This window comes from Salvelinus sp. IW2-2015, linkage group LG28, assembly GCF_002910315.2.
Source record: "Salvelinus sp. IW2-2015 linkage group LG28, ASM291031v2, whole genome shotgun sequence".
NCBI classification, from domain to species: Eukaryota; Metazoa; Chordata; class Actinopteri; order Salmoniformes; family Salmonidae; genus Salvelinus; species Salvelinus sp. IW2-2015.
Window position 1 is genome coordinate 25056010 of NC_036868.1, and position 60000 is coordinate 25116009.

At 42.8% G+C, this 60000-nt stretch overlaps 2 protein-coding genes across 2 annotated transcripts; one reads left to right on the forward strand and one right to left on the reverse strand.

Moving 5' to 3' along the window:
- Positions 1 to 16696: 16696 nt before the first annotated feature.
- LOC111954414 (alpha-1,6-mannosyl-glycoprotein 2-beta-N-acetylglucosaminyltransferase) lies at positions 16697 to 21770 on the reverse strand. Its single transcript, XM_023974152.3, has 3 exons — positions 21581 to 21770; positions 18605 to 18917; positions 16697 to 18236 (listed from the first exon to the last, which is right to left on the reverse strand). The coding sequence occupies exons 2-3, from the start codon at positions 18629 to 18631 to the stop codon at positions 16863 to 16865; spliced, it is 1401 nt and encodes a 466-aa protein (XP_023829920.1). The 5' UTR covers positions 18632 to 18917; positions 21581 to 21770; the 3' UTR covers positions 16697 to 16862.
- Positions 21771 to 25482: 3712 nt separating this feature from the next.
- On the forward strand, positions 25483 to 27830 carry LOC111954642 (small ribosomal subunit protein uS14). Its single transcript, XM_023974515.2, has 3 exons — positions 25483 to 25593; positions 25998 to 26097; positions 27732 to 27830. Exons 1-3 carry the CDS (start codon positions 25532 to 25534, stop codon positions 27738 to 27740), a joined length of 171 nt encoding a protein of 56 aa, XP_023830283.1. The 5' UTR covers positions 25483 to 25531; the 3' UTR covers positions 27741 to 27830.
- The last annotated feature ends 32170 nt before the right edge of the window (positions 27831 to 60000 follow it).

Consider the following 60000-nt stretch of genomic DNA (forward strand, 5'->3'; position numbering starts at 1 on the left):
AGAGATTCCCCCCAAGGAAACACCCATATCATACCGAATTTAGCATGGACACCCATTCAACATAGCATGCGCAGGCCCAGAGCTCCTCAGCTCACTTGATCCACCAACCTCAGCCTCCCAGTGACTTGGATTACAGGCACATGCCACCGCCCGGCGAGAACTCAGCTGCAGGTTAAGGTGATAGAGGTAGGAGTCTGGACGTAAATACGAAGGACGGCGTAGGCTATAGTCTTTGCATGGAAAAACTAAAAGTGCTGCTGACTAGATTGAAGAAATAAAATACGGATCATGCTTTACCATACATTGGAAGTGTAGGCTTACAGTAAAAAAAAAAGAGAAACACACCTGCGACTGACAATGAGTCTGACAATTATATTTTGATTCATATATTTAAAACGTTTCAGAAATTCTATCAAATGTTTAGAAAATCATTGTGCTCATTTGAAAATCTGATAGGCCAAAAGAAAATTTAGATAAACAAATCCCCCCAAAAATAATGAAAACAAAACCAGAAAAATGATCTATGCTGACTTCATTCACAATGGACAGCGAAGAAAAACATACAGTATCATTCACACCTCAACAGCATTTGCTTATTGATGTCTAAACCCCTACTGCATGCAAGAACAAACAAAAAGGTTTGTAAAAGATGCTAAAAGAATTCTACTAAAATATGAGAATACTCATGAATCAATACATCTTCCAGTGCCCTAGCACTATTATCAACATTTTAAAACATTGTAAACATTTATAATCCTCTCTTACTCAAACAGTAAAGCTCAGACAATTCAACGTCTTGTTCCAGACAGGAAAATTAGAGAGAACAAGGGGTCATTTCTCCAGGACCCGAAGCTCAATACACGAGCCATCTTCTTCTATACAGAGAACAAAACAACAACATACACATCAGACAGTCAGACCATTCATTCTACAGCAGACCGTAAAGATGGAATAGTTCATATGCTGTTGCTGTGGTAAAATTAAAAGACAACCCATGACCATGACTGCTTTCTCTCGCCTCTCTGCTCAACCTCAGGAAAATGGAAGTGTTCCCATCTTAAGGACAACCACGAGAAAAGGACTAGTTGCAGTCATAGACATACCTATTCTTCTCTTTTTATATTCATCTATCCCCTTTTTAGCTACAAACACAGTTAAATGTGCTGCTTCTAATAAGCTAGTGCATACACTGTCATTGGATGTCCAGTTGGCCCTTGATAGGTTAGGTTGATTTGAAGATATTGGTACATATGCAGAACACACATGAAATGTGATGTCATGCAAAAACATGTAAATTATATAATCTGCCGAATATATCATCAAAGGTGTATCGTCAAAAGTTGTACACAACAAATAGCAAAACACCAAATCAATAGATAAGCATATCAAATGCGCTTTAGTGATGGAGAATGTCATTTGCCGTTTGAGAGCTCTTGCCAAGAATGATCTTTGTTGCCTTGACCTCGTGAGAGCAATACTGTTGCTGGTACGTGTTAGACATTGTGCAGAGCACTTGTGTGATCGTGCAGGAGCACAAGTTTAGGAAGTGCCAATGATGTGGCAGCAGCGTCTCTGAATGCGTCCAGTCCCTGGAGAGACAAGAGACTTGATTCCACTCCACTGATATGTTCTGTTGACATGTAGACTATGTCACTTGACTTATTTCTGTCCTGTACACTACTTAAAAAAAAGTAAAATGTACACAGAATTAGAGGAAGGAAGGAATACCATGTCTGATTAACCAATCAAATTAATATGACCATAGTAGCCTTTTTCTGCTGTCAAATGAAGCAGTCATGGGTGAAATATTATTAATATTTGTCATTCTATAATTAATAAACAGATTTTTAAAAGACTGCAGAAAATCTGGTGTTTCTATTTCAAACGGTTTGAGTCATATTTCAATATTCTGTGATGATATAAAGTGTAATATGGAATGCAAACTCATAATTGAATACATTCAACTCTATATCTGACATGGTACATGTGTCTTCTTTTTTTAAGCACATAACCATTGTGTGAGGTGTATACTTGGTTTCAAAGTAGATGTGTTTAAGACTACCAAGAAACACTGTGACCCTGATTTAGCTCATTTTTTGTTGCAAAATCACTGCACACATCATCACGTCACGTGTGCTCCCTCTCCGACCTTAGGTCACCAGGCCGCTCGTTATGGGGCACACCTGTCACCATCGTTCCCATGTCAGCGCATTATGACACTCACCTGGACTCCATCACCTCCTTGATTACCTGTATATGTCACTCCCTTTGTTCCTTCCCCAGTTGTCATTGTTTCTGTTCAAGTTTCTTGTCTGTGGTGTTGTTCGTGTTTCGTATTAGGTTTCATTTATACATTTATTAAAACACTCACTCAAGTTTATAAATTGCTTGGCTGGGTTGATGAGACAGTGGATTGTTCAGTCAGATGGAACAGAGYAAATAGGCATTTTAACATCATAGATTTAGCCGGTGGTAACTTGTGGAATAGACACTGGCTGGAATGCTGTTTTAACCAATCAGCATTCAAGATTAGACCSACCCGTTGAGTAATAGTTAATAYACCAATAAGAAAGAGAGTTCCAAACCTCTCTATCAATAACAGCTAGTTTTCAGYTTTCCCCTCCCTACTCAGACCACTCCCAGACAGTCCTAGCAAAATTCTTGCTTGAGAAATGTCTCTCTGCTGCATGCAATTTTTTWAAWKATTTTTTTATAATTTTAATTTACAACAATCACATTAAGGTACTTTATCTGAAATTATTAGATATTGAGATAAAAACGGTGGCAATTGACCTTTAATATGGTTCCTTAACTACATGGAACTCTAACACCTTTCAACAATTCTTTAAAAATGTATAAAAACCTAGAGTGGATGAAGCTGTTTATTTGTCTCTTTTAAATAGTGAGTATTGCGGTTTCAACTCAGTGGATACACTTGGATACTCAATGCATTGATTGTTAACAGTAAAGTTATCTTGTCTTCTTTTTCAGTCTCCTCATCCAACCCAGTGATAGATCTCAAGCTTGATGGAACAGTGACATTAAAGTGCTCTCTTCGCACATTTGATAGAAAGTGTAACTATTCGTGTAACTCTCACATCATTAGTGTAACTCTCACATCATTAGTGTAACCCTCACATCATCAGTGTAACTCTCCCATCATTAGTGTAACTCTCCCATCATTAGTGTAACTCTCACATCATGAGTGTAACTCTCACATCATTAGTGTAACCCTCACATCATTAGTGTAACTCTCACATCATTAGTGTAACTCTCCCATCATTAGTGTAACTCTCACATCATTAGTGTAACTCTCACATCATTAGTGTAACTCTCACATCATTAATGTTACTCTCACATCATTAGTGTACCTCTCACATCATTAATGTTACTCTCACATCATTAGTGTAACTCTCGCATCATTAGTGTAACTCTCGCATCATTAGGGTAACTCTCGCATCATTAGTGAACCTCACATATTAGTGTAACCCTCACATCATTAGTGTAACCCTCACATCATTAGTGTTACCACATCATTAGTGTAACCCTCACATATTAGTGTAACCCTCAATCATTAGTGTAACCCTCACATCATTAGTGTAACCCCTCACATCATTAGTGTAACCCCACATCATTAGTGTAACCCTCACATCATTAGTGTAACCCTCACATTATTAGTGTAACCCTCACATCATTAGTGTAACCCTCACATCATTAGTGTAACCCTCACATCATTAGTGTTACTCTCACATCATTAGTGTAACCCTCACATCATTAGTGTAACCCTCACATTATTAGTGTAACCCTCACATCATTAGTGTAACCCTCACATCATTCGTGTTACTCTCACATCATTAGTGTAACTCTCGCATCATTAGTGTAACTCTTACATCATTAGTGTAACACTCACATCAAAGGCAGCACAGAATGAGTCAGTGGATGTACAGTAGATGCATAATGTACTGTGCTGTCACCCTTATTCCCTTTTGGGGGCCCTAMGCGAGATTTGGTTGGTCAGTGTGCGTGAGTGTGTAGAGTCCTGGTAGTGTGCATCAAAAATAAATAGGGGAACCATGGGGATTGGTTGGCTGGAGTCTTTAATGATTTTCTGGGCCTTCCTTTCACACCGCCTAATATAGAGGTCCTGGGCAGGCAATTTGGCCCCAGTGATATACCGAGTTTTCCACATCCCCCTCTGTAGCGCCATGCGATCAAGGGTGGTGCTGTTGCCATACCAAGCAGTGATGCAGCCAGTCAAGATGCTCTCAGTGGTGCAGCTGTACAACTTTTTGAGGATCTGAGGGTCAAACCATGACAAACTTTTTCAACCTCAATGGGGGAAGAGGTGCTGTTGCGCCTTCTTCACGACTGTGCGAGTGTGAACTATTTTAAGTCCTTATTGATTTGGACCCCGAGGATCTTGAAGCTCTCGACCCACTCCACTGCAGTCCTCCTGTAGTCCACGATCAGCTCCACGATCAGCTCCTTGGTCTTAATAACATTGAGTAAGAGGTTGTTGTCTCGGCACCACACTGCCAGGTCACTGACCACCTCTCTGTATACTGTCTCATCGTCGCCGGTGATCAAACCTACCACCGTCGTGTCGTCAGCAAACATGATTTTGAGTCTGCATCCCTATATTACACTTTATGTACATCACAAAAGACTGAAATATAAAGTTTTGTTTTTTTACATAGAAACACTGATTATTTTAGCAGGTTTTTAAAATAATGTTGATTAATTATGAAATTATGAAAAATATGAATAACATTCCACCCATGAAGCCAGAAGGTCATTTGACTGCAGCAAAGGGCTACAGACCTTACTCTTGTTGGCCTCGGAGAGCGAGATCATTCAGTCCTCTGGTTCTGTGGGGSCCCTCACACACGGTATGGTGTTGTTATTGTCGAAGCTTGCATAAAATGCATTGAGTTTGGTAGAGAGGCATGGTTGGGCAGATCACGGCTGCGTTTCCCTTTGTAATCCATGATAGTTTGCCAGCCTTGCTACGTCCGACGAGCATCAGAGCCAGTGTAGTAGCTGTCTCTTATACACATCTAGATGTGTATAAGAGACAGCATGATTTTGAGTCTGCATCCCTATATTACACTTTATGTACATCACAAAAGACTGAAATATAAAGTTTTGTTTTTTTACATAGAAACACTGATACACAGATTTTTTTAGCAGGTTTTTAAAATAATGTTGATTAATTATGAAAAATATGAATAACATTCCACCCATGAAGCCAGAAGGTCATTTGACTGCAGCAAAGGGCTACAGACCTTACTCTTGTTGGCCTCGGAGAGCGAGATCATTCAGTCCTCTGGTTCTGTGGGGSCCCTCACACACGGTATGGTGTTGTTATTGTCGAAGCTTGCATAAAATGCATTGAGTTTGGTAGAGAGGCATGGTTGGGCAGATCACGGCTGCGTTTCCCTTTGTAATCCATAATGGACTATAGCCCATGCCACATATTCAGCATTGAGCCAGAGCCAGAGCCAGAGTCAGATACTTTACCTTGGTCAATACACAGAGAATGCATCTTAACTTTCATGTAAAGTTGTTAAGTTCTGTGATGCAATTCACACTTCTCTCTTCCTGTGTGACTTCCTGATTGTCTAGGTAATTCTGATGTTTTTTTCATGCTAAATCACATGTAAGTAAACAGCTATGTATCCCCACTAAACCAGACCCCCATGGTCCTCACTGTGGCAGTGGGAGCAGCTGTGTGTGTCGTTGCTGCGGTCATCATAGTACGCAGAAGGAGATTCAATAAGTACGGTTGGGACTAGATGGAGTACAGCTATGACCAGAAGTTACTTTTTGTAGCAGGTTAGAAGGGCATTTTAGCTAACTCTAACCCTACCTAACCCTTTYCCTAACCTTAACATAATTCTCCTAACCTGTTAMCTTAATTCTCCTAACCTGTTACCTTAATTCTCCTAACCTGTTACCTTAATTCTCCTAACCTGCCGCGTAAATTCTCAGAACCTGCTATGAAAAGGTCACTTCCGATCGTAGCTGTATACCACCTAGTTTCTACCTTTTTTTCTTTGAGTTTAATGGAGTGCAATAAAAACACAGCAATACATGGAGCCAGATAGTTTTTTTAATTGCATAAATTCTTATGATTTGTTATTTTCAGAAAATCAAATGCCAGCTGATGACATCACTGTGAGAAACAAAGACATGTTACACTTATCTTATTATTAKTTTTAAAAAATTCACTATATTTGTATTAATTGATTACTTGTTACTCATTTATGTATGGTCTGATTCAAAATTCAAAAGGCACTCGCTCATCTGAGCTATCTTTGTTGCAGGTGCATAGTATATAAGATGAGAAAAAAGATCAAMCCCACRCACTGCTCTTGCTAGTATTACTGCTCGAAACACCATTCAACTGAYTACCGAGGTCAGCCTGCAGGCGCTCAGCCCGTCTCAAGGAGTCGCTAGAGCGCGATGAGCCAAGTAAAGCCCCCTCGGCCAAACCTTCCCCTAACCCAGACGACGCTAGGTMAATTGTGCGCCGCCCTATGGGACTCCCGATCACGGCCGGCTGTGATACAGGCCAGGATCGAACCAAAGTCTGTAGTGACACCTCTAGCACTGCAATGCAGTGCCTTAGACCACTGCGCCACTCGGGAGGCCCCTGATACATAAAGCTTATTAAAGTGCAGTGAGCAAGAGCAGTGTGTGGGTTTGATCTTTTTTGTCATGTATGCAAAAAACCATTGCACTCCACCAACCAGTCAGTGCATCAATATTAAATGATTTAGGCATATGAAACATGTTTTGACCCAGTTGTGATCAACCAATGAAACTAATGTCCAATTAAATGTCTTTTYAATAACAATTTTGACACTTGTAGAGTCAACCTGCTGACAGTATCACCTATGCCTCCGTCGACCACTCCAAAATATATCCCCTTCAGAGCGTTGATGTAAGTGAAGCTACTATACTGTACATATTGTTAAGATATGACTCTCCCTCCTATAAGCTGTTTAAAGCCTTTACATTATTGTGACAGTGTGTGTGTATGTTTGTAGGCCCATGGTGAGGATGCAGTGACCTATGACTCAGTTATACCCTCTTCTGACAGAGGGAGAGGCCATACAAGCCACTGTATTAAGTTCTGTTGGCCCTTTGAGAGGACATGCTGGACTTTTCAATGGTACCACATGTGTGGGGGTGATCTTGAGAACTTTATCATCCTGGTTCTAAAAAAAATGGCTGAAGTCAAAATTAGCACATTTTGGGGAAAGTGTGTGTAATTWTTAATTATAATTTTTGTGAGTTTGTTATTSAAATTGTTTCTAGTAACTGAATATCTCAGGAATAGTGAGTTGTCAGGACTGTGTAATRTTTTTTCACTTAATAAAATAAGAGCTAAATAGCTTATCAAGAAATGTCCTCTGTAGTGGACATTCTGATGCCGCATGGTTTTCAGCTACTGTACCCATTAACTGTAATCTTATTTTTGAGGACAATTTTTCACTTACAATAAAAGATAAATAACAATATTTGTTTCATTTTTTTCCTTCTTATTAACAAGTTTTTTTTCACCTAAAACACTTATGGAAAAAAACTAATCCTAACCTTTTTTTTTCTGGTCTAAGGAAAGCACTTCATTACAAAAGTCGCTTTGAACACAAAAACAAAAACAWAAGTAGAGTTTTGGCAGTTCATTATTGATGGTCTTCCACAGCTTCAGATGTCTTTAGACAGTTCAGAAAGGCAATCAGTAGGAGCAGTAGCTTGAGCGGAGAGAGCATCGATGATACAGACAGGCAGGAAGAAACGTTAGTCAGATCAGCTAGTAGACAGGCCAGCAGCCCTTCATCAGGCACGCGGTCTCCTCCGTGCTATTAAGAGTTTGCTTATTTTTTTTTATTGAGATAGGACAGTGATGGGGAGTCAGGAAAGTTTGCACGTCAGAAGGGCATGGTTTGGATTCGAACTCATGTCGACTCTGTACATGTGTGCTAAAATGAATAAGGTTGAACACTTGTGTTAGGCTTTTTTTAGCATCACAATAACAGCTTCTCAGACAAACATTTTTTTGCTGATAAACTCATGGCAAATTTTTTACTGCATTACTTATGTTTAATATTATATGGGCTAAAGTGACTTCATAAAATGGAAAAAGTATTGTAGGCCTATTGCCTATTGGAGTTTCATTCAGTAATCCACTCTCTTTGTCAGTAGGAGGCAGATCATTCTCAAATGTGCTATACAGTACATTTGGAAAGTATTCAGAGCCCTTGACTTTTTCCACATTTTGTTACGTTACAGCCTTGCTCGAAAATGGATTAAATACTTTTCCCCCTCATCAATCTACACGCAATACCCCATATTTATTACAAATAAAAACTGAAATACCACATTTACATAAGTATTCAGACCATTTAATAGGTACTATGTTGAAGCACCTTTGGCAGCGATTACAGCCTCAAGTCTTCTTGGGTATGATGCTATAGGCTTGACACAGCTGTATTTGGGGAGTTTCTCCCATTCTTATCTGCAGATCCACTCCTGCATTGTCTTGGCTGTGTGCTTAGGGTTGTTGTCCTGTTGGAAGGTGACCCTTCGCCCCAGTCTGAGGTCCTAAGCACTCTGGAGCAGGTTTTCATCAAGAATCTCTCTGTACTTTGCTCCGTTCATCTTTCCCTCGATCCTGACTTGTCTCCCAATCCCTACCGCTGAAAAACATCCCCACAGCATGATGATGCTGCTCAATATTGGTTTCATCAGACCAGAGATTGTCGTTTCTCATGGTCAGAGTCCTTTAGGTGCCTTTTGGCAAACCAAGCGGGCTGTCATGTGCCTTTTACTGAGGAGGGGCTTCCGTCTGGTCACCCTACACTCTATCATAAAGGCCTGATTGGTGGAGTGCTGCAAAGATGGTTGTCCTTCTGGAAGGTTCTCCCATCTCCACAGAGCAACTCTGGAGCGCTGTCAGAGTGACCATCGGGTTCTTGGTCACGTCCCTGACCAAGGCCCTTCTCTCCCAATTGCCGAGTTTGGCTGGGCGGCCAGCTCTAGGAAGAGTCTTGGTGGTTCCAAATTTCTTCCATTTAAGAATGATGGAGGCCACTGTATTCTTGGGGAACTTCAATGCTGCAGACATTTTTTGGTACGCTTCCCCAGATCTGTGCCTCGACACAATCCTGTCTCGGAGCTCAACGGACAATTCCTTCGAACTCATGGCTTGTATTTTGCTCTGAAATGAACTGTCAACTGTGGGACCCTATATAGAGAGGTGTGTGCCTTTCCAAATAATGTCCAATCAATTGAATTTACCACAGGTGAACTCCAATCATGTTGTAGAAACATCTCAAGGATGATCAATAGAAATGAGTCTCATAGCAAAGGGTCTGAATACTTATGTAAATAAGGTATTTCAAAGTATTTTTTTATTGACATTCTATTTTTCACCCCTTTTTCGAAGTTAGAGTCTAGTCTCATCACTGCAACTCCCCTACAGTCGAGAGGAGAGGCGAAGGTTGAAAACCATGGGTCCTCCGAAACACGACCCTGCCAAGCCGCACTGCTTCTTGACACACTGCTCGATTAACCYGGAAGCCAGCCGCACCAATGTGTCGGAGGAAACATCGTCCAACTGACGATCGAAATCAGCTTGCAGGCGCTCGGCCCGCCACAAGGAGTTGCTAGAGCACATTGAGACAAGGAAATCCCGTCCGGCCAAACCCCTAACCCGGAAAATGCTAGGTCAATTGTGCGCCGCCTCATGGGTACCCCGGTCACGGCCGGCTGTGACATAGCCTGGGATCAAATTTTTTATATGTAATAAATTTGCTTAGATTTCTAAAAACCTGTTTTCACTTTGTCATTATGGGGTATTGTGTGTAGATTGATGAGGATTTTTTATTTATTTAATCAATTTTAGAATAAGGCTGTGACGTAACAAAATGTGGAAAAAGTCAAGGGGTCTGAATAATTTCTGAATGCACTGTAGGATACTAGTAGCTAGACTAAAGCCTAGTTCTTTCCATATCGTTTGTGTTTTGGTTTCATTGCACTGAGAAACAGTTGCCAAATTAAGCAGAATATTTATTCTGAAATGAATTTGTAAAAATATTGAGTTTCAATCACGCTGCAGCGTGTACTCACAGGCACTAGCCCAGTACTGGACGGCATGGGAGCATTGACCTGCTTCGTTTCCGTCCTGGGCCGGTGCACCCCTCCTTAGAGGACTTGGTGGTCCCCAGCTCCCCCAGGAACACCATATTGATACCCGTTCGACAGAGCTCCTCAGTTCACTCGATCCGCCAACCTCAGACTCCAAGTGACTTTGATTACAGACCACCACGCCAGGCAAGAAGTGCCACCACGCCAGGCAAGAAACCCAGCTGCGGGTAAAAGGGATAAAGGTAGGAGCCTGTGACATAATTTAAAATGTGCAACGGTCTGGTCTTGTGCGTGTGTGTGTGTGTTAAATAAAACATGTCCAAAGTAGTACTGTAGATAGTAATACTGTAATTTTAACTTGGACAGAAGAAAAACAATTTGAAATAACCTACTGAATTATAGCCATTTATAGACGCTTTTCCAGTACACTACACACTAACGTCATGCACAGATGTGCACAACTCTTTGCGAAAGCCATCACCATCTGCGCCCCTTCAACATAGCCTAGATTTGAATTTGTATTACTTTTAAACAAAATAACTTTTTGAGGTTCTCATACGCTTACAATTGTGTTCTGATTCTTGCTTGAACATTCGCTAAGATTATATTTGGTTGTGATCTTTGCAAAATAACAATTTTGGATGCAGCATTTGTTAGCTAGAATGCTAATGCTCATTGATATAAGCAGCAGTAAAAGCTAGCCAAAGAGGGATTTTACTGGTTGAAGTTGAAGTGTTTTTTAAGTATAATGCAGTTGATTTGCGATGATGACACAAACATTATAATAAGCAGGACATTCATACGAGCCTCCAATTATAATCCAAAAGTAGTGTGAATTGTACACATAAGCAACATGTAATACATTTTTACTTTTAAACTCAGACAAAACAGAGATGCTCGTTCTAGGTCCCAAGAAACTAAGAGATCTTTTGCTGGATCTGACAATTATTCTTCATGTTTGTWCAGTTGTCTCAAATAAAACTGTGAAGGACCTCGGCGTTACTCTGGACCCTGATCTCTCTTTTGAACATATCAAGACTATTTCAAGGACAGCTTTTTTCCATCTACGTAACATTGCAAAAATCCTAAACTTTCTGTCCAAAAATGATGCAGAAGAGTTCATCCATGCTTTTGTCACTTCTAGATTAGACTACTGCAATGCTCTACTTTCCGGCTACCCGGACAAAGCACTAAATAAACTTTAGTTAGTGCTAAACACGGCTGCTAGAATCTTGACTAGAACCCAAACATTTGATCATATTACTCCAGTGCTGGCTTCCTGTTAAGGCTAGGGCTAATTTCAAGGTTTTACTGCTAACCTACAAAGCATTACATGGGCTTGCTCCTACCTATCTCTCCGATTTGGTCCTGCCGTACATACCTACACGTACGCTACGGTCACAAGACGCAGGACTCCTTATTGTTCCTAGAATTTCGAAGCAAACAGCTGGAGGCTGGGCTTTCTCTTATAGAGCAAMATTTTTATGGAATGGTCTGCCTATCCATGTGAGAGACGCAGACTYGGTCTCAACCTTTAAGTCTTTACTGAAGACTCATCACTTCAGTAGGTCCTATGATTGAGTGCAGTCTGGCCCAGGGGTGTGAAGGTGAATGGAAAGGCACTGGAGCGACGAACAGCCCTTGCTGTCTCTGCCTGGCCGGTTCCCCTCCCTCCACTGGGATTCTGCCTCTAACCCTATTACGGGGTCTGAGTCGCTGGCTTAATGGTGCATTTCCATGCAGTCCCTAGGAGGGGTGCGTCACTTGAGTGGGTTGAGTCACTAACGTGATCTTCCAGTCTGGGTTGGCGCCACCCTCGGGTTCATGCCTTGGGGGAGATCTTCATGGGCTATACTCAGCCTTGTCTCAGGGTAGTAAGTTGGTGGTTTGAAGATATCCCTCTAGTGGTGTGGGGGCTGTGCTTTGGCAAAGTGGGTGGAGTTATATCCTGCCTGGTTGGCCCTGTCCGGGGGTAACGTCAGACGGGGCCACAGTATCTCCCTACCCCTCCTGTCTCAGCCTCCAGTATTTATGCTGCAATAGTTTATGTGTCGGGGGGCTAGGGTCAGTCTATTATATCTGGAGTATTTCTCCTGTCTTATCCGGTGTCCTGTGTGAATTTAAGTATGCTCCCTCTAATTATCTCTTTCTACCTCTCCTCCCCGAGGACCTGAGCCCTGGGACCATGCCTCAGGACTACCTGGCCTGATGACTCCTTGCTGTCCCCAGTCCACCTGGTCGTGCTGCTGCTCCAGTTTCAACTGTTCTACCTGCGGCTATGGAACCCTGACCCTACCTTGTCCCAGACCTGCTGTTTTGCTCCACACGATGCATCAATTATGTCACAGGGTTGAAAGCAGAATCATACAGTTAAATGTGTTATGGAGAAGGATATTCAGGTATCGGAATCCAACTGACAGAAAGACTTCGGCAATGTACTGCTGCATTACTCCCAACCCCCCCTCTCTTAGTGATGTAACTTCCTCAGTGTGTGCCTCTGCATTGACCTGGTGTTGTGTTTACCTTGAAATGTGTGCAATGGCTATCAATCATTAATAAGCATACACTCTCACCAGAGCCCTGATGGCTTGGGCCTTAGGGTTGGAGATAGATAAAAGACAGGTCTACTCCTGCTTAAAATAGAAAGCACTAGACCAGACCTGCACAATGGAGGTTTTAATTTTCCTATGTGGTACTGCGGTTTAAACACACAGTAATGGTTTTACCTGCTATACGCTTTATTTAAGCGTATAATTAATAACACTTAGTTTGAATGAGGAAATAGGGTACTCCTTGTTGTAGAGATCTCCTCATATTCTGAGCAGGTTTACCCTAAAGGTTTCCCTAGCCACATATTTTGGATCATCTTACTCTATGCAAAACTGACGTTATGAGCAGCTTCATCCTACTCACCATTTATAGGTCACATGACCCCCAGCAGCCCATGGCACTGTCACAAATGCTTTTACGCAAGGCCACACCAGACTAGAAAATAAATCAAAAGTAAAAAATAAAGACTTTCGGGAAAACTTTTTTTGCACGAGTACACACTACATATAGACAGTGGTGGGAAAAGTACCCAATTGTCATACTTGAGTAAAAGTAAAGATACCTTAAYAGAAAATGACTCAAGTAAAAGTAAAAGTCACCCAGTAAATTAGTACTTGAGTAAAAGTATTTGGTRTTAAATATACTTAACTATCAAAAATAAATGTAATTTACAAAAAATACTTAAGTATCAAAAGTAAAAATTGTATAAATAATTTCAAATTCCTTATAATAAGCAAATTTAGGGATAGCCAGGGGCACACTTCAACATCCACACTTCATTTACAAACGAAGGATTTGTGTTTAGTGAGTCCGCCAGCTCAGAAGCAGTAGAGATGACCTGGGATGTTCTCTTGATAAGTGAGTGAATTGGACCATTTTCCTGGCCTGCTAAGCATTCAAAATGTAACTAGTACTTTTGGGTGTCAGGGAAAATGTATAGAGTATTCAGTAAATTATTTTCTTTAGGAATGTAGTGATGTAAAAATTGTCTAAAATATAAATAGTAAAGTACAGATACCAGAAAAAAGACTTAGTGCATTCGGAAAGTATTCAAAGCCCTAGACTTTTTTTCACATTTTGGTACGTTACAGCCTTATTATAAAATGGATAAAATGAATGTTTTTCTTCATCAATCTACACACAATGACAAAGCAAAAACAGGTTTAAATAAGGTAAATAAATAAGGTATTCAGACCCTTCGCTATGAGACTCGAAATTGAGCTCAGGAGCATCCTGTTTCCATTGATCATCTTTGAGATGTTTATGTGGTAAATTCAATTGATTGGACATGATTTAGTAAGGCACACACCTATCTATATAAGGTCCCACAGTTGACAGTGCATGTCAGAGCAAAAACCAAGCAACAAGGTCGAAGGAATTGTCCGTAGAGCCAAGAGACAGGATTGTGTCCAAGGCACAGATCTGGGAAAGGGTACAAAGAAAATGTCTGCAGCATTGAAGGTCCTCAAGATCACAGAGGCCTCCATCATTCTTAAATACAAGAAGTCTGGAACCAGCAAGACTCTTCCTAGAGCTGGCCACCCAACCAAACTGAGCAATCAGGGGAGAAGAGCCTTGGTCAGGGAGGTGACCAAGAACCCGATGGTAACTCTGACAGAGCTMCAGAGTTCCTCTGTGGAGATGGGAGAACTTTCCAGAAGGACAACCATCTCTGCAGCACTCCACCAATCAAGACCTTATGGTAGAGTGGCCAGACGGAAGCCACTCCTCAGTAAAAGGCACATCCTGCTTGGAGTTTGCCAAAAGGTACATAAAGTACTCCCTGGTCTGATGAAACAAAGATTTCGCTTTGGCCCGAATGCCAAGCGTCACATCTGGAAGAGACCAGGCACCATCCCTACGGTGAAACATGTTGGTGGCAGCATAATGCTGTGGGGATGTTTTTCAGTGGCAGGGATTGGGAGACTAGTCAGGATCGAGGGAAAGATGAACGGAGCAAAGTACAGAGAGATCCTTGATGAAACCTGCTCCAGAGCGCACAGGACCTCGGAGTGTGGCGAAGGTTCACCTTCCAACAGGACAACGACCCTAAGCACACAGCCAAGACAATGCAGGAGTGGCTAAGGGACAAGTCTCTCAATGTCCTTGAGTGGCCCAGATAAATCCCGGACTTGACCTGATCGAACATCTCTGGAGAGACCTGAAAATAGCTGTGCAGCGATGCTCCCCATCCAACCTGACAGAGCTTGAGACAATCTTCAGAGAAGAAATGGGAGAAACTCTACAAATACAACTGTGCCAAGCCTATAGCATCATACCCAAGCATACTGTAATCACTGCCAAAGGTGCTTCAACATAGTACTTACTAAATGGTCTAAATAGTTATGTAAATGTGATATCAGTTTTTATTTTTAATACATTTGCAAAAATGTCTAAAAACCTGTTTTTGCTTTGTCATTATGGGGTATTGTGTGTAGATTGATGAGGGGGAAAAACTATTTAATCCATTTTAGAATAAGGCTGTAACATAACAAAATTTGGAAAAAGTCAAGCGGTCTGAATACTTTCCGAATGCACTGTATGTCCCCCATACTCAACTGGCAGACCTCAGACTGGATCCAGAACGGGGTCAATAGACCCCTGGTTCCATATAAACACACATAAGACATGGAAGAATGTATAGAACTGCAGGAAATTAGCTTTAAAACAGCAAAACAAATCTCTTCCCAATGCAAAATGTGTAGAATTGTGGGAAATTAGCTTTAAAACGGCAACATTTTCTCTCCGCCAACAAGATGGGTGTGAACAGTTTGGGGTCGCATGGGTTGCGAGGGGGGCTTTGTTACTACGCCGATAAATGACATTATCCATCCAGACCTTTGCCACCTAGGACATTTGTGTGACCGGACCTTCTCAAATTGTACTTGAGTACCCCTGGTCTGTCATGGAAAGAACAATGTTATTAATACTCAATGTATTTTCTTAGACTAGTAGATTTACACCTATGGAGACAAGGAACTGAGTTGGCCTTATATCTGCAGTTATCCCAGATAGATTTTGTATACAGTGCTCAGTCAGGCAGGCCTGGATTTTAACCATTGCTTTAGGGGGTTGGGAAAGAAAATCAATGCAGCCTCAGTGAAGCCACCAAGTTAGCTTGGCCACGAGGAAACTGTCAATAAAGAGTTGCATCCTAAGAACCTCATATGTAAATGTACTCTGCTACTGCACCAGCAGTTATAATTTATTTCAATGCTGTGAATGTTGTCTGGGAGTCCATATATTTAACCATGAATTTAAATAATCACTTCTTGAAAAAAATATTGAGGTAAAATATTCTCCCCATGAGCAAAATTAAGATTGAAGCAGAGAGCAGGGAAATGGTCATGGAGGGATCTAATGACTTTCCTTTGACTAAATGTACATCCTTGAGTAACATCAGGGACAAACAGTTAAGTGGCAAATTGAGAGGTTTAGTACCTTGGTAACTTAGAAGACGATTTTTAAGCACTGCGACTTCATTGTTAACTTAATGGTGTGATATTAATCTGATCAGCATTCCTATTGGCACCTCTCTTAATACTCTGGTAGGAAGGACATACTGTTAAACCTATTGAGAATAGAAGTTAAATGGAAGCTCATGTAAATGGGACAAGGTGTCTCCGAGGACCTGCTTTGATCTCAGCAAATCTATACCATATAAATAACTTCAAAATGAATTATGCATGCAGACTGGGATAGTAAAGTCCACTAATTCACTAGATTTGACTGTCCCCACTGGCTCTCATTTTGGTCACAATTTACTCCCTTTACACAGATGCTCCACATATCCAGTTTAATTTGAGCTAAAAAAAACAATGGCATTCTTGCTATTAAAAGCTATTATGAATGCAAATAATGAAACACTTGAACAATTATGTATGGGAAAAAGGCACCACAGTCATTTTATCAGATTACATACTGTAGAACTTTTCGGAGGATATACTGTATACTCTAAATCAATGCCTTGGATATACATACCAAGAGAAACTTCCAAACCCAACATACTCTTTTATTTGGAACAGTCCGGAACAGTCCGATAAAACAGGCAATATGAAGAAATAGTCCATAAAGATTATTTTTAAAAGGCTTTCTTTTTCTTAAAGTCAGAGGATGCAAAAAAAGAGAAGAGTAACAATATAATAATGATAATAAAGTCACTGTAATCGAAGGTAGCTCTTGCAGAGTTCATGGTCCCTAATGTCCCCCCAGCCCCCGTTCTTCACATGGGGCGCCACCCCCCCTGCCCCGTTAGCTGGCAGTCTCTTAGTGATCAGCAAGTTCTTGGGGAACAGCTGATTGCTGCTGCTCTGAAGGATGTTCTCTATCTTGGACTTTTGGCTGGATGGCATGCACACAGACTTCTTGTGGTGCATTCCGCAGTCCCCGGCGTGGAAGACACGGGGCGCCTCGCTCACCATGACCTTCCAGTAGGAGGGCAAACAGGTCACGGTCAGGTGCTGCAAGGACCAATCCCAGTTGTAGTCGTCGTAGGTGCAGAAGGAATCAGTGCATTGGAGGAGCTTCTGGTAGGTCTCCCTGCTCAAAGCCATGCCCATGTTGTGCTCGGTGGACTTCCAGGCTTTCACCTCCACCTTGTTGGATTTGCTAGCGTAGCTGATGTGGCCATAGCTCCCCAGAGACAGGATGTCACAGTCTGGGCAATTCTCCCTCTTCAGGATCGACATCAGCTTGAGGAGGTGGAGGAAGTCCGGGGAGAGGAAGTGGTCCTCCTCGATAAGAAGCACCAAGCCCCGGTGGTCCTTCAGCGCCCGGACCCTGTCCCACACAAAGTGCAGCTTCCACCACCAGTGGTGCTTGGTCTGGGAAAACTTGGCCTCGCGGTAGTGGCCGAATGAGTCGGGGTACTCTGCGTTGATGCAACCCAGCTTTAAGGCATCCATTTTGGGAATGTCTCTGGGGCAGTCCCTGGGGTCGTGGCCCGGGAACTCCTGGGGGTACAGCTGGATGCTGAAGGGGAAGAAGATCTGGAGGACCTGGCAGAAGTCAACCGAGGCCACCACTTGGTTGATCTCGGGGGACCAGAAGTCATGGCTGAAGATGAGCAGGATGCTCTCCACGCCCCGGGCCTTCCTCAGACTCTCCACCAGCAGCCTCAGGTAGTCAGGTCTGTTGTGCACCTGTACCACCACCACCAGATCATCCTTCTTCCTCACTGCTCTGAACCTCTCCTCGTGCCTCACCGTCTGGTCAAAGTTGAGCTGGAACACGATGCCACGGTAGACGAGGGTAGTGTTGTCCACATCCGGTTTTACCGTTTTCTCCTTCTCCAGTTGTTTTTTGGGGTGGTTCTCCAGCTGGGTATCGTTGGCAGGTGCTACAGGTGCGATTGGCGGTACGATGGGTATCCGACTGACTGCAGGTGTGGCCTGTGGCTGCACCTGACTACTGCTGCTTCTCCTCGCTCCATCAGCCTCTTTGGGGACCACCACTCCACTGCTCTTCTTCTGCTTCCCACTGGTCCAGAAGGCTAAGCCACACACCACCACCACCAGCGTCAGTATTACCACCTGGACATAAGATACAAATCAAATCATATCCCATGCCCGGTTTTGGACTCTATCTTTCCCTCTTCTGGCGTTATTTTACTATTGTTGCCAATTGCATTGTTGTTTCTATTTTCTTTTTTGAAGATAAACTTACTCTATGTAACAGAGTTCATATGAGCGTACAATGAGTTAATATCTTATTCAATTGATCCAGTAGGTCCTGTTTCTTCAGCTGAACTAAATATGTCACAATAAGATTGTCTATGACTGTTTTATTGTCTATGACTGTTTTTTTTTGAATAATGTGTTTTGTTTGTGCCATTTTAAACATGCCCAGTACAGAAACATGCAGCACATACACATGACTTGGGACTCGTTGTGTATTGTACCTTCCTCTTGTAGATTCGGAATCTCATGATAGGCTGTCACCCCTTGGGAAGGGCGAGGAGTTGATTGTTGAGAAACACAGGTTTGCAATTTCAAATGGTACTGCTGTGCTTGGCGGCCAGGCAGGGAGGCATGCAGACTTGGAAAACAACGGCCTCAAATTGTGTTTGTTGCTAACGCCTGTTGCTGGTTGCTAGAGCTAACTTTTGGAATGTAAACATGGGTTTTTGTCGAATATCAGTGATGCCAGGGGAGAGTTCCATAAGGCATGTTGGTCGCTAAGAGGCTGCAGGGTAGGGGTGTGCATGGAACCCACTGGAAGACAAAGAGAAAATAATTAAAGTAATTGTAGTATTCCTTATTGTGTGAACTAAACCAGCGTCCTTTATTAAATGCAACCCACATACATGTCAATGATAAAAGCCTGCTGTTTTATTGGAGTGCATAGATCTTTTCAGGTGAACAAAACAATTTGTTTTATGACAGAAGATTAGACAACAATCTGCAAAACGCATCACAGACAACACACGGACAAAAAACATTCCACAAAAGCATTCGGAAAGTATTCAGACCCGTTGACCTTTTCCATATTTTGTTAAGTTACAGCCTTATTCTAAAATTTAGTTTTAAAAAATCTCATTATTCTACACACAATACAACATAATGACAAATATTTATTTTATTTTAAATATCACATTTACATAAGTATTCAGACCCTTTAATCAGTACCTTTTTGAAGCACCGTTGCCAGCGATTACAGCCTCGTGTCTTCTTGGGTATGACGCTACAAGCTTGGCACACCTGTATTTGGGGAGTTTCTCCCATTCTTCTCTGCAGATCCTCTCATGCTCTGGCAGGTTGGATGGGGAGCGTTGCTGCACAGCAATTTTCAGGTCTCTCCAGAGATGATCGATCAGGTTCAAGTTTGGGCTCTGGCTGGGCCCCTCAAGGACATTCAGAGACCTATCCCGAAGCCACTTCTGCATTGTCTTGGCTGTGTGCTTAAGGTTGTTGTCCTGTTGGAAGGTAAAACCTTCACCCCCAGTCTGAGGTCCTTAGCGCTCTGTAGCAGGTATTCATCAAGGATCTCTCTGTACTTTGCTCCGTTTATCTTTCCCTCGATCCTGACTAGTCTCCCAGTCCCTGCCGCTGAAAAACATCCCCACAGCATGATGCTGCCACCACCATGCTTCACCGTAGGGATGGTGCCAGGTTTCCTCCAGACGTGAACTTGGCATTCAGAGAATATTTTTTCTCATGGTCGGATAGTCCTTTAGGTGCCTTTTGGTTAACTCCAAGCGGGCTGCCATGTGCAGCCTCCTTTTACTGAGGAGTGGCTTCCGTCTGGCCACTCTACCATTAAGGCCTGATTGGCCAGAGAGCTGCAGAGATGGTTGTCTTTCTGGAAGGTTCTCCCATCTCCACAGAGCAATATTAGAGTGACCATCGGGTTCTTGGTTACCTCCCTGACCAAGGCCCTTCTCCCCCGATTGGTCAGTTTGGCCAGGCGGCTCTAGGAAGAGTCTTAGTGGTTCCAAACTTCTTCCACTTAAGAGTGATGGAGGCCACTGTTTTCTTGGGGATGTTCAATGCTGCAGAATTTTTTGTACCCTTCTGTGCCTCGACACAATCCTGTCTCGGAGCTCTACGGGCAATTCCTTCGACCTCATAGTTTGGTTTTTATTCTGACATGCACGGTCAACTGTGGGACCTTATATAGACAGGTGTGTGCCTTTCCAAATCATGTCCAATCAATTAAATTTACCACAAGTTTACCACAATCAAGTTGTAGAAAAATCACAAGGATGATCAATGAAACAGGATGCACTTGCTCTCCATTTCAAGTCTCATAGCAAGGGGTCTGAATAATTATGCAAATAAGTTTTTTCTTTTTTCTTTTATAAATTTGCAAAAATTTCTAAAAACCTGTTTTCCCTTTGTCATTATGGGGTATTGTGTGCAGATTGAGGAAAAACATTATTATAACATGGATTAAAATAAGGCTGTAATGTAACAAAATGTGGAAAAAGTCAAGGGGTCTGGAATACTTTCTGAATACACTGTATATCTCAATCTGTAGGCTAAATGATTGTCGTTTAGGGAAAATACTTTATTTATCTTCACAAAGTATCTGCCAGTCATCATGATTTAGCTAGAATCTTAATTTAGACATAGGAGCCTTCCCATATCATCCCGAGCTCCACTTCAACATTCTATGATTAGTTCTCTATTCTCATTTTCTCAGCATCGTTTCTTTACTGCCCAGAGGCACTGTCACAATCAATACACAAATCAAGAGCGTTTGCACTGGATCACAGACTACCTTGCCTAAAACAGAGCAACGATATTCGTTTTTTTACGGTGTACATTACACGCCTGCCATGCTGACGTTCACTAGTAAGTCTGCATGACAGGCGTGTAATGTACACCGTTAAGAAAAAAACACAATTTCTCTGTCAACAAACAGTCAACAAGCTGTAGAGCTAAGCTAACCACCACCTATCGTTTCAAAACTAGACCCTTTTCTTATGTTTGTGAATGTTAATGTAAAAAAAAGAAGAAAATCTGTCGTTTATCATCTCCTCCTTCCCATGGCATCCGTTGCGCGATATGTGGGTTATCTAACCAAATCTAGTTCATGCAAATTATGCTATCTTCCTTCTAGCTATCGTCTTGGTAGCTCAGAACTGGCGCGCAGGGACAGTTACGTCAAAACCACCAACCCCATTTCGCTCGAGACTTATGCGGTGTAGGTCTGCATCATACACAACTACCAGAAAGCTATATTTGGTAGCTTAAACATTGTTTACCAAGTGTTACGGTAGCTAGCTAGCAACGTATAAATGAGGCTCGTAAAAGCTAGCTGGTGCGAGCGTATCATATTTACAAACAAGCACCCCAGCTGCGCCTCAATTCATGRCCAAAACAGACTGTCGCAACAAGCTTCAATCGTGGAAAAACTGCGTTTTTATATTTACCTAAAAAGGTAGTCGTACTATGCAGCTTTCTCAGCCGGAATTAACAGTGCGATGACATGAGAAATTCGTTCTCCTCCATCACTTCTCTCCTCTCCTGCTCCCGATTTCTGATCAAAATAACACATTAACCAGCTAGCTAGCTAACGCTGGCACAAAATTCCAAACCGCTGCCTACCTCTGGCTCCCACAATGCATTACTCCGGAGGGGGGCTCTCAAAACATAAAAATGATATTATTGGCTATGCTACAATGTTGCATTGAATTGACAGCATCGGGTGGAACTGAACCAGTGAACTGTAAGATTATAAACAATGTAACAATATGGAGATCTCTGTAAATACAATATTGCATGTATATAGTTGGTATGCTATTTCTTAAGAATTAGTCATTTCTTTGAACAATAGATAAACAAAGTCATATTTAAATCAAATCAAATTGTATTGGTCGCATGCGCCAAATACAACAGGTGTAGACTTACCGTGAAATGCTTGCTTACAAGTCCTTAACCAACAATGCAGTCCAAGAAAGAGCTAAATAAATATTTACCAAATAAAGTAAAGTAAAAAATAACGTAAAGTAACAGAATAAAGTGACAATAACTAGGGATCAATGTGCGGGGTCACAGGTTAGTCGAGGTAATTTGTACATGTTGGTAGGGGTAAAGTGGCTATGCATAGATAATAAACAGCGAGTAGCAGCAGTGTAAAAACAAATGGGGAGGTGGCAATGTAAATAGTCCCGGTGGCCGTTTGATTAATTGTTCAGTAGTCTTATGGCTTGGGGGTAGAAGCTGCTAAGGAGCATTTTGGTCCTAGACTTGGCGCTCCGGTACCGCTTGCCGTGCGGCAGCAGAGAGAACAGTCTATGACTTGGGTGACTGAAGTCTTTGACAATATGTTAGGCTTTCCTCGGACACCGCCTAGTATATACAGTTGAAGTCGGAAGTTTACGTACACCTTAGCCAAATACATTTAAACTCAGTTCTTTCACAATTCCTGACATTTAATCCTAGTAAAAATTCCCTGTCCTAGGTCAGTTAGGATCACCACTTTATTTTAAGAATGTGAAATGTCAGAATAATAGTAGAAAGAATGATTTATTTCAGCTTTTATTTCTTTCATCACATTCACAGTGGGTCAAACATTTCGGGTAGCCTTCCACAAGCTTCCCACAATAAGTTGGGTGAATTTTGGCCCATTCCTCCTGACAGAGCTGGTGTAACTGAGTCAGGTTTGTAGGTCTCCTTGCTCGCACACGCTTTTTCAGTTCTGCCCACACATTTTCTATAGGATTGAGGTCAGGGCTTTGTGATGGCCACTCCCATATCTTGACTTTGTTGCTTTTATATATCCACATAATTTTCCTTCCTTATGATGCCATCTATTTTGTGAAGTGCACCAGTCCCTCCTGCAGCAAAGCAACGCCACAACATGATGCTGCCACACCCGTGCTTCACGGTTGGGTTGGTGTTCTTCAGCTTGCAAGCATCCCCCTTTTTCCCCCCGAATATAACAATGGTCATTATGGCCAAACAGTTCTATTGTTGTTTCTTCAGACCAGAGGACATTTCTCCAAAAAGTACGATCTTTGTCCCCATGTGTAGTTGCAAACCGTAGTCTGGCTTTTTTTTATGGCTGTTTTGGAGCAGTGGCTTCTTCCTTGCTGAGCGGCCTTTCACGTTATGTCGATATAGGACTCGTTTTACTGTTGATAGAGATACTTTTGTACCTGTTTCCTCCAGCATCTTCACAAGGTCATTTGTTGTTGTTCTGGGATTGATTTGCTCTTTTCACACCAAAGTACGTTCATCTCTAGGAGACAGAACGCGTCTCCTTCCTGAGCGGCATGACGGCTGCGTGGTCCCATGGTGTTTATACTTGCGTACTATTGTTTGTACAGATGAACGTGGTACCTTCAGGCATTTGGAAATTGCTCCCAAGAATGAACCAGACTTGTGGATGTGGAGGTCTACAATTTGTTTTCTGAGGTCTTGGCTGATTTMTTTTGATTTTCCCATGATGTCAAGCAATGAGACACTGCGTTTGAAGGTATACATCCACAGGAACACCTTAAATTGACTCAAATTATGTCAATTAGCCTATCAGAAGCTTCTAAAGCCATGAAATCATTTTGTGGAATTTTCCATGCTGTTTAAAGGCTCAGTCAACTTAGTGTATATAAACTTCTGACCCACTGGAATTGTGGTACAGTGAATTATAAGTGAAATAATCTATCTGTAAACAATTGTTGGAAAAATTACTTGTGTCATGCACAAAGTAGATGTCCTAACTGACTTGCCAAAACTATAGTTTGTTAACAAGAAATGTGTGGAGTGGTTGAAAAACGAGTTTTAATGACTCCTACCTAAGTGTATGTAAACTTCCGACTTCAACTGTAGGTCCTGGATGGCAGGAAGCTTTGCCCCAGTGATGTACTGGGCGGTACGCACTACCCTCGTCTGTGTTCACAGTTTGTTGGATTTGTTTTTCTTATTAAATGATAATTGCACAGTGAAATGATCTCAATCTGGTTGATTTTCTTACGTACTTTTCTATTGATTCACCTATGCATTTGAGGAGATGAAAGATGGGTAGGCTAGTTCTGCATATGTATTATTGTAAATATTTAACAGCATGCCATTTTAAATGAATGATTGCTGCTTGTACAAATGCCTTGTTGAGCTATTCATCCGAATATTACATTTACATTACATTTAAGTCATTTAGCAGACGCTCTTATCCAGAGCGACTTACAAATTGGAAAGTTCATACATATTCATCCTGGTCCCCCCGTGGGGAATGAACCCACAACCCTGGCGTTGCAAGTGCCATGCTCTACCAACTGAGCCACACTAATACCCTGACTACACTGCTCGCGTGTTGCAAAATAAATGTAGGAATCTATGTTATTAAATTATTGCACCCACACTGCTCGCACGCGCCAAAGAGTGCGTTGCCAAGGGCTAAAATAGAAGTCATTCCTATTTCTGACACAAATCTCGCTGCAAGTCCTGCCTCTCCCATCTCCTCATTGGTTTATAGAAGCAGGTACCCACGTGCCATCTCCTCATTGGTTATACCCACGTGGGTGATTGAAAGACGAACTGTTTTGCCGGTTTTCGTCGTAATACTATGAAAGTGTAGATGCCAATCACCATATAAGTTCAAAGATGAAAAAGCCTGGAAGGAGGAGAGATGACTAGAAACAATTCGGTTGATCATTTTATGTGTGGATTAATTGTCGGAGTAGAGGACCTTGTGCATTTCAGATAAAATAACAACTCAATGTTTATATCTCAGGACAAATTCGCTAGCAACACCAAGCTAGCTAAATAGGACAAATTAGCTAGCAAGTGCAAGCTAACTAGCTAAATTGCCATACATGTTTAATGCTTTTCGACCTGTCCCCAAATTAATGTCATTGGTTCAGAGTTTGTTTTGATATTTTAACCTGCGTGTCGTGATCGCGTTTGGTGTAGGCGGGACAAAATACATTTATGCACGATGGCGCACATGCACAGCCGGTTTGGGTTCAGATTTTGTTTTGATATTTTAACCTGCAAGTCGTGATCGCGTCTGGTGTAGGGAGACAAAATACATTTATGCACGATGGTGCACGTGCGCAGCCGGTTTGGGTTCCGTGTAACACGGAACAATTGAATAACATAGATTTCTACATTTATTTTGCAACGGCGGCGTGGTCAGCCTATTGGGGAAATGTAATAAATTCAGCATCTATTCAAGTCAACAATTGCAGCACCAGACTCCAGATGGGTTGTTGATGCTGCTGCAGGTTGTTGGCGCCATCTAGAGGTGTACTACAAGAATGCACGCAATGCGATGTTTTCCGCTATGCATTGTGGGCGGAAGACGCCCGGCAGAACATTTTTAACATTTTTTTATGCGCATGCGCACCCTTATTCCTTTCTGACATCGGAGCAAAAGAGACAAGATGGGTCATCAGCAGCTCTATTGGAGTCATCCTAGAAAATTCGGTCAGGGATCCCGATCCTGGTCAGTTATCTTCAATATATCGTTTAGTATTTTCTTTAAAGKGAATTTTAGAGTCCGGTAGATTTTCACGTACCCAAATTCTTGGTGTACATTTTGAACCACATGAGGGCTTCGCTCGAGCTAATATGGCGGTTGATGTGCAACAACGCTGGGCCTCACATTTTTAGCGCATGTTAACGTTGGCTGTTGGCAGCTTGTAGTACTAAGTACAGTGACGTGGCTAGTGAGAACCTATTTTCTGTCATAATTATACCTCTGAATGTGAATGTTGCAGGTTTATCTGCTGCCAACACTRTAGCTAGGTAACGTCGTTGGCTGGCTAACTTTGAATGAGCTTGAACTTGCTGGGCACTTATTAAATCATTCATCATTCTTGTCTAATATTTGCATTCTTTGTTTTCCAGCCGGGTATGCTCGAACAGACACGGTTTGATCCGTAAATACGGGCTCAACATGTGCCGCCAGTGCTTCAGGCAGTACGCGAACGACATCGGCTTTGTTAAGGCGAGTATTTGCGTTGTACACACTATATATCCACTGTAAGTCACCGTTGGCTAGTTGTTGACATTGTTGAATATGGTAAGGTCAGCGGTAAAGGAATTCCTGCTTCAGAATGCACAGGACAGGTAGTTTACCAAGCATGGGGCAGTTACAGTGCATTCGTATTGACCCCTTTTCCACATTTACATTGCAGCCTTAATCTAAAATTGATAAATTTCGTTTCCCCCCACAATCAACACATTGTTTGCAAAAAAAACATACCTTATTTACTTAAGTATTCAGATCCTTTGCTATTAGACTCAAAATTGAGCTCCGGTGCATCCTGTTTCCATTGATTACCCTTGAAATGTTCCTACAACTTGATTGGAGTCCATCTGTGTTAAGTTCAATTGATTGGACATGATTTGGAAAGGCACACACCAGTCTATATGTTCCCACAGTTGACAGTGCCAGAGCAAACACCAAGCCGCAAGGTGGAAAAAATTGTCTGTAGAGCTCCGAGACAGGATTGTCGAGGCACAGATCAGGGAAGGGTACYAAAACATTTCTGCAGCATAGAAGGTCCCCAAGAACACAGTGGACACCATCATTCTTAAATGGCAGAAGTTGGAACCACCAAGACACTTCATAGAGCTGGTTGCCCGGCCAAACTGAACAATCGGGGGAGAAGGGCCTTGGTCTGGAAGGTGACCAAGAACCCAATGCTCCAGAGTTCGTTCCTCTGTGGAGATGGGAGAACCTTCCAGAAGGATAACTGTCTCTGCAGCACTCTGCCAAATCAGGCCTTTAGGGCTGTGGCCAGACGGAAGCCACTCCTCAGCAAAAGCCACATGACAGCCCGCTTGGAGTTTACCAAAATGCATCCAAAGGACTGTCAGACCATGAGGAACAAGATTCTCTGGTCTGATGAAACCAATATTAAACTCTTTGGCCTGAATGCCAAATGTCACATCTGGGAAAAATCAGGCACCATCCCTACGGTGAAGCATGGTGGTGGCAGCATCATGCTGTGGGGATGTTTTTCAGTGCCATGGACTGGGAGACTAGTCAGGATCAAGAGATAACCTGCTCCAGAGCGCTCAGGACCTCGGCCTGGGGGCGACGGTTCACCTTCCAACAGAACAACAATCCTAAGCACACAGCCAAGACAACGCAGGAGTGGCTTCAGGACAAGTCTCTGAATGTCCTTGAGTGGCCTGGATTTGAACACAATCCAACATCTCTGGAGAGACCCGGAAATTGCTGTGCAGCGACGCTCCCCATCCATCCTGACCGAGCTTGTGAGGGTCTGCTGAGAAGAATGGGAGAAACTCCCCAAATGCAGGTGTGCCAAGCTTGTAGCGTCAAACCGAAGACTCGAGGCTGTAATTGCTGTCAAAGGTGCTTCAACAAAGTACTGAGTGTAGGATCTGAATACTTATGTAAGGCTGTAACAAATCTTTTGGATAAAGTTAAGGGGTCTGAATACTTTCCGAATGCATTGTATATCACTAGCTAGTTGGCTAGATACTTAACCTATTGATTATATTATGAATAAAATTATGTTCTTAATGATATTCTACAATACCATTCTATTGACAAAGTTGATTAGTTGTAAATCTTTACATCAATCTAACCCTGATATTGCTWTTTCACAGCTGGACTAAATGCATTGGATGCTGAAGGTTCCCCAGGAGGTCAAACCAAYTGGGAACGGGATGATCCAGAAATGAAAATAAATGTTTTCTTTTGTTCTACATATTGGTCTTGTCGTATGTTGATGTTTTGCATGATATGCAAACTGATTCGCATCTGTTAGATGGTGATTCGCTTAATTGAAGCTTTAGTAAGTGCTACCTTCACTGTTGCCTTGCACAATGTAGTGTTTACTCTCCTGAGATATCCTCTGAGTGCTAAACACTGAAGATGTTTAAGCCTATACCCAGGTTGTCAACTGCTGTCAAAGTTTAGATACTGTTTAGTTAATTTTGATATCTTACTGCCAGTATTGACATAATGTTCTGGTAGAACTTTGAAACATTTCTGAAAACTCAAAAGGGGCTGCTGCAAGTAATCACTTCTAGATTGTGTACCAGCTCTTGTTAAATTGTCATCTGACAGGTTTAAAATGACTGCGTAAGTCTCATTCTGGTTTGGAAAACTGAAATGCATGTTTACTGGTTGGCGTGGAAAGTGCAATTGCTCCTGTTAGGTAGCAAATGACTGCATGATACTCAGGAAAATCACACCCTCTCGTCCTTGCCACAATGAATGGGTGTGTCCCAATATCTCCTGAATTGTACACAAGACGGAAGAGGAGGCGAGATGTCTTACTGTTTCTTTATCGTTCAATAAAAGTCAATGACATAAGTAGACCAGACCCAGCTGCTAATGGTGTCTATTGGAGACCCATCCTGTTAAGTAGACTGGTACTGAGGCCATTTAACATTGGGGGAAAAAAGTCTACGTGACTTTTTGCTCACTAAACTAAAAGCATTGGGTGGAGAGTTTCCACACTTATACCAGTCATTTATTTTCAAATCTGAAAGGTAAAGGGTACACTGGCAGGAAAGAGAGAATTGGGACATAACCAAGTTATTTCAATGGGATGGATACAGACAATGAATTATCAATACAGATTGACCATGTCGTTCATAGTGAATGTGATAACCATGAATTTATCTTTTGGMAAAATAACAAGCCTAATCTCAGGATAGAAGCATAGATTGTAGAACCTGCATAAAGGATGTGGTAAACTGGACATTCGCTGATATACTTTTGTGCGCTATTACACTGCCTCAGCTGCATTACAAAATGAATGCTTCTGAAGCAATTTGATTATATGAGAGACTAGGCTGATGTTCAACTACATTGTCGTTATCTCTGTGGTTTGACGTAGCATTGTATTTGTAGGAAGGTGACTTTTTGTCCACCAGATGGCAGAGAAGCGCTACACAATTTTGTTGTGCTGTACAGAAAGGTAATCAACACACTAGCCTATACTGTAGTTACTATTCCACATTCTTCATGACCCATCACACGTCAAAATGTTAACCCCTTTCCTTCACCTGCAATTAATAAAAGAGAACTCCAGTCATTAGAAAAGTGTTGTATTGAAGTTCTCCATTTCCCCTGGCTTGGGGTCAGGCACCGATAGGAGGAGCAGCAGTGAGGTTTCAGGCTACAGTTTGATGAGGAGCTGCTCTTTCTTCTCTGTGACACCTGAACAATGATGAGATTTCCATCCTGCCTGAAAGAGATACAAAGGGAGAGAGTGTGTGTGTAATGAGCGGTAACGTCTCTCCATTTATGGAAGGGGAATACATGTATGGCAGGGCGGAGGTGCACGTTCCAGATTAACATGCATGAGTGCCTACACACTGGTTTATATCATAAAAATATATGTCAAGGGGAGTTTGCGTGCCTGTGGGTATGTGTGTGAGCGTGTCCCTGCGGTTTGCGTAGGTGTGTGTGTAAGTGCCTGCTTGCATGTGTAGGCCTATACTCCTTGCACACTAGCTAAAGTGGTCTATTTGATTTTGTGAAAACCTGCAGATGTGGTTATTGTGGAGATGCGCTGGGGACCCTCTCCCTCTTGTTGCAGCATTTTGACTGCCAGGCACTCTGCAGCGCTCCCATCTCAGAGAGTACAGCAAAATAAATTCATTTAGAATGTTTCTCGGCCCGGTTTGCATGGAAATGTTCCACGGTGTTTACCTGTTTTCGGCTGCTAACACACAGAGGCCCTTTTCACTGAGAGAGGCCTCTGTAGGGATGTGAGGGAATGAATGGCTGATTGCCGTTCTCATTCAAGCTTTTCCAAAGCTCCATCTGTATCCACAATATTTGGTGAAGATCAGAATCAATGCAAGAACTGATAAAAAAGAGAGTACATTAGTACAAGCAAAAAAGTATAATCAGAATAAATCAAATTTCACTTTGAAAACCATCAACTAACCAAAATACATGTTTATTTTATGAAGGTTAAAAGTGCATACAGACCCGTGGGTAAAAATGCAGAATACAGTCAATAGATTGCATATGATACTTTTTATTACATATTAATCTGTGCATTACTGTTTCTGCCTGTCAAATGAAGTCTTTCATTTAGTTCTATTTTGAGTGCCTGTAGTCTAGACTCGATAGAGGACAGTATGCCAGTGGCTTGATAGGCTCCATCAGACCTTTTCAGCCATTTTAGTCCCCCAATGAGAGTTCCTACGGGAAATGTCTCTAACTAAAACCCATTTTTCATTCCACCACAGACTCAATCAAGCAATGTCGTATTCAAACACTGTCTTAGATAGGGTTATGCAGTGTGTTCATGTTCACCGTGTGTAGTCATATTCCATCTCAAGATACCTCTCAACGGCACTCAGTTGAGTGGGTCTAGTATTGCTATTCTTGTTGATCATCCCAATGAAAGATCTAACTCAGTAGATCATCCATAGCTTTACTCTACCACTGTATTCATTCTTAACCGAATATGCACATTTCAGGACAGTGTGTGCTTCTCCCTCTCTTGCTGCAACCATAATGAGTTGAGTTCTCATTCAAAGGCTGCATGCAATACAATGCTCCACCTTAGGGGGCAGCGGTGCACCGCAGCTGAAACCCAACAAATCAATACAAGAGGCTTGGAACGTTCAAAGAGCGAGTCGACGGGGGGCCTGCCCAGCTCCCTGGGAAGAGGCTCTCTACCCACTGTTAAGAAGAGATGCAAATGCAGACTGGTAAGAGTCAGCCTTGATGCCTTGATAAAGCTGTCAGCTGGGACATAGCTAATTGAATGCTGCGTGCCATTTGAAGTGTGGTGCAGAGGGGTGAGACTGCGGGGGGGGGGGGGGGGGGGGCAGCCAACACCAAACAAGGAGGAGGGGACGAGTCAAAGGGTGGACATTCATGATGAAATTAATCTATCACTTGAGGTGCTTGTCTTATCTTTGCCACTGTGATGTGTGTGTGTGTGTGTGTGTGTGTGTGTGTGTGTGTGCGCATTCATATATGTGTGAAGGTGTGTGTGAGAGAATGTGGAATGAAAGCAGTATGAGCTTCGGTTACAAATAGATTAGACTAGACAGAAGAAGACACACAGAGAGGGCAAGGACAGTGGAGATGTAGGCCATTATTTTGACATTCATTCTCTTTGCCGTTTATCCAAATATTAACTGTAAACCTGGCCATGCATTCTTCAGTTTGATTTGGAGACAGACAGATTGAGATGTAATTCACAGAGCGAAGAAAGGGGTCAGGGGAGAGACATTTGGTATTGAGAGTGTCTCTATACGAGGGAGCTGGTCAGAGGAATAGGGAGAGAGAGTGAAGGTGTAACAGGGTGACTTGTTCTCTGAATGTGCTACATAACCTTACGCTTAAACCCTCACGAACAGCGGAATTACTCCTAAGTTGAAAAGATCAAGAAGGGACATTTAACAATATGCACAGAAATGGTGTCACAGCACATGCTCCCCTCGGAGTCCGATCAACGTCCACAGGCTGCCCGGGGGCATGTGGTACTCTGCCAGCTCTCTCTGTAGTTTGTTTCTGTGTTACTGGCCATGGATGGATAACCATACCATATACCTTAATGGATCGGCCACAGCTGTAAACCAGCTAGAGCTATTACTGCTACTGGCCAGATGATGTGTGTGAAACGTGAAGCATATCAATATGCTACATGCTCAGTGTTTAATGTCATGTTTAGTTCCACATTAGACTAACCTATGACCATTTATATACCTCAGTGTCAGTGAATCCCTTTTGGCAATTGGCTTTGATATTTTTTACTTTTTGATTATTTGTATTGTAACATGAATATCCCCTATCTGGCCTACTACCAGAGCTGTCTTTTACATAGCCTAATAGAAGGTTCTACCTACCAATAATCATATCGTGGGAATTCTATATTCCTCTTGTAAATTCCTCTTGACATTGTTTTTGATGTTAGCCTTTTGAATCGCTGTGTCTCGACCTGAATGTAACTTCTGCTGACATTTGAACATTCATTCGTCCTTTATGAACCTTTAAGACAGCCTGAGAGTGACATTAAAGATTGAAGATGGTTTACATGTAACTTTTGACATTAAACCAATACTTTCCCAGGGACCAATGTTCCCTCAGCCCCGAAACTGCCAGGCATCTCCCCCAGACTGCCGCTCAGAAGAAATATCAGAGATTTTGTTGTAGGCAGAACGCATCGGAGTAGGATTCTATTGCATTGACACGCACGACTCAGCCCATACTCTACACAGACCGGTGCGGCATAACCAATCAGAGCTGCAAAAGGCCTATATGCAAATAGACCATTACCATATATGGACTGTGCTATTTACTTTGAACTGAACTGTGTTTACAGCATGAGTGGTTGTGAGTAGATGCGCTTGTTTTGAGATCAAAGCGAGAGCTGCATGTAGCCATGTGTGCACATTTTGTTCATATCCTTTGCTAGTTAGTGAGTTATTAGCCCAGTTATAGAAAATTTGTAGGCAGCAATAGGGGAGTGATTGCTTCCTAAAAGAGCACAAAATGTGTACATTTCTAGACATCTTTGAAAAGCAAGTCAGTTAAAGACCTTTTTCTTGTCTTAAAGATGGTTTAYATGTGAATGGGCAGTGTTGTAATTTGAGGCAGGCGTGAATAAGCTAAGTAGCCAACAGGCAGAGGGTAGCGTCATTTGTCTGATTCTCTGTAATAATGGTATGGGAATAATAATGCATTTTATTTTGTGGTTTCTTGCATCAAACAACACAACATTTTCAGTCACCTGCCTGTCTGAGTGGATAAAAATTAATGTCAAGCCCTGCGTGTTTTTTTCAAAAGTCTCATGGAATGTAGACCTACATTGAACATCACACATTGGCTGCTACTGTAGGCTGAATGATAGAACAGCTATTTCCATGTTAAAATGTCATGGGATGCATTTTCTCCATAGTTTTTGATGGTAGGCCACTCTGGTAGGCCTACATTATGATCAAATAGCCACAGTAGCCTAACTTGACCACTGTTAAACTGTTACTTAAAGTGTGTATAGCCTCAGCATTCACAGTAAACACTCGCTGGAAGTTGCACAGAAGTTTGCGCTCAGCAGACCTGAAATTTGCTCTGTGCTGAAAAAACATTTGAGGGAACATTGCCAGGGACTGTAGTGGTGGGAGTGTGTGAGGTTCATAACCATTGTGTTTTTGTGTTTTAGCGAGGCTTTACATCTACCAGACACGGGATGACCTGACTCATTGGAATGCCATGACTCCTGATGACTCATGATGGCCCGCAAGGTGTTATGCACCACAGAGTATTTCCAGCTTTGCGTGCACAACCGATTCACATGATAATTGCTATGGCTGAATTACTACTGGAAATATATYATACAGCGAGACACGTCCCACTGGGCACAGACGCCAATTCAACGTCTATTTCACATTGGTTCAACAAAATGTAATTGAAAGGATGTGGAAACAACGTTGATTCAACCAGTGTGTGCCCAGTAGGYTTAGACATGAACATTTAAGGTTTCTGCTGCCCACACATTTACAGTGTTTGATATCTCTCCATCTCCGGTTTATAGTGATGTCTGTGACTGTGCCAGTGCCTTGTCAGTGACCTGTTATTGCCATTCTCCATTCACGTCTCAATGCTAGCAGTTCGTGTTAAAGGGCTTAACCAGGATTCAAACGACAACAAAATGGCCGCCCCAACACTTTTTTGTGTTGGTGACGAGGCTGGAGAAATGTAACCACTCTCAAATTCATATATGTAGGATTGACCATACATGAGATCCAAATGATAGTTTTAACCATGTTTTGAAGCTATACAGTGTTTGTTGTATGGTTTATAAAAAAAAATACTGATGGGGTAAGACAGTTGAACTAAACTTGAGATTATTTATAAGTTATATTCTTCGAGAATCAATATATATCAATATATATTTCATTAATTTCAAAGTCGAATGTACGAATCACAGACTGTAGCTCTAACTTCTAATTCAAGGCAGAGAATGAACTGGCACACATGTTGACGGTTCTAGAGTTCTAAAGGGCTCCCGAGTGGTGCAGTGGTCTAAGACACTGCATCTCAGGACAAGAGGCGTCACTGCAGTACCTTGTTTGAATCCAGGCTGCATCACATCCGGCCGGGATTGGGAGTCCCATAGGGCAGCGCACAATTGGCCCCGCATCGTCCAGGTTTGGCCGGGGTAGGCCGTCATTGTAAATAAGAATTTGTTCTTAACTGACTTGCCTAGTTAAATAAAGGTTAATAAATAAAGTGGCTGCTGGACTGATTCCAGTGACAACCTCTCTACCATTGAGAGTCCAGAGATCATTCCTGAGTGAAAGACATAACGAGGCGTTCTTCTCTGGTCCAAAATTCAACCTTCAATTTTGAAGAGGAGGAAATTAGTTTAGGGCTGGCTCATAGATGCTGAATGGAAAATAGAAGGACATTCAAAGTCAAGGGATATGAGTAGTACTTTCTCTCTACAGCAGTGATTGAGGGGAGACAATCAGAGTGGGGCTTGACCCTTGACCCACAGCTGAATAATTAGGTGACTTGCGTGGTTACTCACCATCACTCACATTTTGTATTTGAAATACAGATCAGCCAGCCGCCGTTCGCCATGGAAATGCCATCCCTCTCGCGCACACTCACGATGACCCGCCATGGCGACCTGTCGCTGCTTGGTGGTGGATGATGTTTTGCGAAGCGGGAGCCCAAACTCAAGGACGCCTGGATCAAGAGCTTCTTGAGCTGCTTTCTGAAATAGCTTTGCCTCACTAAAGAGATCCCTTCCTTCCCAGAGCTGTTATTTAAATGGTAGCTGACACGGGCCTCTTGTAAAAACGACGGCCATTGCGGTAGCTAGATAGCCTATGAATTTTTATACCCGTCTGGAATCACTTGAAGCTCTTTTACATCGCTAGCCGGCCCTGTAATTTTCCGCAGCTGGAAGTGCAGCGAGGGGTTAAATGAGTAGGTTAAGTAGAGATATTCACGCCGGCAGCGACGACAGACAGGTGTAAGATTAAGACACRTTGCAGCAGAGCAGAGAGACCTTGTTGTTGTGGTTGTGCTGTGATATGTGGGGCTTCCAGTAAATTTGCTGTGCCTCTGGCATCCACCCACCCACCTTCACTTCCACCTCCACCTCCACCTCTCCCTATCAGATCTCTGCAACTCTGCCTGGGATAGAGCGAGAAAAATCCTCTCTCCTCTCCTCTGTTCTCTCTGAGGCTATTGATTTCRTTGTGTTGACCCGCTGGAGGATCCAATACCAGTTAAAATGATGCAGTGTCCACATATTTAAAGGAGGGGGGGACTGGAGGATGTGTTTGAGGACAGTGTTGGTGATGGGAGTAATTGAGAATTATATGGATCACTTAAGAGGCAGGTTCCCATTGATTAGTGCAGGGTATAAACAGATAGACAGATCAATAGAGAGAGGTCAATGGAAATTATAACCATTTTAAAGAGCAGAATGAACGCTGATGGGATGAGCGCCGCGCTAGGCGAATTAACACTAATAATACAGACTGGGGTCATTTAGACCCCAGAGGCATATTTTTCAATTCTTTTTTTTTTTTAACGAGTTTGTCAATCAACGTATTCTTAATAAATCTAAATAATTGTTTACTGTTTATGTATCAGTATAGACTTTAAAACATTTGAAGTCCTTTGGCATAATTTTGACCCCAACCAAAAACACCTAATTCCGGCTATAGCAATTTGATAGATGATACCTTTATTTTAATCTAGGTCTTTCTGGAGTCATCCATACCACCAGAGGGTAGAGGGGGACCTGTATCAGTGATTTTGACCAGATAGACAGATCCCCTGCAGAAATAAAGCACATTATGTACTCGCCTACGGTTTTAACTGGTTATAACTAGGTATGACCATCAGTGGTGTAAAGCAATTCAGTAAAAATACTTTAAAGTACTACTTAAGTAGTTTTTTGGGGTATCTGTACTTTACTTTGCTATTTATATTTTTGACAATTTTTACTTCACTACATTGCTAAAGAAAATAATGTACTTTTTACTCCTTACATTTTCCCTGACAACCAAAAGTACTCATTACATTTTGAATGCTTAGCAGGACAGGAAAATGGTCAAACTTATGCAATTATCAAGAAAACATCCCCGGTCATCCCTACTGGCTCTGATCTGGCGGACTCACTAAACACACATGCTTCATTTATAAATTATGTCTGAGTGTTGGAGGTAGCCCCTGGCTATCCGTAAAAAAAGAGAAGGAAAATAGTGCCGTCTGGTTTGCTTAATATAAGGAATTAGAAATTATTTATACTTTTACTTTTGATACTTAAGTATATTTAAAACCAATTTATTTTTTTACTTTTAATCAAGTACTATTTTACTGGGTGACTTTCACTTTTACTTGAGTCATTTTCTATTAAGGTATCTTTACTTTTACTCAAGTATGACAATACGGTACTATTCCACCACTGATGACCAAGTACAACATAAAATTGACCTTACATACAGTTGAAGGCAGAAGTTTACATACACCTTAGCCAAATACATTTAAACTCAGTTTTTCACAATTCCTGACATTTAATCCTCGTAAAAACTCCCTGTCTTAGGTCAGTTAGGAGCCCCACTTTATTTTAAGAATGTGAAATGTGAGAATAATAGGAGAATGATTTATTTAAGCTTTTATTTCTTTCATCACATTCCCAGTGGGTCAGAAGTTTACAAACATTCAATTAGTATTTGGTTGCATTGCCTTTAAATTGTTTAACTTGGGTCAAACGTTTTGGGTAGCCTTCCACAAGCCTCCCACAATAAGTTAGAATTTTGGCCCATTCCTYCTGACAGAGCTGGTGTAACTGAGTCAGGTTTGTAGGCCTCCTTGCTCGCACAAACTTTTCAGTTCTGTCCACAAATATTCTATAGGAGTGAGGTCAGGGCTTTGTGATGGCCACTTCAATACCTTGAGTTTGTTGTCCTTTAGCCATTTTGCCACAACTTTGGAAGTATGCTTGGGGTCATTGTCCATTTGGAAGACACATTTGCGACCAAGCTTTAACTTCCTGACTAATGTCTTGAGATGTTGCTTCAATATATCCACATAATTTTCCTCCCTCATGATGCCATCTATGTTGTGAAGTGCAGCAAAGCACCCCCACAACATGATGCTGCCACCCCCGTGCTTCACGGTTGGGATGGTGTTCTTCGGCTTGCAAGCATCCCCCTTTTTCCTCCAAACATTATGGCCAAACAGTTCTATTTTTGTTTCATCAGACCAGAGGACATTTCTCCAAAAAGTACGACCTTTGTCCCCATGTGCAATTGCAAACYGTAGTCTGGCTTTTTTTATGGCGGTTTTGGAGCAGTGGCTTCTTCCTTGCTGATCGGCTTTTCAGGTTATGTCAATATAGAACTCGTTTTACTGTGGATATAGATACTTTTGCACCTGTTTCCTCCAGCATCTTCACAAATCCTTTGCTGTTGTTCTGGGATTGATTTGCACTTTTCGCACCAAAGTACGTTCATCTCTAGGAGACAGAACGCGTCTCCTTCCTGAGCGGTATGACGGCTGCATGGTCCCATGGTGTTTATACTTGCGTACTATTGTTTGTACAGRTGAACGTGGTACCTTCAGGCATTTGGAAATTGCTCCCAAGGATGAACCAGACTTATGGACGTGGAGGTCTACAATTTGTTTTCTGAGGTCTTGGCTGATTTCTTTTGATTTTCCCATGATGTCAAGCAATGAGACACTGCGTTTGAAGGTATACATCCACAGGAACACCTTAAATTGACTCCCAAGGATGAACCAGACTTGTGGAGGTCTACAATTTTGTTTCTGAGGTCTTGGCTGATTTATTTTGATGTTCCCATGATGTCAAGGAAAGAGGCACTGAGTTTGAAGGTAGGTCTTGAAATACATCCACAGGTACACCTCCAATTGACTCAAATGATGTCAATTAGCCTATCAGAAGCTTCTAAAGCCGTGACATCATTTTCTGGAATTTTCCAAGCTGTTTAAAGGCACAGTTAACTTAGTGTATGTAAACTTCTGACCCACTGGAATTGTGATACAGTGAGTAATAAGTGAAATAATCTGTTTGCAAACAATTGTTGGAAAAAGTACTTGTGTCATGCACAAAGTAGATGTCCTCACCGACTTGCCAAAACTATAGTTTGTTAACAAGAAATTTGTGGAGTGGTTGAAAAATTAGTTTTAATGACTCCATCCGGGGTGTATGTAAACTTCCAACTTCAACTGTACATTGAGTATACCAAACATTAGGAATTCATAATATTTTTGGTCATTGTCTCTGTGAATCCCTTTCTGTTAATAAAATTAAGTATATTTCAAATTTTGGTGTACCGCCACTTTAAATGGTAGTCGTTTTTACAAACAAATATGACAAAATTAGTATTTATTTCAATATTCTAAAAACTAAATGATACTACAACTTATGTGGATAGTGCCTTGGGAAAAAAGATGCACATTTTTAAGGGAATTGTTTTTTGTTTGTTTAAAAGAATATGCAAATTAACTGTAATTTAGCAAAAACAACAGTATATTTTGAGATTTCCTTTCTTTCAGATAACATTATTTACATATCTAATGATGTTTTGATGATAATGAAGTTGATAATTTTTCTATGATTGTTGAATTTCTAATAGTTTATTATTGGTTCAAAATGACCCCAGTTGGTAATCCATGTATGTAAAATATGTTGGTACTATGAGGGTTAAGAGCTGTTATGGATTTGAATAAACACCTCTATTTTGGTCATGATGAATGGGAGACCAAGATTTATATCACAGTGAATGGGACTGTGTGTCTGGTTAAAGATTATGAGGGAATGGACAGTAATCATTCCCACAGGAGGAGAACCAGTGACATAATTAGACAATTAAGGTTAAGTTATGACTCAAAATACAGTAGAGTTACATGCTTAAAGTAGGGACTTGTAAAACATGTATATTACTGAATTGGAGAGCTACTTAAGCATTAGGCCAGATCTGTAATTGTGCATTAATAACCAGGCCATGGTCAAAACAGCGATTAAAAAGCATTTGGTTCTGGCTCCAGCAGATACCTGCTCACATCACAGAGGCTGTGAGACATATGAGATGAGACAGGATGTCGAATGTTGTCAGAGAGGATGGTGGGTTACTGCCACCAACAGCACGGGTGGTGAAATTACATTTAGAATTCGAGTGAAGTTGAAATGTAAAATGGTTAAGGTAACAGTTAGGGTAAGGTTAGAGTTAGGTAAGGGTTATTGTTATGTTTAAGGTTAGGGTTAGTGTAGGGGTTGAGATTAGGGTTGGGGTTTAGGGTAGGGACGTCCCAAGAATTCCGGATAGCACTAACAGGTAGAACTCAGATATGACGTGTTTTTCGCCATTCGCATTGACCTCCATACAAAACTCCCCCCTTGGTGAGTGAAACCCCACCCCAAAAAAGCCACCTGCTGGAGAATATTTTTAGTTATCCCGAGTTATCCCTCTTGCTTCGCCACTTCCTCTCTGCTAGCGGCTAGTAGCACTAGCTAGCTAATAGCACAGACAAAAGTGGTTAGTTATTAGTATCCACAAGCTAGCTGCTAAACTACTAGCTTGCTAGTACTACTAGCTACCGAGCCAGTGTAGCCAATTTATCAAGGTGACAGCTAAGGCACAAGCAACAATATCCCAATGCCGCAGGGCAGTGATTGGGGACATTGCCCTGTGTAGGGTGCCGTCTTTCGGATGGGACGGTAAACGGGTGTCCTGACTCTCTGTGGTCACTAAAGATCCCATGGCACTTATCATAAGAGTGTCCTGGCTAACTTCACAATCTGTCCCTCATACTATCATGGCCACCTAATCATCCCCAGCTTCCAATTGGCTCATTTATTCCCCCTCCTCTCCCCAGTAACTATTCCCAGGTAGTTGAGGTAAATGAGAATATGTTCTCAGTCAACTTACCTGGTAAAATAAGGGTTAAATAAAAAGTGGTTGCTTGGTTGTAGTGATTTTTGGCATTAACATTGTATGACAAATTCATCCTGAACACATAGCTAGGCTAGCTAGTGCTCCCACTTCATATATACAGTCATTGCTATCCCAACTTCGACCACTATGATACTAACACACGAATATAACTTCCTGGACCAGAGTTAGGGGCCGACTGGTATGCGCTTAACACACTGATGCCCTGGAACACGTTGTGAGTTCAGGTTGCGTGGGCATGCGCTTTGCGATTCTCAGACCAGGCGGCGTCAGCGAGCATAATTTGCAGCTGGATGCTTCTAATAAAAAGAGTCAAGTTTGAGCCGACTGACTAATTTCTCCACATTTCTACCCCACCACTTCACCTACTGCACCAACCCAGCCTTGAGCTGTGGAACCCTGTGAGGAGAGGTGGCAAGAAGTCGCCAGGGTGGAAAGACTGAGGATGTGGTGGACACTGTAGGGAACAGGCTTGCGTTGCGGCGGTGTTGTGAGCGATAACGTTTTTGCTCCACTGTGGACTGGATAGCGAGCTAGCTAGTGTGGACAGACAGGTATTCTAGGAAAGTGCTTATCGGTCTCTGTCAGGGTCTATCAGCCTCCTGAGGTCTTCTGTGTGTCTGCCTGCCTGCCTGTCTGTTTGCCCGCAAGGCTTTCTCATCTTCAACCACTCTCTTCCTTGCTTGTGTCTCTACAACTAAATGGCTGACTGATAACAGGAATCGATCCACTTCTCTGTTTCACTTGACAATTTAAAAAAAAGGTATGTGGTTTGATTCTAAGAACAGACAGCAGGAAGAGAGGGCAGCTCAAATCAGAAGAGAGAGAGCGAGATAGATAGATAGATACTTGAATCAGTTATAGAACCCATTTCCCTTTATGGTTGTGAGGTCTAGGGTCCGCTCACCAACCCGCTAATTATCAAAATCCAGAAAAGAGACGCTAAATTCTACAACCATCTAAAAGGAAGCGATTCCCAAACCTCCCATAACAAATCCATCACCTACAGAGAAATGAACCTGGAGAAGAGTCCCCTAAGCAAGCTGGTCCTGGCTCTGTTCACAATCAGAAACAGACCCCACAGAGCCCCAGGACAGCAACACAATTTGACCCAACCAAATCATGAGAAAACAAAAAGATAATTACTTGACACATTGGCAAGAATTAACAAAAAAACAGAGCAAACTAGAACGCTATTTAACCCTAACCAGAGAATACATAGTGGCAGAAACCTTGACCACTGTGACTGACCCAAAGTTAAAGAAAGCTTTGACTTTGTATAGACCCAGTTAGCATAGCCTTGCTATTGAGAAAGGTCGCCGTAGGCAGACCTGGCTCTCAAGAGAAGACAGGTAATATGCACACTGCCCACAAAATGAGGTGGAAACTGACCCCAGAGGCATATTTTTTCAATTATTTTACGAGTTTGTCAATCAACTTATTCTTAATAAATCTAAATAATTGTTCACTGTTTGTATCAGTATAAACGTAATTTTTTTTAAAGTCCTTTGGCGTAATTTTGACCCCAGTCAAAAACACCTAATTCCGCCTATAGTATTTTGAAWTTTTTTAAAATATGGTCATACCTCCTGCCAAATGTATGACCATATTATAGAGAATTATTTCCCTCAGATTACATAGACCTACAACGAATTCAAAAACAAATCCAATTTTGATAAACTCACATATGTATTGGGTGAAATACCACAGTGTCCAATCACAGCAGCAATATTTGTGACCTGTTGCCACAAGGAAAGGGCAACCAGTGAAGAACAAACACCATTGTAAATACAACCCATATTTAATGGTATTTATTTCCCCTTTTGTACTTTAACTATTTACACATCGTTACAACACTGTATATAGACATAATATGACATTTGAAATGCCTCTATTATTTTGGAACTTGTGTGAGTGTAATATTTACTGTTTTCTTTTTTTATTGTTTATTTCACTTTTGTTTATCCATTTCACTTGCCTTGGCAATGTAAACATATGATTCCCATACCAATATAGCCCCTTGAATCGAACTGAATTGATAGAGAGAGAGAGAGAGACAGAGAGAGAAAGACAGAGCGAGAGAGAGAAAGACAGAGAGAGAAAGAAAGAAAGAAATAGAGAAAGACAGGGAGAGAGAAAGAAAGAAAGAAATAGAGAGAGAGTCAGAATGTTGCAGGTGGAAATGTCAGGAGGGGTGAGGAGTTAGTCAAATCTAGGTGAACATGTTGGTTTAGACCATAATTACAACCTCTGAGTCTGGAAGAGTCACTGTGACTGGCACTGCCTGGTCACAAGCATTCAGCTCCTTCCGTTCCCATAGGAGATGACAAGTGAGGTCACTAACACCTACACAACCCCTGACTTTTCTCAGGAACAGGCTATGCTCTTTACAGTTGTACTGTTGTACTGCCGCTGGTCTCTAGGCAACCAGTTCCAGGCAACCCCTCTGACTGTCTGTTTTAATAATCGTATCACGTGGTGGGTTCAGACAGAGCCTGTTGTGAAAGCTATTCTGTTTTAGGGAGGTGGCAGTGTGTGTGTGTGTGTGTGTGTGTGTGTGCTGTCTCTTATACACATCTAGATGTGTATAAGAGACAGGTGTGTGTGTGTGTGTGTGGGACCCCCAATTAACCTGCTATGAAATAGAAACTGACAGATTATATTTGAAMATGTTCTAAAATTATCTACATAGTGCTGCAGGGGGCCACCATGCAATAGACTGGCTACCTGGCATAATTTATTTGTTTTTGAAGTTTAAGTTTGTAATAAAAAAAAATGTCTACACATTACTCTAATCAGTTACGGGTAATCTGATGAATTTTGTACAGATGATCGGGCAACAAGAAGAGAGATCACGGCTGGTAACTGTCAATAAAGACATCACACATCCGCTGTGTGACCAGTACCAAACATTACAGTCCGGGCGAAGCCTCAAAACCCCACTCTGCAGAACAAACCGGGCACGCAAGCCCAACGAGCATTATATCCCTTTCATATCCGATCTCCTTACGTATTTTATTGATAGGACAGAATGGGAGACAGGTTCGGGAGATGGACACAGAAAGGAAGGGCAGAGACAGTCGACTGAGCCGGGGCTCCAACCCAGTCGCCAGGGAATATGTGTGTACCAGAATCTGGAGCTTAGATTGCTACACCAGACTCCAGAACGAGCATCAGATTCGTAAACACATACGGACTATAAACCAGAACTCCACACTTACAGTATTCATATGGTCAAAGTATGTCCTGTGATATATAACGTCCATAAGTGAAGTGTTGTATGGACTGTGTTTTTGATTTTGTGTTTATGTGTATGCCAGGAGCTGCTGTATGTTGCCAGACAAATTTTACCTAAAGGGACAATAAAGTATTCAATCAATCAATCAATCAATCAGATTAAAGTCACGGTGCCGGGGTTGAGGTGTGAGACACATCTGACTGGCTCTCACTTCAAAGATATGGAAACAATGCAGGCAGAGCACTAGATAGATAATGCTGCAGTAGTTTATGTGTCGRGGGGCTAGGGTCAGTCTGTTATATCTGAAGTATTTCTCCTGTCTTATCCAGTGTCCTGTGTGAATTTAAGTATGCTCTCTCTAATTCTCTTTCTCTTTCTTTTTTTCTCTTTCTTTCTTTCTTTCTCTCTTTCTCTCTTTCTTTCTTTCTCTCTCTCTCGGAGGACCATGCCTCAGGACTACCTGGCCTGATGACTCCTTGCTGTCCCCAGTCCACCTGGCCATGCTGCTGCTCCAGTTTCAACTGTTCTGTCTGCGGCTATGGAACTCTGACCTGTGCACCAGACGTGCTACCTGTCCCAGACCTGTTGTTTTCAACTCTCTAGAGACAGCAGGAGCGATAGAGATACTCTGAATGATCGGCTATGAAAAGCCAACTGACATTTACTCCTGAGGTGCTGACCTGTTGCACCCTCGACAACCACTGTGATTATTATTATTTGACCCTGCTGGTGTCTATGAACATTTTAACATCTTGGCCATGTTCTGTTAAAATCTCCACCCAGGCACAGCCAGAAGAGGACTGGCCACCCATCATAGCCTGGTTCCTCTCTAGATTTCTTTCTAGGTTCTGGCCTTTCTAGGGAGTTTTTCCCTAGCCACTGTGCTTCTACACCTACATTGCTTGCTGTTTGGGGTTTTAGGCTGGGTTTCTGTACAGCACTTTGTGACATCAGCTGATGTAAGAAGGGCTTTATAAATACATCTGATTGATTGGATTGATTGTAGATACAGTACAGACCTCATGCTGATGCTGTTTGAGATTTAGAATTTCAATGGATGCTATATTTTAACCAAAAGTTCCAAGATAGTTATTATCTAGAATCGATGGAGTGTGAATTAGAATGATGGATCGCTTGTCTCATACCATCRTGGATGATTTGGTGATCTCTGAGAGTCAGTGTCAGACCCAGATTATAACCTTAGCCTTGAATTGAAATGTACTTTCAATGGAAATTCTCCACTGAGAGTGATTTTTAGTCTAGAATAAGGCATAATCTGGGTCTGGGAAACCGGCTCTGAGTATCTCTGAGTGCAGGTGCCTCAGGGATAGTAATACAGTGTTTCAGAACCACATTAGGCCACATCTAGGTAATAAAATGGAAGCAGTAAAAGAAAGGTACCTCTCTCTGTCAGAGCGAACATCCTGTTTCTTTAGACAAGGTAAATCCAAGGTGYCAAAGAGCCAGAGCTCAATCCTGATATCTCTATGGAGAACATTACCAACATCGTCTGTCTCCTCTCATTTATTCAGATCTAATCAAATAGAAAGACCAAACTTGTGTGCTGCTGCAGTGATTTTATCACTMATTTTCACAGAAAAGGGCGCAATACGAAAAATATATCTTCGCCGAAGACTAGCCAAAAACAGACCTTCATATTTCATTCATTAAAAGTGGCGCTCGCCAAATACATCGATCTGAAAATTAATAAATGGAGTTCTTTATTCAGGGTTATTCGTCTCTAACACACAGATTGTGAATAGTGGCGAAAGAGTCTTTGGGGTTCCAGCAGACTGACAGACCAGGATATGGTTGTTATGGAAAATCACAGACTATCTTACCATGCTTACATGCCTCTGTGTGCGTTCTAGCGAGGTCATCGTAGAACATACATAGAAAATCCATACCTTACAGAACACAGTATAAGCATAACAAAGAAAATATTAATTGGACACAGAATGGCTTTTTATACTAGTACTCTTTTCATAATACATTTGATACTTGCCACTTAGCRGTCTCATTTGGAATTCCTGATGTGGTGCATGTGTGTTTGTGTGTGTATGCGTGCGTGTGTACACTGTAAGTGTGTGTATGTGTGTGTACGTGCATGCGTTTGTACGTGCATGCATTGTGTGTGTGTCCAAGAAAGATAGAGGGAGGGCGGCAGTGAGAGGAGAGATGAGGTTGCACGAGCGCATAAGTGTGTCTTTGCTCTACGAGCAAACCTACAAATAGATTCGCTGACATTCTGCTGTCTTTTATTAATTCATGAACGTCAGAGAGGATCACCGTGGTGCAAAATAACGACTGGATTGCGGAATCTAAAAGTCATGGTCACAGGAGCAATTCAAAAGTCACCAACCGCTGTGCCACTCTTTCTCATGTCTTTCTCCACTTCTTTTCATCCCCTCCTCCTCCTTCTCTCCTCCATCAGCGTGGTTGGTTCATCCTCTTTTGTTCCAACCCTCTCCTGCTGCTCCTGCTTTTCCACACGTTTATCAATGTTTTTTTTTTTTTACATACTTCATCAAAGCTGCTCGGTAGAAAGGGGGCAGCACAAGTCTTCATAGACAACGTGTGTGTGTGTGTGTGTGTGTGTGTGTGTGTTTGACAGTAACGCACCATTCTATTCAATTGTGTTCTGAAAATATGCACTTGTTGTTCTTGCATTATAAGCGGAGAATGTTATTATTTGTGACCTTGCTGCCAATGCCATTTTTAATTACCCCTAAGGGGATAAACAAAGTTGTAGTAAATTGAATTAAATAGAATCCAGTTCTGACTGTTTCCCATGACAACTAGGTCTTTTCACTCTGTCATGAAGGGATGGAAAAGCCGTGGACAGAAACAACAGCATCTTGTCCACCTCTTACCCACACATACTAACAATTCAATTTAAAAAATGCTAATCATATTTAACCTTTATTTAGCTAGGTAAGTCAGTTATTAAGAAGAAATTCTTAACGGCCTACTGTCACTACAAGTTAGGTTTTGTCATTTACCTTGTCCAATATCCCCTTCAATCTACTAACATACGTCTTGCATGTCACGTTTGTAGTTCACTGTCACGTCATCATGTCTATGTCAGTGTATACACAGGAAGTGTTGTCTTTTCCCCAATAACAATTTAATAAAATATAAAACATCATCATCTCAACCCACGTCTCGATGCCCTTTAATAAAATATAAACATCATCATCTCAACCACGTCTCGATGCCTAGACGTCACCCATATCTCAACCACGTCTCGATGCCTAGACGTCACCCATATATCAACCACGTCTCGATGCCTAGACGTCACCCATATATCAACCACGTCTCGATGCCTAGACGTCACCCATATATCAACCACGTCTCGATGCCTAGACGTCACCCATATATCAACCACGTCTCGATGCCTAGACGTCACCCATATATCAACCACGTCTCGATGCCTAGACGTCACCCATATATCAAACACGTCTCGATGCCTAGACGTCACCCATATATCAACCACGTTCCGATGCCTAGACGTCACCCATATATCAACCACGTCTCGATGCCTAGACGTCACCCATATATCAACCACGTCTCGATGCCTAGACGTCACCCATATATCAACCACGTCTCGATGCCTAGACGTCACCCATATATCAACCACGTCTCGATGCCAGACGTCACCCATATATCAACCACGTCTCGATGCCTAGACGTCACCCATATATCAACCACGTCTCGATGCCTAGACGTCACCCATATATCAACCACGTCTCGATGCCTAGACGTCACCCATATATCAACCACGTCTCCGATGCCTAGACGTCACCCATATATCAACCACGTCTCGATGCCTAGACGTCACCCATATCTCAACCACGTCTCGATGCCTAGACGTCACCCATATATCAACCACGTCTCGATGCCTAGACGTCACCCATATATCAACCACGTCTCGATGCCTAGACGTCACCCATATATCAACCACGTCTCGATGCCTAGACGTCAACCATATATCAACCACGTCTCGATGCCTAGACGTCACCCATATATCAACCACGAAGCCCCGTGTCAATGATTTATAGAGGGTAATTGTTTTACATTATACATGTAGGGAAACATAGGATTTCATTTATACCTCCACTAATGAGAACATTAATAATGGACCGCTATTTAACATTTACATTTAAGTCATTTAGCAGACGCTCTTATCCAGAGCGACTTACAAATTGGTGCATTCACCTTATGATATCCTGTGGAACAACCACTTTACAATAGTGCATCTAACTCTTTTAAGGGGGGGGGTTAGAAGGATTACTTTATCCTATCCTAGGTATTCCTTAAAGAGGTGGGGTTTCAGGTGTCTCCGGAAGGTGGTGATTGACTCCGCTGACCTGGCGTCGTGAGGGATTAACCCAAAGGCGTTATTCATAATCAGGATCACTACGTCAACAACATGCTATTCATGATATATGAGCTTTAGGTTGTAATGCACTGACTGTCCTAGTCTGGTTATGGCTGGATTTGTAACCTGTGTGTAAGTGTGTTGGAGTGGACCCTCAACCTCATCTTCAGAGAGGTCATAACTCATTATTCAAGCCCAACTAGATCTAGGAGAAAGACAACGTTCTCTATACAATCTAAGACGTAATTATTGAGATTCACTTGATACACCCTTCCTGTAACGTTTGTCGTCGCAATGAGACCAAGCAGCATGGTCGGCGTACATTCTTCTTTAATGTAAATGTACACCAAAAAAACAATAAACAATACAACGACCGAACAGCTTCGTCGTGCAAACTWCATGCACTCAAAACAAAGACAAGATCCCACACTGAAGGAGGGAAGAAGGACTGCCTAAGTATGRTTCCCAATCAGAGACAACGATAGACAGCTGCCTCTGATTGGGAACCACACTCGGCCAAAAACAAAGAAATAGAAAACATAGAAATACAGAAACTAGAATGCCCACCCTAGTCACACCCTGGCCTAACCCAAAATAGAGAATAAAAACCTCTCTATGGCCAGGGCGTGACACTTCCTTCCCAACCTTATTCTAACTAAGCAGAGAATCCGGTTAAAGTCCTGTAATTGATMATCTATGGGGCATAATTTACATTGAGATAATATGGAGGAGAAAGCTAATTATGACCAAATGGGATTCAGATGGGGTGTGTGCGTGTGTTCGTGTGTGTATGTGTATGTGTGTGAGACAGGTGGAGGTGAGAGGTTTATCAGACTGTAATCAAGGCTAAATATCCATCACCTCTTAGTGTGCTCAGGTAGGAACCTTAGCGGCCCACAGTTTAAATCTTACGACATAATAATACAAAAAAGTACTTTGGCTACAGATGCTTTTTTCTCCATAGTCAGTATGTGTCCCTTGAGGGAATCAAGGACCTAGTTTTTATAGGCACCATGATCATATAACCAACGCAAGACAGGCAACTTCCGTTCATCTACACTTACAGTGTGTCTATCAGTACTCATTATTTTAACAGATGCACTTTACTATTTCAAAATGATTCATCGTTACAACACTGTTTGTGTTATTCAATGAAAATATAAATCACTGGTGAACTGTGACCTTCTCTATAATATGTTTCTAGAATATGTCCTCCTGTTTGGCCAGGGAAATGGAAGCAGAGGGCCCACAACTGTTGCTACAGTAGGCCAAGCGTCATGATTACTTACGAATTTGACGAGTGCTCATTTTCACCTCAATGATATCTTGAATGGGGTTATGAGAACATCACCATCACTGTCAATCACTGAGCTTTGTAAAGTAATATAATTCAATGGGAACCCACTGCGCTCGGAATAACAAAGCATGGAAAACCATTCCCAGAGAGGAGGGAGAGAGGAGGATGTAGCGAAGGGGGTGACGAAAGGAAAACCATTCCCAGTTTCTAGAAAGAGAGAGGGAGGGAGGGAGAGGTGGGTAGAGAGATGGAGAGAGAGTGACAAAGAGAGTGAGAGAGAGAGCGAAGGAAAGAGGGAAAGAGAGAGAGAGAGGAAGAAAGAAAATCAAAGAAAGAGAGGGAGAAACACCACATTATCTATGTGCAAAGGATCAGAGAATTTCTATTTACATTTTTCATTTGACGTCTGGCCATGAGCAGTCAGTTCAAGGTCAGTCCTGGTTGTAGGTGAGATAATGGATAGTTTGAGTCCTTATTGAGAAGGATATGTTTGGTCAGGTTCGCAAGAGAAGAGGATGATTGGATAATGTTTTGGTTGGTTGGTTTCTGATTGGCTTATAGAGAATTAAGTCTGGTCACTTACACCTGGGACTTCGTGGGAAATGGTGTTCAGTCTTTCACAATCACACCCTTCCCCTTAATCTCTCATAATAACACTTATCTAATTTTACTCTGCTTACTGGATACTCTCTGCTTCAGCCTCTCATTGATGTCCATGGATGCTATTTCCAGCTCATGATTTTGGTCTCCCTCATAGTCTCACAGTCTTGGCACATGGCATGAGCCTGGACAGAATGAGGGATGATCTGGCCTTGGATCTATGCTCTCTGCGGCAGAACGGTGTATATGTGTCGTGTCTGAGCTATTGTAGCGATTTAGGGAGAATATGTAGGAGAGATGCTCAAACACTACCACCTGACTCATAAAGTTCATGACCTGTCAGCAGGGAGGCTGAACATTTGATGTTTTACTTTTTATAGTGTCTCAGCTACAGATGAGTGTCTTGTGTGCCAAGATGTTGCTCCTTTTTTCCTGGTTGTACAAGTTCTCTTTTGCATGCCAGGACAAGGCTGTGTGTAGAGCTGTACGTGTGGTTTGTGTCTAAGCAGTAGATGCATGTCTTTGTAAACGTGCAAGGATGTTGGCGTCTTCTTCTTGTCTGAGCTATAGATGTGTCTTTGCATGTCTTATTGAGTGAAAGGGCGCTGGAGTGTGTGTGTTTGTGTGTTGTTTGTGTGTGTTTGTGTGTAGCTACAGTATGTGTATGCGTGTGTAGCTATGTGTGTGCCAACCCACTACTTTGCAGTGTGTCTAGCCTGTTAATGAAGTCCACCGCTGAGGAGAAAGGAACCTTGTTTATGCGTGGCGATAAAAAACACTCAATAACCTACTGGACCTGAATACCTAATTGGTGTTATTATCTATATTGGGGACAACTTGAAGAAGATAAGTTTCACATTTATAAACTGGGCTTGGGATTGATAGCTGACACTTCCTTAGTCAACTTTGTGACAAGGGACCCTTGATCACATGATGCTCCTCCATAAAAGATAAAAGTAGAGGTAAGATATAGTCACAGTTTTTAATTTAGGTAGGTTTTCTCCATCTAGAGCATTGACTTACAGCTTCAGCGTAAGGTCAGCATTATGTGGGCCTTATGGGATTCAAATACACTAACATTATGTTGCAAATACCATGCTCTAATCAATGAACTGAGCCCTTGGAGGCACTAACCAGCTCTAGTCTAACATGCCTTCAAGATGCATGGCTAAGTAGGAGAGACTACCAGTTGGCTAATTGAAAAGCCAGTCTAAATTGGACCAACTTATCAATCCAGAGCTGAATCCTGTGACATCATCATCGAATGCGGCGGATATGACAGTATCGTGGCGTGTCTGAGCTAGCATTAGCTAGCTGCTTTGTCGAGGGCTTAAGTAAAATGTCACTTCAACGTCTTACAATGGAGCCTGATTGCATCTGCCTCTCGGAGAGAAATCGAACAAAATGGAGCTCTGAGGGGGCTTCACTTTGGGATATGATAGACGTGTAGTTTCCATAACACAGCCTGGCCCATAAACTACTACTGGGATGAGACAATACAGCCATGTAAGTACACTGCTCCGTGGTCATACAATGGATTTCATAGCTAGCCAGGGTGTAGTACAGTATAACACAGTGTGTCCAGCCTTATGGTTWCTGCTGTTGTAAACGTGATACATGAGCATCCGACTGTCCATAATGCCCTTCAGGGTTGGTGAGACTAAGGGCCATATTAAATCAATACTGTCTATACTGGCTTCCCTGGGGAAGACAAAGTATATATGATTTTTGGACTGCAATAATGTGTTTAGTCATAAGATCGATGAAACAGTTTTAAGTGTCTGAGCCAAACACAAATATGCTTTCTTGGAGCACAAGAACACCCAAACAAGCATAGAACTAGGTAAATAAAATCCCATTGTAAAAAGGATATATCTATAACTGATTGTGAAATGRTTTTATAAGATTGATGTGATGTTTAAAGAAAGAGAATACAGGAACCAGTTTGGCAACATGTATAGATGAACTTTAAATGCACCTCATATCTTCATAACGAGCACTTGTTAGGTGCTACATTGTGTGTTCCAATCCCATTTCTACTACACCTTCATGTCTAAAGACGGAAACAGCTAGCCTATTTCATTTTAATGTCTTCATTCATATGCAGGCCTTTAAAAGGGGCGACTCAGCAGTGCTGCGAGGACCCAGGGACAACAGCCGTATGGAGGCAGTAAATTGGTCTAGATGCTTGTGTGTGTGTGTGTGTGTTTGTGGGTGTGTTTGTGGGTGTGTATGTGTTTGTGGGTGTGTGTGGGTGTGGGTGTGTGAGCGAGCGAGCGAGCTAATGTCTGTGGTTGCTTCTATTCATCATAACCAGGACAGCAACATCACAGGAAGGATAAATTAAGGAGGCGCTGAGAATTTGGTTTCATGTTGATCGTTTACTACATTCGACTCAGAGTGGATATAAGCTTGATGTTCAAGGCTACAAGCACCATCTCTTATATCTCCAAGTAGAGGAACAGGAGAGCATATTTTCTCCATTACCTTACATTGGTTCTATGCATTTTGCATGTGATTACCTGGCCCCTAAGAATCTACCATCAGAGCCCATTACATCAAAGTGTGCATGGAGGGTAACGAGGGTATGGCAGTACATTTTTCCATAAAGTAATTCCACAGCAGATTTCCCTGCCAAGCCCCCTCACAATGGCCTCGAATTATGAGAAGGCAAGGCACTGACAGCAGTGCCACTTATTTTGATGTAGTGGTATTCTTCAGGTATTAGTGGCAGTCCCACATACATATACACGTACACTTGTGTAGACATGCACACAAGCACACAGGCACACACATACAAACATGCATACAGGTACACACAGAGTAGCATTCTCTGTAAAGACGTTGCCTCAGGGTCATCGCCTCTGAGTGTGTGTGTCTGTGTTTGTGTTTCTTCCAGTACCTCATCTCCAGAATAAACATGAAGTATTAAATCATGGTACCTGCTGTTCTTACAGCACCAATACAGGAACCCCTACTGGCCCCTGAGGCACGGGTCCTCATTTAAAACAGCTGTTCTGTCTGCTGCATGCCTTAAAAAGCTCTATGCTTTAAAATAAACTGGGATGGTGGGACAGAGACGGTGTGGATAATCATCAGAAGCAAGAGAAGACATTTGAGATGGGATGCAGTATGTTGATGATCGGGGCGGACTGGGACCGAAATTCGGCCCAGGTATTTCTAACACCGGACCATTTTTTTCTTCGAGGTCACCCCCCCCATTTTATTCCTTGAACACGACAATAATAGCCTGATTATGATAATTTTACGTTAAAAAGTTAGACAGGCCCACTACTCTAAAAATGGACCAGTCCATCTGGCATTTGCCAGAGAATGCCAGATGGCCAGTCCGCCCCTATTGATGATGACCATGGTGATGTGACCTGACCAGTAAAAACTCTCCCTGGAAAACAGTGACCAGTGTTTCTGAGTGTACTATCCTGGTTAAATAAATGTAATTTAATAAATGAATTGTGCACGCCTTGTTGGCCTAGTTGATTTGCTTGTGTGTGTGTGTGTATATGTGTGTGTGTTGTGTGTGTGTGTGGTGTGTGTGTGTGTGTGTGTGTGTGTGTGTGTGTGTGTGTGTGTGGTGTGGTGTGTGTGTCTGAGCTTTCTCTCTATCTTTAGGGTAATCCATCCAGGACAGCGCTACCTGGTCCAACCTAGCCTACCCAGCCCTACCCAGCCCTATCCACTGTGTTAATGTCCCTGAGATGCCACGCCTGGCTGTTAAGCCAACAATGCTAAGCTCCATTTGGCTCTCTCTCTCGCCGGTCGTTGGCTCGTCTCACCTCCTCCTCATAAATAACTAATTAATTTGGTCTTGGCGTGCTGGTGTGGAGAAGAAGTAACTGCCTTTACTGCTTCCTCACACCAAGCTTTACTATGAGGGAGGAGGCAGAAACACACAAGCACAAATTATTGTGCACACACACTCTTTCTCTCAGACACACACACACACACACACACACACACACACACACACACACACCAACACACACACACACACACACACACACACAGCACACACACACACACACACACACACACCACCGACACACACACACACACACACACACTAATACAAATCATCAGGTCTCTCCTGCCTGTCTATCTGTGTTTAGAGGCTTGCTGTTTGGTAAATAGAGACAATGAGGAGCTGCAAATGGAGAGGGAGATATCTTCACAATGGACTGACAAATAGGAGATGTAACACTGCCACCAGCAGCAGCACAGTCACCACCTCAGTGGTCATTGGAGGGAATGAAAAGAGATACTGGAACGTGTGGCTGAGGAACAACAGTGGAATTTAAAAAACTTTGAGGTCTTTAGAGAAATGTCTGAAAATCACACAGTAATATACATATACTGTAATAAGAAAAAGGTTCCTGGAGTATCCTTTAGGGGTTCTTCAAATTGAAACTGTGGGGGAACCCCTACAAGTTCTTTAAAGAACCCCTTTTAATGGATCCCTGAAGAACCTTTTGAAGAACCTTTCGGGGTTAATTTTTGAACTACTGCCCCTCCCCTATTATTATTGTTATACTGGATACTGGATATAACAATAACACAATATTTTAGTTCTCAGTGTTTATTATGATTTTAGTGGAAAAGCAGAATATAAAAAAAAAATGAGGTAAACTCCCAGCAGAGCCCCAAGTCCAATGGGTTTATCTTCTGGCGTGTTGATGTTAATGTGTTTGTCAGGTTGTGCGCTACTGGTAAGAAGTCAGGTGCAGGAGAGCGGAGAGTTGTGATCAGGCGCACACTTTAATCGGCAGAAGTAACAACAGATGGACAAACTGCGTCAAAAACCTCCAGCCAAATGGCAAAAGTGCAAAGCGCGACAACAGTCACAATAATGCATAAGTTAACTTCTTATGGCTGCAGGGGCAGTATTGAGTAGCTTGGATGAAAAGGTGCCCAGAGGTGCCCAGAGTAAACTGCCTGCTCCTCAGTCCCAGTTGGTAATATATGCATATTATTATTAGTATTGGATAGAAAACACTCTGAAGTTTCTAAAACTGTTTGAATGATGTCTGTGAGTATAACAGAACTCATATGGCAGGCAAAAACCTGAGAAAAAATCCAACCAGGAAGTGGGAAATCTGAGGTTTGTAGGTTTTCAACTCATCGCCTATCGAATACACAGTGGGATATGGGTCAGTTTGCAGTTCCTACAGCTTCCACTAGATGTCAACAGTCTGTAGAACCTTGTCTGATGCTTCTACTGGGAAGTGGGGCCGAAGGAGACGGGAATRAGTAAGGTCTACCATGAGCTGACCATGCTCTGACCATGCGCGTTCACATGAGGGAGCTCTGTTCCATCGCACTTCTGTAGACAATGGAATTCTCCGGTTGGAACATTATTGAAGATTTATGTTAAAACATCCTAAAGATTGATTCAATACATCGTTTGACATGTTTCTACTGACTGTTACGGAACTTTTTGACATTTCGTCTGCTTTTAGTGAACACGCTTCCTGACTTTGGATTTGTTTACCAAACACGCTAACAAAAATAGCTATTTGGACATAAATGATGGACATCACCGAACAAAACTAACATTTATTGTGGAAGTGGGAGTCCTGGGAGTGCATTCCGACGAAGATCAGCAAAGGAAGTGAAGATTTATAATGCTATTTATGACTTTTGTTGACTCCACAATTTGGCGGGTAACTGTATGGCTTCCTTTTGTGGCTGAACACTGTTATTAGATTATTGAATATTGTGCTTTTGCCATAAAGCTTTTTTGAAATCTGACACAGCGGTTGCATTAAGAACAAGTGTATCTTTAATTCTATGTAAAACATGTATCTTTCATCAAAGTTTATGATGAGTATTTCTGTTATTTGATGTGGCTCTCTGCAATTTCTCCGGATATTTTGGAGGCATTTCTGAACATGGCGCAATGTAAACTGAGGTTTTTGGATATAAATATGAACTTTATCGAACAAAACATATATGTATTGTGTAACATGGAGTCCTATGAGTGTCATCTGATGAAGATCATCAAAGGTTAGTGATAAATTGTATCTCTATTTCTRCTTTTTGTGACTCCTGTCTTTGGCTGGAAAAATGGCTGTGTTTTCCTGTGATTATGCGGTGACCTAACATAATCGTTTGTGGTGCTTTCGCTGTAAAGCCTTTTTGAAATCGGACACTGTGGTTGGATTAAAAAGAAGTGTATCTTTAAAATGGTGTGAAATACTTGTATATATGTAGTGTGATTAGGGAATGTAAACCAGGTGTGCGGGGAAACAAGACAAAACAAATGGAACAATGACAAGTGGAGCGGCGATAGCTAGAAGACCGGTTACGTCGACCGCCGAACACCGCCCGAACAAGGAGAGGAGGCGACACACGGCTCCAGCAGCGCGCCGACACCGGCCTCGGGGACGACCCGGAGGGCGAGGAGCAGGGCGATCCGGCCGGAGACGGTGGAACTCCCGTAGCATTGAAGGGTCCAACACGTCCTCCACCGGAACCCAGCACCTCTCCTCCGGACCGTACCCCTTCCACTCCACGAGGCATTGAAGGACCCTCGCCCGACGCCTCGAATCCAGGATGGACCGAACAGAGTACGCCGTGGCCCCCTCGATGTCCAGAGGGGGCGTAGGAACCTCACGTACCTCAGACTCCTGGAGTGGACCAACTACCACCGGCCTGAGGAGAGACACATGGAACGAGGGGTTAATTCGGTAATCGGGGGGAAGCTGTAACCTGTAACATACCTCGTTCACTCTCTTCAGGATTTTAAATGGCCCCACAAACCGCGGACTCAGCTTCTGGCAGGGCAGGCGGAGGGGCAGGTTTCGGGTCAAGAGCCAGACCCGGTCCCCCGGTGCGAACACTGGGGCCTCACTGCGGTGGGCATCCTCCCATGTCTCCTCCACACGCCTGAACCAGTCGTCCACCTCAGGAGCCTCGGTCTGACTCTGATGCCACGGTGCCAGAACCGGCTGGTACCCCAATACGCAATGGAAAGGGGAGAGTGGAGGAGCAAGGTCTGCACCATCTCTGCCCAGGGCACGAATGCCGCCCACTCCCCCGGCCTGTCCTGGCAATAAGAACACAGAAACCTGCCCACATCCTGGTTCACTCTCTCCACCTGCCCATTACTCTCGGGTGAAAACCTGAGGCAAGGCTGATCGAGACCCCCAGACGTTCCATGAACGCCCTTCAGACTCTCGAAGTGAACTGGGGACCTCGATCAGACACTATATCCTYAGGCACCCCGTAGTGCCGGAAGACGTGTGTAAACAAGGCCTCCGCAGTCTGTAGGGCCGTAGGGAGACCGGGCAGAGGGAGGAGATGACAGGACTTAGAGAAATGATCCACAACGACCAGGATCGTGGTGTTTCCCTGTGAGAGAGGAAGATCGGTCAGAAAAGGCTGTTGTGGAACGGATAAGGGATGTAGCTTACCTCTGGGCAGGTGTCTCGGAGCCTTACACTGGGCGCACTCCGAGCAGGAGAAAACATAAACCCTCACGCCCTTTGCCAAGGTAGGCCACCAGTACTTCTCACTCAGACAGCGCACCGTCCGACCAGAGGAGGGTGAGGAGGGTGACGTGTGGGCCCAATAGATCAACTGGTCACGGACAGTAGACGGAACCTACAGACGTCCGACGGGACACTGGAGGGGAGCGTGCTCTGTACGTAACGCCCAATGTCCGCGTCCAGCTCCCATACGACCGGCGCTACCAGGCAGGAGGCCGGGAGTATGGTAGTCTGATCCATGGGCCGCTCCTCTGTGTCATACAGCCGGGACAGTGCGTCTGCCTTCACATTTTGGGAACCTGGTCTGTAGGACAGGGTGAACACAAAACGGGTAAAAAACATGGCCCACCTTGCCTGACGAGGATTCAGTCTCCTCSCTGCCCGGATGTACTCCAGGTTGCGGTGGTCAGTCCAGATGAGAAAAGGGTGTTTAGCCCCCTCAAGCCAATGTCTCCACGCCTTCAAAGCCTTAACCACAGCCAACCACTCCCGGTCCCCCACATCATAGTTCCGCTCCACCGGGCTGAGCTTCTTCGAGAAGAAGGCACAGGGGCGGAGCTTCGGTGGCGTGCCCGAGCACTGAGAGAGCACAGCTCCTATCCCAGCCTCGGACAAGTCCACCTCCACTATGAACGCCAAAGAGGGATCCGGATGGGCCAGCACGGGAGTCGAGGTAAACAGAGCCCTTAGGCGCCCAAAAGCCCTGTCCGCCTCAGCCGACCACTGCAAACGTACAGGACCCCCTTCTGCAGTGAGGTAATGGGAACCGCCACCTGGCCAAAACCCTGGATAAATCTCCGGTAGTAATTGGCACACCCTAAAAACCACTGCACCTCCTTTACCTTGGTGGGATTTGACCAATTACGCACGGCTGAAATGCGGTCACTCTCCATCTCCACCCTTGAGGTGGAAATGCGATACCCTAGGAAGGAGACGGCCTGCTGAAAGAACAGGCATTTCTCAGCSTTGATGTACAGGTCATGCTCCAACAGTCGTCCAAGCATCCTGCACACCAGGGACATGCTCGGYGCATGTAGCGGATTATATCAGAATGTCATCGATATACACCACTACACCCTGCCCGTGCAGGTCCCTGAAAATCTTGTCTACAAAGGATTGGAAGACTGATGGAGTACCTTACAACCTGGTACTCATAATGCCCTGAGGTGGTACTGAACGTCGTCTTCCACTCGTCTCCCTCCCGGATACGTACCAGGTTGTAAGCGCTCCTGAGATCCAGTTTAGTGAAGAAGCGCGCACCGTGCATTGACTCAATCGCCGTGGCGATGAGAGGTAGCGGGTAACTGTACCTCACATTTATCTGATTAAGACCTCAATAGTCAATACACGGGCGCAGACCTCCCTCCTTCTTCTTCACAAAAAAGAAACTCGAGGAGGTGGGTGAAGTGGAGGACCGAATGTACCCCTGACACAGGGATTCAGAGACATATGTCTCCATAGCCGCCGTCTCCGCTTGCGACAGGGGATACACGTGACACCTAGGAAGTCCAAGGAGATTTATCGCACAATYCCCCCGTCGATGGGGTGGTAATTGAGTCGCCTTCTTTTTGGAGAAGGCGAGAGCCAAATCGGCATATTCAGGGGGGATGCGCACGGTGGAGACCTGGTCTGGACTTTCCACCGTGGTAGCACCAATGGAAACCCCTACACACCTCCCCAAGCACTCTCGCGACCACCCTGTGAGGGTGGTGCAAACTCACCTGGGGTGATGCCAGTGCCCTGCCTGCTGCCTCGACTCCCAGAGGCACCAACCCGGCACCAACCAGCAGTGTGCCCTCTGCGGCCACAGATGGTGCACGTGAAGGCCCCTCCTCCGGCCTCCCTGAGCGCAGAAAAATTCAGCCATTTTTCCAGCCAAAGATAGGAGTCACAAAAAGCACAAATAGAGATCAAATGAATCACTAACCTTTGTTGATCTTCATCAGATGACACTCATAGGACTATTTGTCTTGTTCGATTAAGTTCATATTTATATAAAAAAATCTGAGTTTACATTGGCGTGTTACGTTCACTAGTTCCAAAAACATCCAGTGATTTTGCATAGCCACATCGATTCAACAGAAATACTCATCATAAATGTAGATGACAATACAAGTTATACACATGGAATTATAGATATACCTCTCCTTAATGCAACCGCTGTGTCAGATTTTTAAAAAACTTTACGGAAAAAGGAAACCATGCAATAATCTGAGACGGCGCTCAGAACAATAGTCAAAAATAGCCGCCATGTTGGAGTCAACAGAAACCAGAAATGACATGATAAATATTCCCTTACCTTTGATGATCTTCATCAGAATGCACTCCCAGGAATCCTAGGTCCACAATAAATGCTTGATTTGTTCGATAATGTCCGTTATTTGTGTCCAATTAGCTACTTTTGTTAGCGCGTTTGGTAAACAAATCCAAAGTCACGAAGCGCGTTCCCTAAAAGCTGAGGAAATGTCCAAAAGTTCAGTAACAGTCAGTAGAAACATCAATCTTTAGAATGTTTATAAAATAAATCTTGAATAACGTTCCAACCGGAGAATTACATTGACTTCAGATGAGCGATGGAACAGAGCTCCCTCTCATGTGAACGCGCATGGTTAGAGCATGGTCAGGTCATGGCAGACCTGACTAATTCCCCTCTCATTCGGCCCCCCTTCACAGTAGAGGCATCAGACAAAGTTCTACAGACTGTTGACATYTAGTGAAAGCCGTAGGAAGTGAAAACTCATCCATATCTCGCTGTGATTTCAATAGGATCTTGGTTGAAAATCRACCAGCCTCAGAATTTCCAAGGTTCTACAGACTGTTGACATCTAGTGGAAGCCGTAGGAACTGCAAACTGACCCATATCCCACTGTGTATTCGATAGGTGATGAGTTGAAAACCTACAAACCACAGATTTCCCACTTCCTGTTTGGATTTCT

Bases quoted from the DNA above. Each gene is read 5' to 3' on its own strand.
- LOC111954642 (XM_023974515.2), top strand. From the start codon at position 25,532: ATGGGTCATCAGCAGCTCTATTGGAGTCATCCTAGAAAATTCGGTCAG. The intron at 25,594-25,997 runs GTCAGTTATCTT...TTTGTTTTCCAG, and splicing joins GGTCAGGGATCCCGATCCTG to CCGGGTATGCTCGAACAGAC.
- LOC111954414 (XM_023974152.3), bottom strand. From the start codon at position 18,631: ATGAGATTCCGAATCTACAAGAGGAAG. The intron at 18,237-18,604 runs GTACAATACACA...TCTTATGTCCAG, and splicing joins TCCGAATCTACAAGAGGAAG to GTGGTAATACTGACGCTGGT.